This window comes from Colossoma macropomum, unplaced genomic scaffold (genome assembly GCF_904425465.1).
Source record: "Colossoma macropomum unplaced genomic scaffold, Colossoma_macropomum, whole genome shotgun sequence".
Lineage (NCBI taxonomy): Eukaryota > Metazoa > Chordata > Actinopteri > Characiformes > Serrasalmidae > Colossoma > Colossoma macropomum.
Window position 1 is genome coordinate 68,297 of NW_023495346.1, and position 72,089 is coordinate 140,385.

The 72,089-nt window shown below is 37.9% G+C and overlaps 4 protein-coding genes across 5 annotated transcripts in view; all 4 read left to right on the forward strand.

Moving 5' to 3' along the window:
• Positions 1-9,872, forward strand: part of LOC118801841 (zinc finger protein 850-like) — a 13,830-nt gene extending 3,958 nt beyond the window's left edge. The window contains exons 3-6 of the mRNA XM_036562219.1: positions 1-80; positions 6,554-6,787; positions 7,664-7,675; positions 7,940-9,872. The exon at positions 1-80 is cut by the window's left edge and continues 1,251 nt beyond it. Coding sequence (XP_036418112.1) covers positions 1-80; positions 6,554-6,787; positions 7,664-7,675; positions 7,940-9,540 — 1,927 coding nt within the window. The 3' untranslated portion in view covers positions 9,541-9,872. The remainder of the gene's footprint in view (positions 81-6,553; positions 6,788-7,663; positions 7,676-7,939) is intronic.
• Positions 9,873-12,536: 2,664 nt separating this feature from the next.
• On the forward strand, positions 12,537-26,102 carry LOC118801842 (zinc finger protein 271-like). Its single transcript, XM_036562220.1, has 5 exons — positions 12,537-12,678; positions 14,611-14,998; positions 16,230-17,383; positions 21,230-21,350; positions 24,420-26,102. Exons 2-5 carry the CDS (start codon positions 14,613-14,615, stop codon positions 25,372-25,374), a joined length of 2,616 nt encoding a protein of 871 aa, XP_036418113.1. The 5' UTR covers positions 12,537-12,678; positions 14,611-14,612; the 3' UTR covers positions 25,375-26,102.
• A 1,951-nt stretch (positions 26,103-28,053) lies between these two features.
• LOC118801833 (oocyte zinc finger protein XlCOF6-like) lies at positions 28,054-44,779 on the forward strand. Its single transcript, XM_036562212.1, has 4 exons — positions 28,054-28,223; positions 32,541-32,637; positions 33,288-34,215; positions 41,828-44,779. The coding sequence occupies exons 2-4, from the start codon at positions 32,614-32,616 to the stop codon at positions 43,108-43,110; spliced, it is 2,235 nt and encodes a 744-aa protein (XP_036418105.1). The 5' UTR covers positions 28,054-28,223; positions 32,541-32,613; the 3' UTR covers positions 43,111-44,779.
• Positions 44,780-45,294: 515 nt separating this feature from the next.
• On the forward strand, positions 45,295-49,550 carry LOC118801832 (zinc finger protein OZF-like). 2 transcript variants are annotated; one of them, XM_036562210.1, is made up of 2 exons: positions 45,295-46,004; positions 47,046-49,550. In XM_036562210.1, the coding sequence occupies exon 2, from the start codon at positions 47,140-47,142 to the stop codon at positions 48,700-48,702; it is 1,563 nt and encodes a 520-aa protein (XP_036418103.1). In that variant the 5' UTR covers positions 45,295-46,004; positions 47,046-47,139; the 3' UTR covers positions 48,703-49,550. The 2 variants fall into 2 exon arrangements, with proteins under 2 accessions (XP_036418103.1, XP_036418104.1); XM_036562211.1 differs by having other exon boundaries at positions 45,679-45,727.
• The last annotated feature ends 22,539 nt before the right edge of the window (positions 49,551-72,089 follow it).

Consider the following 72,089-nt stretch of genomic DNA (forward strand, 5'->3'; position numbering starts at 1 on the left):
AAAAGCATTAAAGACACACAAATGTGCAGAGAGGGAGGAGGATAATTCTGAACCTGTGGTTTTTGAACCTGCTTTAGAGTGAAGACACGGAAGACCCTGCTTTAAGCAGTAGTCCACGCTTCTGTGCTCTCAGTGTTGAAGTAGGCTGATTTTATGTCTTTAGCCTGTAAATAGTGTTTAACTGCGTCTTGTAAACACATAGTATTCTATTAATTTTATTTTGAGGACATTCGGTGCTGTGAAAAAAGTATTTGCCTTTCACCAAATGTCTTCCATTTTTGCTAATTTGTCACCTTTAAATGTTTTCGATAACTAATTTTAATACAAGATAAAGACAACACAAGTAAATGCAAAGTGCAGCGTTTAAATGATCATTCATCATCATAAACCAAATGCGCTTGAGCTTTAGGTCAAGAACTGACAGGTGGACATTTCTCCTTCAGGATTTTCTGATCTAGAGAAGAATTCTTGGTTCCATCTATTATGACAAGTTATCCAGGTGCTGCGCAAGCAAAGCAACTCCAGCCCATCACACTACCACCACCATGTTTGACTGTTGGTATGATGTTCTTATGGTGGAATGCAGTGTTAGCTTTACAGTAGATGTAATGGGACCCATGCCTTCCAAAAAGTTCCAACTTTGACTCATCAGCCCACACAATATTATCCCAAAAGTCTTGGGGGTCATCTATATGTTTTTTGGCAAACGTGAGACTAGCCCTTGTGTTCTTTTTGGCCAACAGTTGTTTGTGCCTTACAGCTCTCCCATGGATGCTATTTTTGCTCAGTGTCTTTCTTATCATGGAGATGTGTATATTGACCTTAACTGAAGCAAGTGAGGCCTGCAGCTGTTTAGATGTTCATCTGGGTTCTTTTCTGACTTCCTGGATGAGTCATCGAAGCACTCTTGCAGAATTTTTGCTAGGCCAGCCACTCCTGGGAATGTTCACCTCTGTTCCAGGTTTTCTCCATTTGTGAATACTGGCTCTCACAGTGGTTTTCCAGAGCCATAGGCTTTGTAACCTTTTACAGACTGGTAGATGTGAATCTCTTTAGAACGTGGCATCATGTGCTGCTTTTTAAGACCTTCTAGCCGGCTTCACATTGCCAGACAGGTTCTATTAAGTAATGTTTAGATTCAACAGGTCTGACAGTAATAATGACTGGATAATTGCCCACCTAAACCTAATAACTGGTTGTGCCATCCTTGGCTAGTAAAACTGAACCCAGTAGTCGGATGAATTTGTTTAACTGTTAGATTTAGTAGCTAAGGGGCAATTACTTTTTCACATAGGGCCAGGTAGAGCTGAACAGCACTTTTCCTTCAGTAAATTATATGATCATTTAAAAACAGCATTTTGTGTTTACTTGGGTTATCTTAGTCTAATATTATAAGTTTGATGAGCTGAAACATTCAAGTGTGACAAATATACAAAAATATAGAAGAAAATTGTGAAAGGGCCAAATATTTTTCCACTGTACATTATATATACTGTTTAAGGACATTCTTTATTACCATATCAACTGCTCCATTATCAATTTGTGCACACATCGGGCCTGATTTTCATGATCAAAGTGCAAGCAAAAAATGTAGAATCAAGGCAGCGTTAGACTGACTACCTCAACAAACCTCACAGTTAGCGATGGTGCAGCACCAGGCAATCATATCAACTCCTTTCATTCCCTTCCATTCTCATCACCCAGCTGCCCTACGCCCACTCACGTTACTGGCCCACACAACAGCTGAAATGTACTTTTAAATAAATAATTAAAATCTTAAATAAATGCACCAAAAACACAAACAAAACAGAACATGATTAAGATTCCATAGCAAAAATCACGCCTTTATCCGCTGTCCAGTTTTGGCCAATGCGCAGATGTGTTGTTTGGACCAAAATCGGTTCGAAAATACCACTGCAACATCCCCTGTTGCACTGTGCCGCTCCACCCACGTTGTCGCAGTTGCTATCTTTGCTCGCCATCAAAATATCAAATAGGCGTGCATGACAAACAAGCTCCCATGTCCAACCAAATGAATAACGTCTGCGTTTTAGTGTTAGACGGCACTTGCAGGCATGACAATGGACCCCAAATTCTGCAAATCAGTATGAAAACAATATAAAAAAACAGATCATGACATTTGAGATGGATTACAGGAACTTCAGTTCAATAAATAGGTTAATTTGGAACGCCCTATCTGCAGTGACTGATGGGATTACTTTCCCGTCAACAAATAGTAATGATAAACCTCTGTCCACTAAATCCATATCCTCAAGCTAAACATTTTCACTCACTGTGCTTTGGAACCTCTCTTAAAATGTGTGTACCTTGTGTAGCCCACGTTGTTTTAAATTATTAGAGCTAATTTAGTCTGATATTGTTTGGAGGCTTGGAAATTGGTTTTCACAATTGCAAGTCAAAAGTGTTTATTCTATTTTACTAATACAAATGTGGTTTCTGTGATTATATTATTGCATATAGTTTCAGTTAAATAAATTGTGTTCCTATGATATTAAATGACCACATATGAAGAATGGTTTTATGAAATATGAGCTTCACTAGCTAAGATGGTTGACCACCTTGGGGTATATTAGACCATTTAAATGCTGTAGTAATGAAGTCTGCCATACTGTTTAATCCAAATCTTTACTTTAGGAAACGATTCAAATTCCAGTTCTTCCTAAAAACACTTTAAGGATGAATTTAAGGTATCCAATTTCTTCCTCCTCAGACTACAGTGGCATATTATGTTGCCCTCTGAAAATTGTGTATGTTAACATTACTTTTATATTATAAATATTGTTGTAATACTTGCCTTATTTTATTTTTTTTCTAATATTTGTACTTGTTTCCATTGATATCACATTAGTGGACGTGATGTAGTTGTGAAAGATACTGTCAATTCAGGCAGTAGGGCACTGTAAATGAATATCGCACCATATATAGTCACACATATGAAGATGATGCTATTGGTAATTAAATGTACACAAGTTACTAGACTGGATATCAGTCTCAAAGGAAACTTTTAAACTGCGGATCACTTTGTTTACTGTCACGGTGCTGTTAGCGAAGATATTCTCATTTGTACTACACAGACTTGAATATAGGTTATTCACACTACATATAATGTATAAAGCCCAGGATATTCAGCTGATTTTTCAAGACTAAGGCTATCAGCTTCCTTTTTTTTGGCCCCTCAGCTCATGTGTGAGATGTTGCCCTCAGTCTATAGATGGTTTCCTGTTTACAAACACTACTTGGTGTGTGTGTGCAGCCAGAGGGCAAAACTTCTTTGGTAACTTAGCTGGTCACGAGACTGTGACATTAGTCAACTTCTGTTATCAACATATATTTTGCATTGTTTGTAAATTCTTGTTAACTCCATAATAAAATGCCATTTCAGAGTTGAATCCGTTCGTCTCTTATTTGCATATTAACATAATGTAAAACGTTAGCTTGCATTGTGACGTGCCTAAGAACACCCTTCCCCGTGATAAAATCGCAGAAACATATGGCCTCTTGTGGCTTATTGCTTTAATATGTCCTTTATTCCAGCTTAATTCTGTTCTAGAATCTGCTATCTGGTAAGTGTCCACACCAAGTTTAAAGCAGATCTCTGGTGGAAATGCTTAGATCTTTGGTTGGAAAGGTAACCACCTCAATATTTAATGTAAGTATTAATTCATGCACTTACACCTGGGCCTATATGTTCGGTAAACCTCATAGTAAACCCCTCGTTCCAACCTCATTCTATACTACAGTACATGACTATTGTGATCTAAGTAGTGTAGCCAATATCCCAGTAAAAGATGAGGTTAAATACCTTGGTTTAGTAATAAAAAAAATTGCGCAACAGAAAAGTTCTAAATGTTACTCTCAGGTTTAAAGCTGTACAGAAATGATTAAATCGTTGACTCATGCGGGACTTATCTATACTGGGTAGAATTCTTTTGTCTAAAGCTGAAGGCTTATCGAGGCTCATGTACTCATGCCATTCCTTATACATTCCACCAAAAGTGATAAAGTCATCTACCTCCATATTATGTATATTTATTTGGAAGAACAAAACTCATTACCTACAAACATCACAATTAGTCTGGGATTATGGTGGCGGGGGATTAAGAGCCATGGATTTTGAATTATTATTATTATTGCAGCCTTTTTTTTTGAGAATCAAATGGCTAAAATAATGTATTTCCCAACCTCAATCTATGTGTTACCATATCCCAAACAAAGTATTTTATAAGGTTGGAGGGATTGGCTTTTTTGCTTAAATGTGTCCTTTTCACAAACAAGCTTTACATTATGGTAAAATGACATTTACCCACAATTTTTCACCACACAATTCTTTATTGTGGAACAACAGGGTTATTACCGTTAATAAAAAAAAAAACAATTTTTAAAGCTGACTGGTATGACAATGGAGTCACATATTTTCATGATGTATTGAATTTAGATGGTCACTTATTATCCTTTGAAGATTTTACCAGAAAGTTGAAAATTACTATTTCAAGAAAAGGGTATGACAAAATATGCAAAGCAATTTCTATCCCATTACTTTGACTGACACAAAGCAGTAGGCATTTTTCTATGATTGTACCTTCTCTGCCTACTCTAGAAGTTGGTGATGTTATTTTGTTGGACAAAAATGTGATAATAGAAAAATTTGCATGGTTTTTAAAGGGAAAGTTTAGGGGAACTTTAATTCACGCTTTGTAAGGGACAACACTGCAGTTGCTTTAAGGCGGAAGTCCTTTTTCCTTTTATATAACCTGTTCTATTGCCCCTAAAATTAAAGAAACCCATTTTAAAATAGTATCAGCAATGTACCCTGTTAGTGATTTTTTACATAAAAGATTTAAATCTAAAGTGGATCCTGGCATCTTTTGTTCTTTAGAGGCTGAAACTATTGACCATCTAATTTTTAAATGGTCATATTTTCACTTGTTTTGGTCCGATATTCATACTTACATACATTTTTAGATGCTAACATTTCGGATAATGTGAATCTTGTGATTATTTTGGGTAAATATTATACATACTTGTAAATGGAATGGCTGTATACCCTCCTTCGCCGAATTCTTACATACTTTTTTTTTGGGAAAAAAGAACAGAAAGGGTAAGAAACTGTATACATCTATATCAAGAAGGTTGCTTTTTTAATTTCTCTTAGTTTGCTCCATTGCGCTCTCTTTATTTTTACTTGACTGTTTTCCTTTTTAAAACCTCTTTTCTCTTGTTTTTTGTAGGCTGGTACCTCCTTGCTTGTTGTGTTCGGTTGTGTTGTAAGCATCATTTCCACCATTGCTGTTTAAGCTTTGTCAGTTGCGATGTGTATCTATCCTCTTTATATATATATATATATATATATATATATATATATATATATATATATATATATATATATATATATTATTTTTTTTTAAAGGGTTTTTGTTGATTTAACACACCTCAATGTATACTGTAAAAGAGAATCTGCAGGTCACGCTGCTTCTCAGTACGGAAGCCGATACGGACCACCATAAAATAGCGCTGGGAAAATGACAATACATGATAAGGAGAACGGAGAACGCAAGAATATGTACAAGCTTTGAGATGTTCTGTGTAGCTGGTGCTCCGTGCTGGCTGTCTAGCTAAATCATTTTAGAGAAAGACTTCGTCTGAAGGTTCCTGCAGCAAATCAAATCAGAAAGGTTTGACTGAAGAGCCGCAGATTTACTCCCGCAATGTCATCCCAGCGGTTTCAGGCCAGTGGAACGCATGCGCAGTAGGACAGCGCGAGTGTGCCATGTAAACAAAGTCCTTATAGGAAAGTTGAGCGTTACGAACGTTTACATTCGTATTTCATCCAGTGGTCTAGCTGTCTGCTCATCTATAACGTCTCTGATGTAAAAAGCGACTTTTTGCACTGTTTATATGTGTCGACATATTACCATTCAGGAAGGGATACCGTTGCCATACGAATCAACCATTGGTAACATTTTAAGCCATAAGCCAAGCACACAGCAAAACCATAAGAGGCCAAAAGAAACACTTCATTGTTGCTATGTGTTTTTTCAGCAGACATACCGTTCAATAACTAAAGTTTGTTTTAGCCGAGAGCTTAACATTATGCTCAGTTTAAGCCTGCTTGTTGTAAAGTTTTGCACATGTAATGTCAGTGTCCGCATAAGGCTTTATGTATTATGTATTAAAGTAAATTAATCTATATGTCTACATAGCCCATTAGCTTACCCAGGCCACATAAGCTTTATTTCGTGTAATATTTACCCTGTCAATCTTTATATGCGTTCAAACCAAAGTTTGTTTTAGCCTAAAGCTTAAAATACAACGTTAGCTCAACGTAGATTTATCAGAAATGTATTGGAAACCCATAGAAAACGACTGGAATATTGATTAGCCTAAAACTCACTAAGAAAGGTGTCCGCGCATGCGCTGAATGCCACTGGCTTTAAGCTGTGGCTCAGCGGCTCTGCAGACAGATATTATTGGAATCAAACGCCAAGTTCATCTGCGTTCTGTGGTCGCTACATTGATGTAAACGGCCTCTCAGTTGGCCAATCGGCGCCCAGCTTGTGTGAACCGCTATCCAATCGTAGCGCAGGGGGCGGGGTTTGTCTGAGTAACGCACGTGGTTCCAGTGTGAAGCCCCGAGTCCACGGCGGCGCTAGTTCTCTCAGTGTGGTTTTCCAACAGCCAGATAAAGCGGAGAAGCAGATCCCGGATATACAGCAGCAGCTCACGGTGTTGTTGTTGCTGGACGCAGAGAAACAGGATCTGCCCTGCTGTAAGTGTGAAGCTGTCATTTTTCAGACTGTTTAAATGATGTGTTTCGCTGGCTCTTTGAATCATGTTGGTGTTTTGAACAGTAACATGCAAAAACCAAGCTCAGAACACGTTCGCCCAGACTCGAGTACAGCTAACGTTAGCTTTTAATTACAGTTCTTGTTTCCGTACTTAATTAACGGTAACGGATAAGACGTGCTCGATGACAGTTTCCTCTTTGTTGTGACAGTTAATGTTGTTGTCTGGTAGTGAACTAAAGTGTTATTTTGTTTTTGGACATACTTTGGCAAGTTAGTCGTAAGGCTTCTTCTGTGTGCTGAGGTCGATTACTGACAACTTCACTGTCAAACTGTGCAGTTACAAAGAAAGTGATTGTCATGTATGAGTCACTTACATACACAGAGGGATTTATTTCAATCAATAAAACAGTGGTATACAGTATTGTATAAAAACAGAGGTGGGTGTTATGGCAAAAATGTCATATGATACTTCAAGATGTTTCCACGACACACAGTATGTTATAATATATATTTTTCTTACATCTGAAAAATTGGAAAAGACAAAAAGACAATGTAGTGCCACATTTATAAAATATTATCAAAAACTCTGAAAACAATTATTTATATTCAATATTTATTGTACTTTTATTCACTAAATCCAAACAAACATGACTAATTATGTTTTCTTTGTAATCAAACATACAGTTGGGAAGTGTTTTGTGTCTTAAGTACTGACAATATCCATGATATACTCAGCAAAGCTTATTTTGACATGATTCATCACAATAATGATAAATATTGTCATACTGCCCAGTCCTATATAAAACATTTTAAAGGCTACTTTTGCATTGTTTTGGTCTAGATCTGTGTGTCTACAGGTGAAAAGTTCAGTATAATTAGTCTTTTTGCTTCATGAAACATTAGTTATGAGATGTGGCTGGTGTATTTGGTCATGTAAAATTTTGTGCAAATTAACACATTTTAATTGGTGTAATTATGCTTAATCTTTGTGTGTGTTATTCAGAAATGTTCAGTTGTTTTTACACTTGACCACATTCCTGACTAAGCTGTAGTTCAGGGACTGTAAGTAACAATGTTGTCACTTTTTTTACATGTCACACTGAGTTTTGAACATTTTTTCTTTTCTCCTCCAGAGAGTTGTCCTTCTCCTGGTGTTGCCACAAACATATCTCCACAAACACATCAAGAGATGCCTCAAGAGGAGCCTGTAAGACTTCTGAAACCAGAAGAGATTAAACATGAGAATACGGAGGAAGCTTATTGTTACTCTGAGTGTGAGAAGAGTATCAAACAAGAGGATGATCTTGAATCACATCCGTGCACTCAAGCAGAGGAGAAGCAATATGACTGTTCAGAGTATGAGAGGGATATCGATAATAGGACTTCTCTCCAACAACACCAGCACACTCAAATAGGAGAGAAACTGTATCAGTGCTCAGAGTGTGGGAAGAGTTTTATTGACAAAACTACTTTAAATACACACCAGTGTCTTCATACAGGAGAGAAGCCCTATTGCTGTTCACAGTGTGGAAGGAGTTTTAGTAGATACGGTAATCTCCAGCAACACCTGCGCATTCACTCAGGAGAGAAACCCTATTGCTGTTCATACTGTGAAAGGAGTTTTTCCCGGTATAATACTCTCCAACTACACCAGCACACTCACACAGGAGAGAAGCCCTATCAGTGCTCAGATTGCGGGAAGAATTTTGCTGACAGGGGAACTCTCGTACGACACAAACGCATTCACACAGGAGAGAAACCGTATCAGTGCTCAGAGTGTGGGAAGAGTTTTAATCAAAAGATTAGTCTCCAACTACACCAGTACATTCATACAGGAGAGAAGCCCTACTGCTGTTCATACTGTGGTAGGAGTTTTAGTAGATACGGTAATCTCCAACATCACCTGCGCATTCACACAGGAGAGAAGCCTTATTGCTGTTCATACTGTGAAAGGAGCTTTACTAGATACAGTAACCTCCAGCAACACCAGCACACTCACACAGGAGAGAAGCCCTATCAGTGCTCAGAGTGTGGAAAGAGCTTTGCTGACAGGGGAACTCTCGTACGACACAAACGCATCCACACGGGAGAGAAACCGTATCAGTGCTTGCAATGTGGAAAGAGTTATAATCAAAGCAGTAGTCTCCATCTTCACCAGCGCATCCACTCAGGAGAGAAGCCGTTTTACTGCTCTGATTGTGGGAAGAGTTTTTTTGACAAATGCACTCTAAAAAAACACCAGATCATTCACACCGGAGAGAAGCCCTACTGCTGTACATGCTGTGGAAAAAGTTTTACCAGACATAGTAATCTCCAACAACACCAGCGCATTCACACAGGAGAGAAGCCCTATTGCTGTTCATACTGTGGAATGAGTTTCACCAGATACAGTAACCTTCGCCAACACCAGCGCATTCATACAGGAGACAAACCATACGTCTGCTCTGAGTGTGGCAAGAGTTTTAATCGGCGGAATGCTTTTCAGCGACACCAGCTTATTCACACAGGAGAGAAGCCGTATCAGTGCTCGGAATGTGGGAAGCCCTTTAGGTATTTAAAAGCATTAAAGACACACAAATGTGCAGAGAATGAGGAGGATAATTCTATAACTGTGGTTCTTGATCCTGATTTACATGCAGAAGATGCAGAAGATCCTGCTTTCATTAGTAATCCATGCCTCAGCACTTCTACAGTGTTGGAAGGAGAGAAAAAGGAGCTGGACTGTTTGATTTAGGGAACTGTTCAACACTTGTTCACATGGTTTATGTTATGTTTTCACTGATCAATAGAGAAATGGTGTCAGAGATGTTCGCTGTGCGCCTGCTAGTGCTGTTTTCCTAGTTTGGTAAACGTGATATGGTGTTTCGTAGACTATATTTTGAGTAGATGTACTCAAAAATGTTAAACTATAACATCCTTTATTTGCATGTCTGCTGTGCCATTTTCAATTTGTATACACATGAAGCAAGTCCTACAGACTATATGAAATCCATGTGCCAAATGAGCTTACACCAGATGGGATGTGTAAGTTAAAAAATATGTATATAATAAAAATGGAAAATAGCAGCTGGCTCTGGATATGACTGGTTCCTCATGGAAAATGTTTGCCTTCATCCCGTTCCACAGGACCTCTATTTAAATATTTTCACTCCCTATGGTTTGTAATCTCTCTACATAGTGTCTGTACCCTATGCAGCTCACTTTGCAGGGAACCAGTGTTGAGGTGCACATGAAAATTGGGTTTCACGATTGAAAATCAAAAGCATTTTGCCAATAACAATTTGAAGCCTGTGGCTGTATTATTGTATGTAACTTCAGATTTCAAGTTGATGTTAAAGAAATTTTCCTCCTATCTCCTGTGTTAATGTCCACGTTTGAAGTATGGTTTGATGAAGTCAGAGCTAAGCTGCTAGACCAGTATAGTGTATGTTTTTCAAATGTTATGGTTTTACGTCTTCTATAAGCTTAAAGTTGACCTGCATAGGGTATGTATATGATTTAGTTTGCTGATTTAGCTGGCCTAACAGGATAACCAGTTTAACGAAGCTAATCTATCAGTCTAGTCCAGCTGGACAATGACCTTGATCTTCTTAGACCAGCAAGAATATAGCTAATAGCCATCAAAGACCAGCTAATTGTAGCGCCTTCCCTGTTTTACTGCGCCCATTTCAACACAGTAAGAAGTTGTTATTTCAACCCGTTTAAACAATTCTGTTACGTCAGTTTGGAAACTGATGTAACAGAAGTAAACTGGTTCAAGTTTCCATGGTTTCCATCCAATACTAAACCCATGATTCATACATGAAGGCCACAGCTTGACTATGAAACAATATGTAAAAGGCTAGGGCAAAGTTATTTATGAATAAGGTTATACATGAGTAGATTTGCTATAGATACAAGCTGTAAACGGTCTTGAGCCCCTAAAGTGATGTAATTTTTGTCTTGTACCTCAATCCCAATGTCATGTTTATATAAGTAGTTTAGGTCAACAAACTAAAATTCCTTTCCAGGTTCCAACTAGCACCAGATGTATCCAGGCAGTTGGAATAAAATCCTGGGGAGGACTAATGATGTGCTTGTAAATCACTAGTAGTTAAAGATTTTGACTCCTATCTTAAAATACCTACAAGACAGTCTGTCTTCATTCCATTCCACAGGATCCGTAAGCAGTGCTTCTGGCTACGCCGGGAACCTTTGCTACTGTTCCTCTCCTACCTGAGAAGAACAAGGAGGATTCTAAGGCTGGACGGCAGCAGGAGAAATAGTTTGAGGAAGCAGAAATTGTGGAACCAGGACAGCTGAACCTTTTTACCATCAAATTTGATGTTGACATTCGATGAATGTGGTTAAAACTTTCTCTGTTACTAGACATGACTAAGCTGTGACTTTTTAACTGATGCAATTATTCATAACAATTACACACATCACTACAATTGAGCAAGTTAACCCACAGCAGCAAAAACACTAAAATAAAGAGATACACAAAGTAAATTGCAATAAAATAAAACACAAAAATAATAATTTATTAAAAAAAGTAAATAAGAGTCAATAGTCATTATACCATAATAGTAATATCATAATGATAACCAAACATTGAGGAACTTTGAGGATTCAGATTTAAAGATTTGAGAAAAGTATTGCTCATCTGATGATCATTTTAAGCGATGTAACCCAGCGCTCTATTTCTATTTTAATCTCTGATATTTTTAATGGAATTTGTAAAATTATTGTTTATGAATAAAATGTTTAAAATAAAATAATTACCAACATGCCCAACAGCAGTGTTAGAATTCATAGTCTCAATCACCATTAAAAAAGACACACAGCACAAGTCCTTATACTTTATTAAAGGGCTGAATTTGGCCACAACCACGCTGTACACAAAGAGAGTTTTGTCCAACAATTCACTCTAAGCCTCGCTGTGTCTTGCCTCCCATGCCATCAGCATTAGTACTTCCTAATCTAACAGAACACAGCCAGCGGGCTAACCCTGCCATCACAACATATGGAAAAGACAATACCTGCTGTAGAACTAATACTCTAAAATTAACATGCAGAACACTTCGCAAACACACTACAATGTGTTTCATAGTAAAACTCTGACTCTGATTGCTATTACTAATCCTCTTGTGGATGCACAGGAAAGCTTAGCCGTTTATGATGAACAGCCAATCACATGAAACACGAAGAGTTGAGCAGCTTTTTTCAAAGAAGGAAAAAATCTAATTAGAAAGCAAAGCATTTATAACAAAAGAAAGCAACACTGTTAGTGTTAATGTTGATTGAAATAATAATTGCTCTATATTCTTAATATCTATGGAGTATGATTTTCTTCCTCTGGTTGAAAGTCAGTCTTCATGTGATTGACGTCACAAATGTCACACAAAACAATAAATAAATAAATCAATGGAGGGGTCTGCCTCTGTCAATCCCTGGTTTGTCAGAAGCTCGCCCTGATTGGTCCAAGAGCTGTTTATGATCTGAAATCCTAAACTTAACCTGCTCTGGATCAGGCAGTCAGTCAATACAGGCTCCATTCAGTGTATCCCGGTAAAAGTGATCCAGGTTAAAGTTACCTGGCCAAGTCATAAATCCTGCTTTGTGAGAGGAACGAATACTCAGGTGGCTAATCAACTGGCTGATCTGAGCTACTATCCAATCGTAGCGCAGTGGGAGGGGTTTGCCGGAATACGGGCGGGATTAGAAATAACGGCCCTGGTTCCAGTGTGGAAGCCCTTCAGTCCGTTCAGTGGCGGCGCTGCATTTTTCAGTGTATTTCTCCCCCAAAGCGGAGAAGCAGAGGATGATGCAGGGCACAGTCGGATCACAGTGCTGCTGCTGTTGGATAGAGAGAAACAGGAGCTGCGCTGCTGTAAGTGTGGAGCTGTTCAGCACTTCTTCACATTGTTTATGTTTATACTGCGTTATTGACTCTCAGAGAAATGGTTGGAGATGTTCGTCTGTTAAAAAGCAGGATGGACACTAACAGCCTCGTCCAGACTTCATTGGCCTTGTTTGCGTTTCCCTGCTGTGTTGTTAAACTGAGAATTTACATGAACTTAACACACGAAACAGATGCAAATCGATATTAAAACTATGTACAAACGCCCGTTTGGAGGAGCACCACCAGAAACGCTTAATGGTTTCTATGGGCTTTTTCAGCAGGGTAGTTTGTAGTCCTTTCTCAGTGCACTCCTTTATTTCTTATCCTTAAATTTAATGTTGAGGCTGTACATTTTCTTACATATCCATATGTTTAGTTTGCATATGTACAATTCTGTATGAAGTATTTTTTCTCTCTCTTCTTCTGTAAATATTGTGTTACACCTGTAGATTATGTTACTAAACCTTAAGAGCATTTAAATACACGGACATCCTTTACATAGTTTGCATATGTACCAAAATAAATAAATAAATAAATAAATAAAATTCATAATTAAATTGTTAAGATGTAAACAAAGTCATCTAGTTGTGGTTTAGTGTGAAATGCTCTGTTTTAGAGAAACTTACAGAGTCAGAATTGTTTACAGTGGTGGTGGTAGAACCAGACGTCTAAACAGTTTAATGCATTTAAAAGCGAGACCACACAAATGTTATTACATAAAATGATACGATGTACAGCACACAAACACCTCACAAAGTGCATATTGTTCTGTAGTTTTAACTTCTCAATACAATCAAATTAAACACTGCATTCTGAAGAATGGCCTTGTTTATATTAGCATCATAATTGATATGTCAATAAGGCCTAATGAGTTCAGTAAGCTTTGAGACTGGAAGGACATCCAACCATTTGCATATGGCACAATTACTATTTTGTCTGTTTTGCTTAATCAAATGCAAAGTAACTGTGCATTAACATTTGCAGAAAGAAAAGATTGCTGAAGAGGTGATGATCACTTGTTTTCACTTATTAAATCAACAAAATATGCACTTTGGCCTGGGGGTGGTGTGGTCCAAACTTTTGCATACAACTGTGTGCACAGTATGTAGCTAACAAGCCATTTACTTACATGCTGCAAGGCAGTTGGGTTACAAATTGTTGGGACTGCTCCTCGTCTCAAACAGGTTGTAAGAAAAAGGTACTAGCTTCTCTTTGTAGAGTGAGTTATATACCTGTAGATTTATGTGTGGTTATTTCCAAAAAGATGTCATGTTCATAAGCATGGATGCAAGTAGAGGTTATGCAGTATATGCAATGCATGGTTGTGCCAAAGCCACGGTTTCAGAGAAGAGAGTTAAGTTAATAAACCTAAAATGCAACCCATAATGAAACCCAAGCACACTTTTGAATACTGATAAAGGAAATTAAATGATAAATGCTAAATTTCATTGCTTTCATTTTAGTTTAACGTTTTTGGATCAGTCACCCCGACATCATAAAATTTCAGTGCAGAAGAACAGGATGGATTCAAAAGTGACATCACACTGCATGTTAATTTTCAAACAAAAAAGAAATATTAGCCAATGGTGTAGTGCAAAAGCAAGGCACATACAACACTGTAAAACATATAGGTAAATAGGTTTATGCAGATGCATGTTTTAAAATGAAATTTTATATATTATATTAAAAAATCTATTACGTTTTGGTTATTATTTGGCCATAGTTGGCAGGTATCAGTACAAGCCTTTATCTAACCTTCACATGTTCAAGTGAATGAAAGTTTAACAATTCTGTATTAGTTATGTATTTTTTATTTGATCTGAGATCACCTGCAAATTGTGCACTTTATGTACAGTCCCCAAGTAGTTGTGTCATACTTTCGTTGGACTTTATATTGATTGTTGTTTTTTCCATTTCCAGAAATGAACAACATCCTAACATCCACTTTCCTGTACTCCACTTTACCTCCACAAACACATCAGGAGATGCCACCAGAAGAACACGTCAGGCTGCTGAAATCAGAAGAGATAAAACATGAGAATATGGAGGAGTCGCATGAGTGTGGGAAGAGTTTTAAACAAGAGAATCATCTCAAATCACACCAGTGCACTCATTCAGGAGAGAAGCCGTATCACTGTTCAGAGTGTGGGAGAAGCTTCAGGCACTCTAAAACTTTAAAAGCACACACTTGCTCCAGGATGGAGGATGGTTATTCTATAGATGTAGTTCTTGAACCCGATAATAGTGAAAAAGCAGAAGATCTCGCTCTGGTCAGCAGTCTAAGCACCTGTGCACCCTCATTTGAAAGGTATAAATGTATTGATTATTTACAGAGAGACTAATAATGCATTAGATACACACATTGTTTGCACATATAACAGCCATAAACCAAGGTCAAATTTAAAGATACCATGAATATCCTTTATCTATATAGAAAATCTTATCCAGGTTCACTGAAAATGGACCTGAATAATCCAACTGGAAAAGTTTGGTGAGATAAACTAACCAGTTCTATAATGGGGTATTCCAGTTTACTTTGTAAATATCACCAAACTGTGCTTCATTGTTGTAAGCCCAAGAATTTTCAGCTTTATTGCTGCTTTAATCTCTGACTATTTAGTCATGTTTAATTTTTGTTTGATCTTAAACCACCTGAATGGGGTGTAGCTGAGGTATAGCCCCAAAAACAATTTTGCTCTACTTTTGTTGTGTTTTGAATCCCTTAAATGGCCATTGGCTCACTGCCAGGCCCAGTTTTATTACACACTTCTACGCTGTTAGAAATAAAGGTTCTGTGCAGATACATTTTTTGTTCGTCAAGGTACAAACAATGTAAATGTGCCCTCAAAGGTACAACAGCGGCTTTAAGTCCAACTGTGAACGTTGAATAAGTTTTTCCTGGTGAAAAGTACATATTTGTACCTTTCCTTAACCTGATGTTTTAAAACACAACAATAAAATAAAAAGCCTGGAGACGAGACGGGCTTTGTGGAGTCAATACACCAAAAAAAATCTATTCAATTGATTATGGTACAATTATGTGCCCTGACTAGAGGTACTGAGATGTACCCTTGAGGGTCCCACCTCAGTGACATGAGGGGTACTGCCCCAGTGACAGTTTTGGGCCTTTGTTCTGAGAGTGATAACCTAAGAATAGCTCAGCCAGTTTGCATTGAAGTCCCTGTAGTTACTCAATAATAAGCCTTAGTATGTAATAATACTGGTATTTTAAGGGGTTAAACTCAGTTTTTCCATGATAATAAGTTATTTCCATTTGTTTTCTTGAGATCTTGAAATGTTAATGCCATTTTCATGACATAATGAATGTTATCTTGATAAAACAACATTTATGTTGTGTTCACAATCTTCAGGAAACATTGGTTTTGTCATGAATATGACAAATGTCATGAGATATTTATACAATAACTAGTTATCATGGAAAAACCAGAGTAAAAACATGTGAATTCATGGCCCTTTAGGGCTTCCGTATATTTCACATTGAATTTTGAAAATGTATTAATTTTCCTTTTGTCCTCCAGACGTTCTTGTTCTCCTGGTGTTAACTCAAATTTACCTCCACAAACACATCAGGAGTTGCCACCAGAAGAGCTGCTGAAACCAGAAGAGATTAAACAAGAGAATATGGAGGAGCCATATTGTTGTTCAGAATGTGGGAAGAGTTTTAAACAGGAGAATCATCTCAAATCACACCAGCGCACTCACGCTGTGGAGAAGTCATATCAATGCTCAGAGTGTGGGATGGGTTGTAATAATCAGAGTAGTCTTCTAAGGCACCAGAGGGTTCACACTGGAGAGAAGCCGTATCAGTGCTCAGAGTGCGGGAAGAGTTTTAGTAACGGTTATAATCTCAAAAAACACCAGGTCATTCACACAGGAGAGAAGCCTTACTGCTGTTCAGTCTGTGGGAAGGGTTTCAGTAGATATGCTACTCTCCAACTACACCAGCGCACTCACACAGGAGAGAAGCCGTATCACTGCACAGAGTGCGGGAAGAGTTTTCGTCAGCAGAGTAATCTCCAAGTACACCAGCGCATTCACACGGGAGAGAAACCATATCAGTGCTCAGAATGTGGGAAGAACTTCAATCGACTGGATGTTCTCCAACACCACCAGCGAGTTCACACAGGAGAGAAGCCTTTTAAGTGCTCAGAGTGTGGTCAGAGTTTTCGTCAGCAGAACAATCTCCAAGTACACCAGCGCATTCACACAGGAGAGAAGCCCTATTGCTGCCCATACTGTGAAAGGAGCTTCTCTAGACACAGTAACCTCAAAGAACACCAGCGCACTCACTCAGGAGAGAAGCCGTATGAGTGCTCAGAGTGTGGGAAGAGTTTTCGCCAGCACACTAATCTCCAAGTACACCAGCGCATTCACACAGGAGAGAAGCCGTATAGCTGCTTAGAGTGCGGGAAGGCTTTTAACCGACTCGACGTTCTCCAACAGCATCAGCGAGTTCACACAGGAGAGAAACCGTATGAGTGCTCAGAGTGTGGAAAGAGTTTTTGTCAACAGGGCACCCTCCAAGTACACCAGCGTATTCACACTGGAGAGAAACCGTATTACTGCTCACAATGTGGGAAGATGTTTAGGTACTCAAAAAATGTTGCGGTACACAAGTGCACTAAGAGTGAGGAAGATAATTCTGCAACTGTGGTTTGTGAACCTGATTACAGTGAATAAGCAGAAGATCCCACTATGATCAGGAATCCACACCTTCATGCTCCCACAGTGTTGGAGGGAGAAAAACAGGAGTTAGACTGTTGAATGTAGGGAACTGTTCAACACTCTATTGACAATTTGCAAGGCTGTGCCATAGATGTCCGCTTTTTAAAACATAGGATGTAAAAGCCAACACTGAAGCAGCCTTTGTCCAGAGATGTCTAAGTAGCCTGTTAGCCCTTGTGGCTGTGTTGTTGTTTGATAGTAGTGTTTTCATAATTGTGTTTGGTAAACATAGTATTTTGTGAATTTAATTTTAGGATTTACATGATACAGACTCAAAGTAAAGTTACATCTACTTCTTCATTATCAGTTTGTGCACACATGAAGCAAATCAATACTAAAACAATGTGGAAAGAGAGATTATGCCATATGGGAAGTGCAAGTTGAAACAATATTAAAAGATATGGATATAAATTAAAGTTCTGCCTCCCTTCATTGCACCTGTCATGTCCACCTGGTAGCATGTGCAGGTCTGTTCTGAGGAGACTATTGTCAGTGTCTTTTTTCGCTTCACTTTTTTCAAGAAGTACTGCTCAGAGACCGTGTCTGGCTCTGTCAGTTGGGTTTCACAGCTGCAAATCAGAACTGTTGCCTAGATTTTAGTTGTAAATAGTTCTTATTTTTTATTTTATTTATTTATTTACTTTTTACCTTATGCAGTCTAACTTTTTAAGTTTCAGTTACATCATATATCCTGCTTTGTTAGTAAACCACCATGTATGAAGTAGAGCTTTCATGAATTAAGAGCTTGATGTACATAGGGTATGTTTCTGTTTGAGCTTAATTGTTTAGCTGGCCTACAAACATGACTGGGGTCATAGCCTGACTAGTCAACCACCTTGACTGTCCTAGACCAGCAAGAATCTAGCTAATCACTAGGGCCCTGTTTTTCCCACCTTGGAAAAGGTGCAGTGTTTTCCATACCCAGTGCTGGAGTGGCCCAGAACTGCAGTATTGTTTACTTCTCTCTGATTCAGGTGGTTAATACACTGAAATGTTAGGCCTTGCACACAGGATAATAAACTGCGCGGTCTGAGGGTGGGCCAGCTGTGGCATACAAAGAGCAGGCTGCTGACCTTATTGAGCCAGTAGACCGACATATGCTTACTACCTGGGGTATCAAGATTATATTGACATCCTTTTTTTCACACAAGCCCAGATTTAGGTTCTTTAGCCAGAGTATATCAGCGTGGCAGAGTATCACAAATACACTCGACAACGCAAAATACCACTACATAATGTGGCAATTTGTATGTATGTACATTATAAGAGACTATCTGGGGACATCTTGAAGAGATATATATATATTTTTTAGTTTTTTACTACTTCCACAAAGTCATTCAACTGTGAGGAGGTCAGAACATCTGTATTTTTCACAATGTCATGAAAAAGTATTTGCCCCTTTCATTTTCTGTTATCGCATATTTGTTTCTCACAGTGAATGCTTTTAGATCTTAAAGTATTGCATTAAACAAAGATACCCTTTTCATGAATAAAAATCATGTATTAAAAAAGTAATTTCCCTCACATTTCAGCAACAAATTAATGGAACTGAATTGATAATGCGATTCAGCTGTTTGAACCAGGTTTAAATGGGGCCAACTCTCCTGCTGAATGTTTGCCTCACTCATATTGAGGTTTACCATCAGAGGGATGTAGTCAGTAGTGTTTTTACAAGCTCGCTAGGCCATGACCAGAAGAAAATTCAAAAGAGGTGAGAACAGCAGGTGAAATATATCAGTTTGGAAAGGGTTATGAAACAGTGTCAAAGCTTCTCAGAATGACAGTGAAATCCATTATTTCAGCAGCAAATAGAGCACAGTGGCAAATCATCCAAGCAGCACTAGAGGATCCGGGAGAACATACAAGGAAGCGTGGGTCTTTCTAGCCTCAGCTCAGGTCAGTGCTCATGACAGTAAGAAAAGAACTGGGCGAAAGTGGCATTCATGGAAGAGCAACCAGGCAGAAAACACTGCTAACCAAAATAAATGTTGATGCTTGTCTCACATTTGCAAAAAAGTGCCTGGGCAATCTCAAAGCCTCTTTTGGGTGATGTTCTATGAACAGACCGGCCTGAAGTCTAACTTTATGGACAATAGACGTCTCTTCATATCTGCTATAAAGCATGTCCTGCATTTCACAATAGGAACATCATACCAGCATTCAAGCGTGTTTGTGGTAGAGGGAAGGTGTGGGGGTGTACTGCTCACAGTGTTTAAAAAGCACCAGTGGGAGGGTAGCTCACTTCTGTGGTTGATACACAAAAATCTGCACATTTACACATGAATTGTGTATTGCTTACACTAGAAATCAAATCAAATAAATCATGAAATCTATCAAATAAAAAAAATATCTAAAATATGACTTTTTAATATTTAGTCATGTATTTACTATTTCTCCCATCTCATTTATGTCATCACATGTCTTTCATTATGATGCTATAAAAAATACATTTGGGTTCTGAGAGGATGTTTTTTGATTGTCATACAAAGATATTAAAATGACGTGTTCTGGATCTGTCTTTGGTTTGTGGGTAGTATTTGATTGATGCAGATGTCTTTCACACATTTTCTACATGTTTTTAACTGACTGTGTTTTTTTTTTTTTTCAAACAGCTATTGTTACAGCCTAGACTAGTTGGGAAAGATTGGCAGAATGAAGCTGAGTGAAGCTGCTGTAACCGTAAGACTAGGACTTATTTTAAACACCTATCAATTGTCACTATGTTACAATTAGTAATTCTGCACATTAAGCTTACCAGCTGATGCACCTTTTTTCACAAAGTTCTCACCTGTCTGAAATCTTTTAGAATTAGGGTTCTCAATCCTGGGGACTCCAAGCTATGTGTGTTTCCTGCTTTCTCTCATTTAGCGCATCTGATTCAACCGATCAATTGATAATGAAACTCCTCACATGCTGGATCGGCTGAGTTAAAGTAGAAAAAAAAACAAAATTGTGCAGAGCATAGAGTCCCCAGAACTGACTGTGGGAACAGAACAAATTGGTTGGGTTATTTCTGCTCCTATGTCATTTTCACTGCATCCCATGGTTGCTATGGTGATATGAATATCTTCTTAAGTAGGAATTCCATTGATTAAAGACACATATGTGCAATTCAGTAGTTGAGATGTGAACAAAGCAATTCTATGTGGTTTGATGTGAAGGTTCAGTGCAAAGAAACTTAGCAACTCTGTGGTGATAAGAATCAGGGGTCACAGTGTCCACAACACATACATAGTCATTTTATTTACTATCCAAAGCCACCAGGTACATGTGTCTTTTAAATTGATTAAATATTAATATAGCAGTAAATTTGGTCAAATTTGTGGGGAGGTGTGTGTGTGTGGGGGGTATTTTGTCTCTCAATGCTTTGCATAAACCTTTCTGCCATGAAGGGCGTTTTTTAAGATGTGTTGTAAACCAAATTCTTCTCAAAACTATTCTAAAACAGTGACATCATGCAGCAGATTTGTGACCTCTTTCGTGCATTAACTTTCTTCTGAAGGAGCTTTTATAAGCGTCTTGGTTGCTATCACCAACACAGTGAACAAGTCTGACCCTGTAAGTTTCTCTATAAGCATTTCAAACCACTCTGAATAACTTTGTTTACATCTTAATTGTAATTATTAAGACATTTTGCAAGAATTTTAAAAAGTTTGGTGGCATTCCCCTTTAAGTCGCCAATTAGCGGACTGCTCTTATCAGCTACTAGCCAATCATAGAGCAGGAGACGGATAAGAATTCAGAAATCAAAACAACACGCTGTCTGTCAGGCTGTGGGCTCATGAGGTTCCAGTGTCCCAGCAGGGGGCGCTAGTTCAGTCGCTGTGGTTCTCTAACAGCAGTGAAGCGGAGAAGCAGCACAGTTGGCTGAGGCCGCTGCTAAAACTGCAGAGAGAAAGAGGAGCTGCGCTATTGTAAGTAGCAGTTGTTCTTCCTCCTCACACTGTTTACAGGGAGATTTAGTCGATCCTTTAATAAATAACTGAGAGAAATTCTCTTTTTAAAGAAGAATGATAAACATGTCAGCCAGTTCAGGGCTTCAGTGGTCCTGCTGTGGGGGCTGCTCTCCTCGCGGTTTTGGCGAACATAGAGCTTTTACTTCATCTCCTATTTAGGATTTACACGAGCTGTACTCGAATAATCCGTGAATTATTCATGTTTACTGTGCTAATTAATGCTGTTATTTAGAGAATGTTTAAATGCTGTGTTGTGGTCTCCTGTGTGGCTCTGTTCAGTTTCACTGTGTCATTCAGTGACCCCGTCTTACTGGACACACACACGAATTAAGAGTTCACACGGCTATACAGCCTTTTAGCTTGAAACAAAATGAAATGTAACGTTTTATTAGCGAAATTTCATTTTTAGCATACAAGACTTAAGTTGCCACTAAGAATGTATGATTTCCTCCAATTCTAGTCAAATCCAAATCGTTAACTTACATGTAATAATAAAAAGGTTTTACATGTAAAAACAATTTTTGCATCTAATAATAAAATCAACGGTTCTATTTAGAACCATGAGTTCTATTTAAAACCATTTCATGCTTAAATGGTTCTTTGCATGGTGAAATGGTTCTTCAGATTGATGGCAAATACTTTGTATATGGTGCCATACAGAGCCTTTTTGAAAATGATTCTGTAAAGCACCAAATAGGTTTCTGCTATTAAAATTTTGACATTGTAACAATAGAAGAACCCTTTATATACAACACGTTCTCCATCAATCTGAAGAGCTATTTCACCATTTAAGCCTGAAATGATTCCATATAGAACTCATGGTTGTAAATAGAACCACTGTCTTGACTAAAGAACCCTTGAAGAACAATGTGTTTAGTTATAATGGTTAATTTTACTAAAATGTACTAAAAGTTTACATATTTATTTTTGTTATTTGTACCATTAACATACTTACTTGTTCAGTTTGTCTTTTTGATATATAAAATGTGGGTTAAAAGCTAAAATAGCTTTTCTTGAGCTTTTCATTGTAGAGGTGGGAATAAGCATCTGTAAATGGTGGATTCAGGTTACCAGAAAACAGTTCAAATACAACTGACTGAATACAGAATGACTGAAAATGAAACAAGCAGCTGGGTAACACATCTGGAAATGAAATGAACAAGTGAACATGTGAAAGGAAAACTGGGAAACACTGTATTTCTTTTCTTTCTCAACCTGTATTTCCCAGTTACCAAATCTATCTCCCAGTTGTCATTTCCATATTTAAATGTATTTTCCAGTTGCCTTTTCCATTTTTATTGGATTTCCCTTTACAGTAAATCAGTACACAGTGGAGGTGAATTCAGGTACTGGCTCAGCCCTATGTACCAGACACTCTGGGACAGTGATGACTCTATTAAATGTGATGCAGGTGCTGAGATAGCATGTAACAGTGCAGTGTCAGCAGTGTTGAATGAACAGCTTTGCCCTGCCTGGTATCCTGCTGGTGTGTATAGGGAGTGCTATGTGCACACTGAGCAAACAGCCTCCCTGGCTGTGCAGCAGCACTCAGCTAGCTTGAGAGCTAAACCCCCATTATTACCTTTGCATTACGGTTACATCTATCTCTCTATCATCTAACTCTATGTAATTACCGGCTGTCTGTGCTACATAAGTCCACATTTGAGGCGCTGGCTAGTACTGAACCTCATTATAATTGCATTAAATGTTTTTAAATGCTACAGAATTCAGACATGGAGCACTGACCTGCACTACCTTTATAAATCTGTATGCTTATTTACTGTAGTAAAGTAATTGACTTTGACTGACTGGCAACATTATTTATAGTCCTTTCTTTTACATTCTGCCACATTTGTAATTACAAAAGTATTTTTCTAAAATATTAAACACAACATGCAGGTAGCAGATTTAGTATATTTTAGTGACAAACAGTACAAACAAAAATAGCCACTGTAAAAGGCAAGAATCTGATATAACAGACATTAAAAACTCACATTATTATTACATTATTATTACCTAGTTTTTCATCTGAATCGATGTAGGCTTTAGTCTTCCAGTGTTATTCCCAACAAGTCAATGGAAATGGAAAAGATGAAAAAAAAATACGTTATTTCCCAATTTTCCGCCCGGTTCCCTTTACTATTTACCATATGTTTCCCCCCAGTTTTGTTTTTCATTACTGAACGTGTTGCCCAATTGCCTTTTCCATTTTCAGTTGTACTTTCAACTGAAGTGTGGCACCCTAGATCTTCCATACCTATAGATACATCAGCACTCCAAAACTCAGTGGATTACATTTAACTGAGAGTAGCTGGGATAAACTGCAGTGTTGGGAAAATACAGTGCTGGAAGAGCCCAGAACAGGATTGTTGTTAGGATTTGAAAAGTTAGATTATTTGGTTGACCAACAAAATCCTTAGTAGGACTGTACAGAATCTATGTTCCATTCCAAATTCCATTTTAAAATTTCTCCTTTTTTTTTTTTTTCGTCAGTGGTAATTTTATAATGTTTTGAATTTGACTTGTGAGTCCATTAGATCAGGTCCAAAGTATTAACTTGATGAAATGATGTGGTAACTTTGGCTGCCAATTACTTTAAACTGCAGGAGTAACATGAGTTCATCTTTGGTTTGTTCATAGACTTTACATCAAAAACTGTTGGTTTTTTTTGGGGTGGGGGGTTGGGGGGGGTGGAGAGGGGTCTACTTATTACTATTGATCATTTTATAATAAGTTAAATTAGACTCATGGGTCATTTAGATTTGGTACAAATTACAAACCTGATGAAATGATTTGGAATTTCGACTGATAATTACTTTAAAATGCTGCAGTAAAATTACTTCATCTTTGGTTTATGCATAGTATAAAAAACTTAGAACCAAAATCTGTTGTTTGCTTGGTCTGCTTATTAGTGATTATTTTTGTTTGTTTTATTTGAAATTACCAGCAATTTTTCTATTAAGTACAGCCCCCAGTTTAGTCATACACTGAATTTATTTTCTTTTTCTCCAAAAATCTTTATTCTAGTGTCCATGAGGTGATGCCACCAGAGGAACTTGTCAGACTGCTGCAATCGGAAGAGACTGCAGAGAAGCCATACAGTTGCCCAGAATGTGGGAAGTGTTTTAAACAGGAGAATCATCTGAAATCACACCAGCGCACTCATGCTGTGGAGAAGTCGTTCCAGTGCTCAGAGTGTGGGAGGACGTTTAATCGACATAGCAATCTCCAAGTGCACCAGCGCATTCACACAGGAGAGAAGCCGTTTCAGTGCACAGAGTGTGAAAAGAGTTTTATTGATAGAGGAACACTGACAAAACATCAACGCATTCATACAGGAGAGAGGCCGTTTGACTGCTCGCTGTGTGGGAAGTGTTTCAGAGACAACGATACTCTCAAAAAACACCACATTACTCATACAGGAGAGAAGTCCTATTACTGTTCGTGCTGCGGAAGGAGTTTTAGTCGATACAGCAATCTCCAACTACACCAGCGCACTCACACCGGAGAGAAGCCCTATGTCTGCTCAGACTGTGGAAAGTGTTTTAATCAGCAAACTAATTTACAAATCCACCAGCGCATTCACACTGGAGAGAAGCCGTATCTGTGCTCAGAGTGTGGGAAGAGATTTAGTGACAGCAGTCATCTAAAAAAACATCAGATCGTTCACACTGGAGAGAAGCCGTATCAGTGCTTACAGTGTGGGAAGAGTTTTACTCAGCAGAGTAACCTCCATACACACCAGCGGGTTCACACTGGAGAGAACCCATATTACTGCTCAGAGTGTGGGAAGTTCTTCAGGTATTCAAAAAGTTTAAAGATACACAAGTGCATGAAGTGGGAGAACGATGATTCTGTGACTATGGTGGTCATACCTGATTACGGTGAAGAAACAGAAGATCCTGCTCTGATCAGCAGTCCAGAGCTTCCTGCTCCCACAGTGTTGGATGGAGAGAAACAGGAGCTTTACTATTTAGCGTAGGGACACTTGGTAACATGGTTTCAGTTGTGTATTCACTGACCATTAGAGAAATGGCTGGACAGATAGCTACTTTTCGAAAAGTGCGTCCTTGCATGCATCCTTTGACCAGGCTTGGCTGAGTAGGCTAACTTGTGGCAGTGTTTTCTTGTTGGGTTTGTAGAGCGTAGGGCATGTTGTTGATGCTTTATTTAAGATTTGCATGATATGTACACACCATTAATAAGTTAGTATGAGAATTTCAAGAAGGTCATGCCATATTGGTTGATAAAAAATGATGGTACGGTCATATGTTCCCATGGGTGAAGATGCCTCCAGGGAGAAGTGCACTCCTACCCCCACTCTTTTTTCTGTCCTGATCAAATAACATCTCATGTGGATATTTGAGTTTGTCAAGATCATTTGATCTCATTTTTTTTTACATGAATTTCAATTATAGTGATCTGTGTGTTTATACCAAGGTGTACACTAAAAGAAAGAAAGAAGGAATGAAGATTAGAGTATGTGCTCTAATCTAATAGAGTGATCATTAGCCTTACTAAGGAGTTTGGCTGGAATATGTAAAGAGTTTATGAACTGTCATGATGAAGATGAGTTCATATGTAGCTAATTTCTCATGTGCACTAATCATTTGCACTTTTCAATCTATGGCACTTAGTGATTAAATGTAACTTTATTATTATTATTATTATTATTATTATTATTATTATCATTAACCACAACAGTGGTTTTAAGGTCCAACTGTGTAAATAATAAATATGTTTTTTTCCAGGTGAAAAGTACATATTTGTACCTTTTCCTAATCTAATGTTTTAAAACATAACAACAAAGTAAAAACGACGGGGTGTGTGGAGTCAGTACAACTTCAAAAATATATTTTCAGTGGATTATGGTACAATTATGTTCCCTGTCTAAAGGTACTGAGATGTAGCCTTGAGGGTACCACCCCAATGACAAGAGAGGTACTGCCCCAGTGACAGTTTAACACCTTTATTTCTGAGAGGGCAGTGAAAACAAAATTGGCTGCTGGTCCAGTTTATTTCCTCTAACTATGTGGGCTTATGCTTCATTATCTGGTACATGTCAAACTTAACATCAGCAGAAAGCTCTGGATTGGATTTCAGAGGGATAAAAGGAATTAATTCGAACCAATCCTGTAACAAATCTAACCTGAAATAGCACACACTCACGCCGTGTGGTGTAATGTTGTTAGCTGTGTATTTCTTCCTGTGGGGTGGTAGAGTGTTTGAATAGTTTGAGCATGATAGCTTACTATTAAGTGAAGTGCTTCAATAACAGTAGCTCATTATAAAGCATAGTAGTCTTTAAAGAAAAATATAAAAATATTGACTTAGTATCGGTCTCAGATACTCCAGCTTTGGTACCGGTATTGGAAAAGAAAAAGGAGTGCAATATCATCTCTAGTAATTGGACATTGGGCCTCATTCACCAGCTGTTCTTAAGAAGAAATTTATTCTTAAAACCCACTTATGCAGTTTTCACGAAGATTCTGACATTCACCAGTGTTTTCTTATGTGGGGTTTGTTCTTAGGTAAGAACAGAATCTCCACACTCAAGAGCACAGAGGTGTGAACAAAATTAAGAAAAAACTTAGGAAGATGTTAGTGAATAAGGCCCACTGTTTCTAAGGGGAACGTCTTCCCCTGCTTTTTCTTCCTTATTTTCTGTTCATTTTATTGATTTTTCTCTCAGTTCTGATAATGCTGAATTGTGATTTTTCTATTAAATTATGCAATGTTTTGATTTGAATTCTGACTCTGGGTCTTTTTACTTTTTGGGTTATTGTCAAAGATGTGTGTTTTCATTTGTGCTATTGTAATTAAATGTACATTAGCGTTAACATGAAATCATGAAATTATGAATGAAAGACTAATTAATAAAGGTGTAGGAACAAAGTGTATTTTCACACCTGGAAACAGGAATGAGCTTCTTTTCCTTTACAGATAATGGAGCAGTTTAGAACAGGGAAATCATCAGGAAAATGGACAATTGCTCCCTCAGATGGGGTTTGAAATGTTCTGTGGGGATAAAGGGGAAAAGACATTGAACTAAAGTTAAATGCACTAGAACTGGAGAGAGTAAAATCAGTCATTTCTCAGGCAGGATTTTCATTTACCCATTATAGAAAAACCCATGTCATTTTTTTTTAACTCCTGTCCTTTGGGGGGCTCCGTACAATAGTACTATGTACAGGACAGGAATACAGGGCAATGAATTCTGTCTGCAGGAAGAAACAGTGGAACACGTAATGCTACACTGCCCTAGAGACCCCCGACACAGCACAGACAGAAACTTTGTCAAAACAACATCCCTTCTGAAAGAAAGACTAATTAGAGGTATTAGGACTAAAACCTAATGGTTTTGCTTTCTAATAGGAATTGCCTTCATTCTTACTATCAGAGACCACTAGTTTCCTGCTGGACACCTTTAGATCTCACTAGAAAACCATCAAATGCATCTGGAATCAGTTCCACTAAACCATTAGAATCCTTTACACTGCGATATCAACTCATCAGCAAAACACAAAATACCATTACTGATTACTGGACACCACCAAAATCAGCAGAAACTTTAATGGTTTGTGTCCACACTCCTTACCTGAAGGTGGCGGCAATGCACCAAACTTTTTGTTTGCCAACTCAGACTGTTGTGCAGGCTGGAGGAAGAGAAACAGGAGCTGCACTGTGGTCTGTAGGGAGCTGTTCAACGTTTCTCCACATTATAACAGTTTTTGTTTGATGCTTAAATAACTGAATGGAGAAAGATTCACCTTCTGACAAGCAGAATGCCAAACCTGTAATCCGACACAGAGGAAGTCTTCATCCAGCTGAGTAAGTAAGCTGTTCTCAGACAAACAGCACACAAAACAAACTGTAAATGCGATGGTGTTTCTGTGGCGTTTATATCGCCTCATTTTCTACTCGACGCTCCGTCAAATAGAGCTACAAACGAGACGGCCTAATACTTAATTACTACGTCGTAACGACATGTTGGAGTCGTAATAAATACATTGTATAGATGAGTTTGTATCCGTCTGTCACAGCAGCTGAGCTCTGATACAATGAGTCCTGTGTCTCAGTGGAGGCTGCAGGTGAGGAAGAACAGACCCTATTGGAGGGGGGCTAATTCTGTACTGGGGGCATGGTCCTAATGGAGAATTTTTTAATGGCTCCAAGTGTCTGTTGACCATAAACTTTTAAAGTAGCAACTGCAAGAAAATGTATCAAAAGATGGCTGTTTGTTCAAATCGGCACTCAGTAGATCTGTCTCTTTGTAGCTTGTATTAAGCCCAGAGCCACTGACTTTAATGCTATATCCACCCACTTACAGCAGACACAGACCAAGCACAGGTCCAGCAGCGCTCTCTCTCTTAGATGAGCTGCAGGAAGTTAAATATATTATTCAAATACACAGATTATAGATCAGTTCACTCTCAGTTGGTGCCATCAGAAAGTGCTTTGCTCTGCAGGCATGTTTACTGATCCATGAGGCGCAATTTCATGGTCATAGTGACATTTTCTCAGTTAAGTTCAGTTAAACTATGTATTCAGTTTGGTTGAAAGCTTATACAACTCTCTCTTTTCTCTTGATCACTAACCTCCATCAGATCTGCTGCTTCAGTCCTGTCAGTCTCCTTCAGCTTCTTTCTCTCCCTCTCCTCGCCTGTGTTTATTAATACATTATTATACTCAGATTTATAAAAACTCAAGAAATAATGAGAGATCAATCAATTCATTTTTTAACTAGTAAAAATCTTGAGAGCTGTCGCCCCTTAATTTCCATCTACAGGTTGAGAAATTGAGAGATATGAAGCCACATTATGATCAACACTATATGACCTTTTCACTGACATGAACTTACTGTAAACAACAATATACAGCAAATACTGTGCCATTGTTTCCAAATACAGAAGAGAAATATAGAAACAAAGAATATATATGGATTTTATTAACTCTGTCACTCTCTCTCTCTCTCTTTCTCTCTCTCTCTCTCTCTCTCTCTCTCACACACTCTATGAAGTTTCTTCAAATTCTTAAATAAATTCCCCTTTTTTGCCTCATATAAACCCAAAGTTAGTTAAGGTCTGATATAATTGGGTTACAACTTAGGAGGTTTGCATGTTACATTACTCTCTGGTAGCGCAGCAGAGGCAGTGCCTCCTTCAGGTCACAGCCTGCTATCACAATTTATTGTCAGGTTGGAGACAATTGCATGGTTAAATAAAGAAGAATGAATGAGAATAAACTATAGTTGATAGCTGATTTGAACTAGTAATGTACACTTATTTGGGGGGGGGGGGTAAGTTGCTAAAGCTAATGGCTAAAGCAGGAAGTAAACAAAACATGGAAGATGTGAAACAGTTGTTGCAGTTTATTAGCTTGCTGGGATCAAATGGGCTTGGAAATGTGATGTTAGGATGCAGTGTCTTATGGATAGTCCACCATAGTGGCAGGGTTAGTCTGCCTAGGCTAGTAATATATAGTTAAAGGAATAATGAGTTGCACTAGGCAGCCTTCTAATTGTTTTGACAAAGTTTTGACAATGTATGAGAAGATTTCATTCCTTTTTATCTCTGAAACGTTTCTATACTTCACCCTTCATTTACTAAAAGGTAGCACAGAAACAGTAATGCACTGAATGTTCACAGAGAATAACGTAGCTCTTATTATTACGCATTGCCATGAACACATCAGGCCTGTGTTCACTAGGCATGATCTTCACTGGCTTCCCATAAAAAAGTATTGAATTTAAGATATTAATACTCACATTTAAAGCACTTTATAGTTTAACTCCCTCATACCTTATTGACCTTCATGATTACTCCCCATCTAGACGTTACACTCCTCCTCTGCTAGATACTCCACATATCTGCCTCTCATCTATGGAAAGATCTGTCTCACTTTAAGAAGCAACTACAAATGAACTGCAGCACCATGACATTCGTCTGATTTTTTGGTTTGTATACAATGTGCAAAAGTCTTCTAACACTTAGCAAAATTACATATTTTGTGAAAAGTACACAACCTTTGCAGCAAACTATTAAAAATATTACTTTTTGATTAACAATTCCAGAAGGTAATAATTCTCTTCAACTCGTGTGCTAACACTCAATAATCATGGGCTTCTCTAAGCAGCTGACTGTGGATCTGAAAATGAAGCCAAGTGCTAGCTCAAAGCACTACTATCTTGCAGTTTTCACTGTCTAAAATGTCATTAAGAAATGGCAGTTAAGGGGAACTGTGGGAGTCAAGGCAAAATCCTGAAAGACCATGAAGCAAAACCCCCATATGAAGCAAAGCACCTGCAGGAAGGTTTAGCTGATACAAGAGTCCAACTGTGTGATGTTGCCTGTGCAAACATGATCGGCAAGGAAAGGTTTTTAGACGGAACTTCGTCTGTGACCTCATCACGAAAGTCAGCTTCTAAGGTATACAAAACATCGAGATAAGCCAGAGGCTTTTTGGAAACAAGTGCTGTTGACTGATGAAAAAAATGGAACTCTTTAGCCACAATCATCTTAGGTATGTTTGGGGTAAAAATAAGCAGCATTTGATTAAAAGAAAATCTGCAAGCTGTTAAGTATGGGTGTGGTTCTGTTGTGCTTTGGAGTTGTATGGCAGCCTTACCTGCAACCTCATCACAAAGATCGATGTCTGAAGTATGCAAAACAACATCTAGATAAGCCAGAGGGATTTTGGAAACAAGTGCTGTGGACTGATGAAGCAGAAACAGAACTCTGGCCACAATCACCCAGTGCGTTTAGAGAAAAAGGAGGTTTTGAATAAAAGAACACATCGCCATCTGTTAATGGGGGTGGATCTATTACTTTTGCAGAAAAATGTCTTTTTAAATAGTTTCCTGCAGAGTTTGCATTCATGCCCTTTCACTTCAGAAATCGACAAAGCAAATTATGTGGCTGGGTGCCCAAACTTTTCAACACAAATGAATGTATCTCTTGTCCGCTTGTAAACCCATCCAACAGGCAGGGGGGGATACTTACAACAGTAATAAAAGTGCAGTTGGACAGAGATGGCAGACCTATACTAACTCATTACTGAGGTAAAAGTGCATTTACTCATCTAAAATATTTTGGTAAAAGCCAGTAAAGTGCGTAATTAGTAAAATGCATAGTTTCAGATTCATTACTAAACCAGTTAGGCCTGTCATAATCGTTTACATGACGATAATTTGCCATATAATTAATAGCAATTGACAAAATTTCCCATCACTATTGATTGAAATTATGCACAAGGCTTCCTTTCTTGTTGGATGCAGTGTTTTTCCGAGCTAGCACATAAGTTCAGTCAGTGTAGATTTCGGATCTGTCAGCATTCATTAGTTTAATCAGAGCAATGAGAAAGTGCAACTGATGTGACTTCAATTTCTATTCAAGAGTTTGTTCAAAAAAGGTAGTTTGTGACACAAATCAAATAAAAATCTCAGAACTTTAAGCTCTGTTGGATCCTATTCTTTACGTATCAATAGCATTATACAGAAGTGAGTAGATATAACAGCAGAAATAACAACTGTTTTGTGTCAGCCTTAAAAGGTTCCCTGCTTGAAGGTGAAGAGAGTTGGAAAGAGTGACACTACTAGCAGTAATGCATCTGTACTCATGATTCAGTGCTGAGTAGTAAAATAGTCCAAGGTGAGTTATAAGTTAGGCAATAAATACTGATTCAGATATAGTTTTTTTTTTGTTCTCCCTGCTAACTAATAATTGGTATCAATAAAAATTGCTTTGAAAATGAGCTAAAATGTTTTTCAGATGGCTTTCTACTAAGCTTTAGAAACATCATAAATGCATATTTTTCAAATATTCTCTTGCTCCCATAAAATGTGGTTGCTGAGATGGCAGCCATTTTGAAAAGACAGAGCGAATGATACACCCCAACTGATGATATACCATTGGAAAGGCCAGGCTGTCCTCTACATGGTGCACCAGCACTGTAGCTTATATGGCTTTTGAAATATGCTTTGGGGACTCATGTCCCCCACAGAGGACAAAACGAATTACCAGGTCTCACAAGGATATCAGTTGATGCCTACTCTAATTGTGAAAAGTTAAATTATTTTTATTAGGCTTGTGCTTTTCCTCCATATGTAATGAAATTTTTTGCTTCTTATGTTTTCATGTGTGAGGGCAGTCATGGGCTGGAGGTTAGGGAACCAGCCTTGTGACCGGAAGGTTGTGGGTTCGATCCCCTGAGCCAACAGGACATGACTGAAGTGCCCTTGAGCAAGGTACCTAACCCCCAACTGCTTCCCAGACGCTATGGATAGGGCTACCCACCAATCTGGGCAAGTGTCCTCACTGCTCCCTAGTGTGGGTGTTTCACTGCACGGATGGGTAAAATGCGGAGGTTTAATTCCTCTGTGTGCAAGCACCGTTGGTTAGTGGTTCTAAATTCTAATTCTAATGTTAAATGTTGATTAAAAGTGGCTGCTTTTTATGTAAGGGTGTAAGTCTTTCATTGAAGTTTGTTATTGAAAGTCATATACGATTTAAACAGTGTGTGTTAATGTAAAACTATATCACTAGTGTACGCCTCTTAGTAATTTTCCTGGAGGCCCCTTTCAGTAATCAAAACATCTGGGCACATACTATCAGAGTAAAGTTGGTGTGGAGGGCTTATGCAATAGACTCACTCATGCTTAAATGACTGGGGTTTTTCTCTAAAGAGCTTATAAATTCTAGAGGTTGTGATTTCGGGGGGTTATGTTGTTGGAGGGCAGCAAGGCACATTTTGAAAAGGTTCTATTGGAGACCTTTTATTTATCTTAGCCAAAAAAGTCTATGTAGTATGTCATTAGAGCTTATACCATTGTTGCACTTTATGTTGAGTTTTGAATATTTCTTTTCCTTTAAAAATGTTCCTTCTCATGCCCATCAGGAGATGCCACCGGAGGAACATGACGGACTGCTGAAATCAGAAGAGATTAAACATGACAGTATGGAGGAACCATGTTGTTGCCCAGAATGTGGGAAGAGTTTTAAACAGGTGAATCATCTCAAATCACACCAGCGCACTCATGCAGTGGAGAAAGTGTTTCAGTGCTCAGAGTGTGGGAGGAGTTTTACTCGACAGAGCGGCCTCCAACGACACCAGCGTGTTCACACAGGAGAGAAGCCGTTTCAGTGCACAGAGTGTGAAAAGAGTTTTATCGACAGAGGCACTCTAAAAAAACACCAGCGCATTCATACAGGAGAGAAGCCGTTTCAGTGCACGGAGTGTGGAAAGCGTTTTAGTGACAGTGGTAACCTCAAAAAGCACCAAGTCATCCACACAGGAGAGAAGGCCTATTGCTGTTCATACTGCGGAAGGAGTTTTGGTAGATACAACCATCTCCAACAACACCTGCACACTCACACAACAGAGAAGGCGTACGCCTGCTCAGACTGTGGAAAGAGTTTTAGTCAACAGAATAACCTAGAAAGACATCAGCGCATTCACACAGGAGAGAAACCGTATCCGTGCTCAGAATGTGGAAAGAGATTTAATTATCAGAGAAGTCTGCAACTCCACCAGCGCATTCACACAGGAGACAAGCCCTATTACTGCTTAGAGTGTGGGATGACTTTCAGTCGGCTGGGTATTCTTCAACAGCACCAGCGGATTCACACCGGAGAGAGGCCGTATCACTGCTCAGAGTGTGGAAAGAGTTTTAATAACCTGAGTAATTTCCGAATACATGAGCGCATTCACAAAGGAGAGAGGCCGTATCTCTGCTCAGAGTGTGGGAAGAGTTTCACTCAGCAGTACAATTTCCAACAACACCAGCGAGTTCATACAGGAGAGAGGCCGTATCATTGCTCCGAGTGTGGCAAGAGCTTTAGACAATCTAATACTTTAAAGACACACAAGTGCACTAAGAGGGAGGAGAGTAATTCTATCACTGTGGTTCTCGAACCTGATGACAGTGAAGAAGCAGAAGAAGCCTACTCTGACCAACTAGGGCTGGGCGATATGGCAAAAATATAATATCACAATATTTATATTGATATTTTCACAATATGTCATTTTTTTTCTGAAGTTTGTTAAGTTGGAACAGACATAAAGCACCAATAGTGCCACATTTAATAACTATACACAAAACTTCAAAAGTGTACCAAAAAACTACTTTATTATTATTTTTATTCAGTGTTTCACATATTGGATATAGTGCAGTGAAAATAAACAGGATTAATTATGCTGTTTTTTTTTATTGCAGTTGTTTAGTGTTCTTCAAATAGTGACAATATCCATAATATACTTTGAAAGCATACTGTCATAATTTACATCACAGTCATATTAAATATCATCATATTGCTTCCCCTATGAAGCAGTACACGCTTTCCCATGCCTTGACCTGGCCCTAGAGGCACAAACGGAGTGTTACGAGCAAAACTGGCAAGATTGCTCCGCGAGCAACCAAAGAAACCTACAAATTATGATAACCATTCTGTTATCTTAGCGTAATGTAATGTCAGTGTATTATGATCCTTTTATTAATAACAGGCATAAAAAAGTAGTATGCTAAAGTCTTGGTAGCTAGCTTGCTAAATTTCCCGTTTCACCTTAAAAGGCCATTTAAGGTGGAATGGGAAAATTCGAACAAGAAGCTGGAGTGTAGCTGACTTCGGCTTCATATCACTGAAGAATTAATGCCCTTTGAAGGTATATGATTCCCTAAATTTAACTGAAGCCCAGAAGCGAGGTTGCTGAACTTTACCCTCCTTTGCTATCACTGCAGACCGGCAGGGTCGCCTACCACTAGTAGCCTGTTAAGGAAGTAATGTTCTTTTTTATTTGAAGTTTGTCCCTTTTCGTAGGGGAAGATTTCAACCACTACCCCCTATAACTCAGTTCCAAGGGGCAAGGTGACACAAGGGATGGGGGTAAAAATAAGATTGGGCCATAGCGTTGGACTGTCCAGCTGTAGATGTAAGCTGACAGCAGCGATTTGTTTCTCCTTCATCTTGTCCAGTTTTGTAGTCACAGTGACAAACATCCTGCTGCCTCCTTTTGCTGACAAGCCAAAAGTTAAACTCTAGGCTTTTTCAAAGGACAATGTCATGCAATTTTCTCAAACGATCCATGTTTGTATCTGTTGTTTGTGAACACATTGTTCTTAATGAGATGGAGAGATGTTCACTTGTTCAGAGTACGAAACAAAATACAAAAGCCAACAAAGAAGCAGCTTTCATTCTGCCTTGGGTCCATATTGGATGTGCATATTTTGGATACGCCTCTATTTCAATGAGAAAATGTAGATGTAATCTAAAGTGCAAATACATAAAATATGTCCTGACTGCATCCTTTAAACAACCAGTGAACCTACATGAGTTTTGAGACTATATTGCCTCATAGTACCTTGCATTTATCCCTCCAAGGATTAAAATAAATGGATTAATAAGACATTTTAGACCAAAACGTTACCACAAAACTATCGTAAAACAAATCTCAGACATCAGGCAGTGTTCAGAACCATATTGTGTAATAATTTTCTGCGAGGGAGCTTTCTGAGGTGGACATCTGGTTCCTATCACCGCCGCTGTGAACAATTCTGACTCTGTAAGTTTTTCCAGAATGGAGCATTTCACACTAAACCACTCCAAATGACTTTGTTTACTTTTTAACCATTTAATTATTTTGAAATAATGATGTTCACCTTAAACATTGTTTCATCAGCTTGGTGCTGCTTAAACAGGTAATTTCAGTGTCTGAGATGAAACAAAGTGGTCTTCTGTGGTGCATTCTAGAGAAACTTGCTGGGGCTCTTGCTTAGTCATTATTTTAGCAGCAGTTTAATCTCAGTTTAACAGGCTCAGTTAAACTGCTTACTTCAGGGGTTTAATGTGCAGCTGTGCTTTAAGTTAAACTTAATTGTTCTGTTAAAACAAGCAGGTGTCTACTTGATCTGTTGGGTAAACTGGAATTACTATCAGACTTTGTCATGATGACCCCAACTAAAACAAAACACTGAATAACAGTGACATTTTTCGCTATTTAAAAGTGCTTTGTTGTGCCTTTAAAATGGCCAGTTGTTTAATTAAAGTATATTATAGGTTAGCCAGTTACTTAATTATTATTATTATTATTATTATTATTATTACTTATTTAGTTATTAAAAGCATACTGTAAACAGTACAAAAAAGGTAATGTACTTCTTTACTCTGTATGACACAATTCAAATATATTGTTTCATTCCAAATGTATTCCAAACGGAACAAAACAAAAAAATTGAATTTCTGGACATTTTTATATGCATTTACATGCACTATACGTGCATTCATTTTCTGTATGGGATGGTAAAGAAATGTTTTATTTGGCACAGTTTTGATACACCAGTCTGCCATTACATTAAAACCACCTCCTTGTTTCTACGCTCATTGTCCATTTTGTCAGCTCCACTTACTATATAGGTGCACTTTGTAGTTCTACAATTACAGACTGTAGTCCATCTGTTTCTCTGCATACTTTGTTGCCCTGTTCTTCAATGGTCAGGACCACAACAAAGCAGGTATTGGGTGGTAGATCATTCTCAGGACTGCAGTAACACTGACGTGGTGGTGGTGTGTTAGTGTGTGTTGGGCTGGTACGAGTGGATCAGACACAGCAGTGCTGCTGGAGTTTTTAAACACTGTGTCCACTCACTGTCCACTCTATTAGACACTCCTACCTCGTCAGTCCACCTTGTAGATGTAAACTCAGAGATGACAGCTCATCTACCGCTGCACAGCCTGTGTTGGTCATCCTCTAGTCCTTCATCAGTGGTCACAGGACGCTGCCCACAGGACGCTGTTGGCTGGATATTTTTGGTTGGTGGGCTATTCTCAGTCCAGCAGTGACAGTGAGGTGTTTAAAAACTTAGCAGCACTGCTGTGTCTGATCCACTCGTACCAGCGCAACACACACTAACACACCACCACCACATCAGTGTCACTGCAGTGCTGAGAATGACCCACCACCCAAACAATACCTGCTTTGTTGTGGTCCTGTGGGGGCCTGTCCACTGAAGAACAAGGTAAAAGGGGGCTAACAAAGTATGCAGAGAAACAGATGGACTACAGTCTGTAATTGTAGAACTACAAAGCGCTCCTATATGGTAAGTGGACCAGATGACTGAACAAACAGGGAGGTGGCTTTAATGACATGGCTGGCCATTGCATACCTACATATTGATTCCGTATGGGGTCATCCTGCGTTCTACAAACGCAGCCGAACACGGCCTGACGTGGTTGTGACGGTCACCGACACTGAGCTGTCCGGTTTGTTTCAGCAGCGAATCAGATCCAGTACCACTCAGTTCTGTGTTTGCTGACCCATCCCCTCTCACTGGACTACTCATCACCGTCCTAGTGAGGGAGGCGGAGCATGACGGAATTCCGGTGGGATAAAAACACACCAAGCTGTAGATTCCGGTGGTTCCAGTGTGAGTCCCGCTGCCCAGCAGGGGGCGCTAGTTCAGTCGCTGTGGTCCTCTAACAGCAGTGAAGCGGAGAAGCAGCACAGTTGGCTGAGGCCGCTGCTAAAACTGCAGAGAGAGAAAGAGGAGCTGCGCTATTGTAAGTAGCAGCTGTTCTTCCTCCTCACACTGTTTACAGGGAGATTTAGTCGATCCTTTAATAAATAACTGAGAGAAATTCTCTTTTTAAAGCAGAATGATAAACATGTCAGCAGCCTTCGACCCGCTGAGTGAGCTGCTCTCAGATAGCACACAAGCCTCGCCATGACGTTTAAACCAAATACTGTACAAATGGAGGAATCGTCTCCGGTTTAACTGTCTAAACACGATACAGAGTTTCAGTAGCGCCGATGTTTCATTATAATCAGCCCTCCGTTAAATCGTTACTACGTCGTAACGACGTACTGAAATCCATATAAGTGACGTAAACAGATGAGTTTGTGTTTGTCTCCCACAGCTGCCCAGCACTGACAGGTCACTTCAGCATCAGCCCATTGTGTGAAGTAGCCTGCAGGACATTGTGGACTAAGGTTTATATCAGACAGTTCGATCTGTGTTTGATTTAATGTAGTTCTTTATTGCATGTATTGTATTTCATATAAGCAGCCTGAGTTTAGATAACCTTTAATGCTTAGCAAATGAAAACTGTTTTATATGCAGTTTCTTATTAATACAATGTGATTAAACTAGAGAATACAATAACAAAGCCTGTTTAAGCCCTTAACTGTATTAATTATATAAGCTATTAACGGTAATAATTACTAAACAACATTGCTTCTCATTCTTTATGTCCATGAATAACTGCAGCCCTTCTTCTTGATACATGCTCTGAAGCATATCAACATATGTTCTTCTCATCCACCTCTTTGTCCCACTTCGTTACTGCTGCTGTAGAATTGTAATTAAATCAGTTAAGAAAAGGGGGCTGGCGATTCCCCATGCTGGTGCTGGAGGACCCCTGCCCTGGACATATCCCCTGCTCTAACACAGCTGAGGGAACCTATCATCTAATTAAGCCCCTCTTGAGATGAGGTGGATGTGTTGGAGCAGGAAAATGTACATGACCGAGGTTGAAAACCACTTGAGCATCACATGAGTGATTCAGATTTGTTTCTGTGCATCTAGCATTACAGTTGAACTGTATCCCTTTCACTATCATATAGCATCATACTGTAATACTGAGGAAGTGTTCAGCTTAGCACAGGGGCTCCCAGTCCCAGGCCTGGTGACCACAGTGGACTGGGACACACATTTTGTGCTTTGTCTCAGTTAGCACACCTGACTTAACTCATTAACTAATTATCAAGCACCTCGCGGTCTAGGTCAGGTGTGTAGAGTAGGGAAAACACAAAAATGTACAAACTTTGGGGTTGCCAGGACTGGGATTAGGAACCCCTGGCTTAGCATGATGAGAAATACAGAAAAAGCAGTCTTCATATCCTTGACTGTATAGTATAGCTTTATTTATGAATAGCAAGTAATACAGAATAGTTTGGCAGTGAAATATCCTTTACTGTGTTGTACACAGTTGTGCTACAGAGTCCTGTTTTTCCATGATCAGCTGGATCACTGGGTGGATGCTTGGGGTTCTTATGAATTTACTGTTTTTGTTTATATATAGTTATATTGATAAATAACAAAACAGTGTATTTTCTGGAGAAAATGGTAGAGATAAAATATAACGCACCAGGTCACTGCTGGAACACAATTCTGTGGTTTAAAAAATGAAGGCCACTTGGGGGTTTAGCAGTAATGCTTTACTGTCTGTTTAGAAGTTTATGAATGCAGATCTTGGGAGTTATATTCTCTTATTCTTTCTAACTGACACCTCTGTGAAGTATGAGAAAACAATAGTACTGTACATTTCTCATCATGAAGTGTGAAGAACATATTTAAATACCTGAAAATCTTGAGTCTTACAAAGACTCTTTAAACAAGTAGGCCTTTCTCTGTTTATCACTACCAACCTATCAATCTTCTTCTTCTTCTTCTTCTTATTATTATTATTATTATTATTATCTTCTGGAAGCACAGACCATACAAAGGAAAAATACTAAAGAAAAAAATGACCTATAATGTATTATTGACCAGTGTTATCTTCAAGGTTGTCAAAAATGCAGAGACTACTATTACTCAGTGCCCTCAAATGCACATTTGCAGTGGTGGACCTGACCTATTTGGTGCCCTTGGCTAAATTTAACTTGCTGCCCGAAACCACCCTCCCACCCAGCCCCTGCTGTAGGGGTGTAACAAAGTAAACAACAACAGGATTATAGTAATCATTTTTCTTCTTTCAGATATTGTTAAAAATATGGTAAGAATATCATGCATGTAGCATCAAGAATCAAACAGAACTATGGGCTGAGTGTATCATTACACTCCAACTCCACTGTCCTCAGATTGTGATCTGTATTAATGGTCTAGATAATAATCATAAGATTATTACAAACTTGTTCCTGCACTCATTTTTAGTATTAGTACTAAACTCCTACAATGTATCCATTTTACTTAATAGTTTATATGCAAAGATTCATGGTAGATATTAGTTTATTTTGTGTTGTGTTCAAACCCCCCGATCATGAGACAGAAGTGTTGTCATCCGTCTTCAGCCATTAGACTCCAGTGTAAACAAATAGCATAAGGGTGCACTGCTAAAGTTAGCATTTCTCTTTTACTCAGATTTTATGCATATGGTGGTGTATTTTTTATAGTTTTTTTATAGTTTTCCTACAATTAGATTTTAAAACAAATCACAATGAATCACCTTGCTTAGTATCACAATGTATTGCAATATATTGAATCATGATCTCTGTATCATGATAAGTATAGTATTGCCAGGTTCTTGCCAATACACAGCCCTAATATTAATAAACTTGTGTTTATTATTTATGTTTGTTTCCCATCTAAAGTGCACAATAAACAAATCACTGTTTTTTTATATATTACTGGAAAATTACATTGCTTGCATGTATGGCTGGTCAGTAATGTGCAGGCATGTATCACTGAAATAAGCTGAAATTTGTAAACCTTTCAGATGAATCTTTTAACTCTTACAATGAATAATAAGATGAAACAAATGTAAGATTCACTATTGCAGAACTTAACAGTCACATCAAAGTTTTCTGTACATGTAATGCAAAAAATACACTTTTATAGGAAAATTACTTGGCATGTATGGCCGGTGTTCACAGATTTTTTACCGAAAAGACGAGCATACCCACTTTAAGGGGCTTAAGGCATGAACATTGACAATTTACAAATTTGCCTCCTCTACAAAAGAGTCCTTCTAAGGTGAACTTATGGCTGGTGCACAAGTCTTCTTGAAAAGTCATCTTTTTGCTAACAGTGCCGAGCTGCTTGTTAGTAGATTCTTTGGGATACAGGCACATGCGAAATTGTCTGAAATTGATTGGTCATCTACAGGCAGTTCACACACTTGTTTTTACTGGGTGGATTTTGGAATCAGGTGGTAAAACATTTGTAGAGAAAATGTTAGTGTTGAGGTGGAGATATTAGAGTTAGTCAGCAATTGGAGTAGTCAGAAAAGAGCTGAGAAGGTATGTAAATGTTAGTAAAGGACACAGAGATTCTGGGATCAGTTCCTGTGTCTCCTTGGTAATCCTGCTGTGCAGACCGTACAGGCTGAAATAAGATCTAGCAGAAGCTGGAACAGTTCAGAAAATGAGTGAGAAACAGAAAAACAGAGATAAGAAGGTTTTCAGAACATTAAAGAATGTAGGTACAGTCTTGTGAGCAGAAAATGATGATTTCATTTCACAATTGAAGTCGTTTTTTTCTTTATTTTAATGCACATTTTCTGTTAGTCACTCAAACCACTTTTTAGTTGTATTTTTGTTGCATTCAAGTTGAGTTTTCAATATTTCTTTCTTTTTTTCCTTTTAGATGCAACCAGAGGGACGTGACAGACTGCTGAAATCAGAAGAGATTAAACATGAGAATTTGGTGGAACCATATAGCTGCCCAGACTGTGGGAAGAGTTTCAGACAGGAGAATCATCTGAAATCACACCAGCGCACCCACGCTGTGGAGAAGGTGTTCCAGTGCTCAGAATGTGGCAGAACGTTTAATCGACATAGTGGTCTCCAACGACACCAACGCATTCACACAGGAGAGAAGCCGTTTCAGTGCACAGAGTGTGAAAAAGGTTTTATTGACAAAGACACTCTAAAAAAACACCAGCGCATTCATACAGGAGAGAGGCCATTTCAGTGCACGGAGTGTGGAAAGAGTTTTAGAGACAGCGATACTCTCAAAAAACACCAGCGTACGCACACAGGAGAAAAGCCCTACTGCTGTACATGCTGTGGAAGGAGTTTTAGTAGATACAGTGGTCTCCAATTACACCAGCGCACTCACACCGGAGAGAAGCCCTATGTCTGCTCAGACTGTGGAAAGAGTTTTAATCAACAGACTAATCTCCAAGTACACCAGCGCATTCACACCGGAGAGAAGCCGTATCGCTGCTCAGAGTGCGGGAAGAGATTTAGTGACGGCAGTCATTTCAGAAAACACCTGATTCTTCATTCAGGAGAGAAACCGTACGCCTGCCCAGAGTGCGGGAAGGGTTTTAATCAACATGGTAGTCTCCAACAACACCAGCGCACCCACACAGGAGAGAAGCCCTATCACTGTACAGAGTGTGATAGGAGTTTTAATCGACCGGGTGTTCTCCGACAACACCAGCGCATTCACACGGGAGAGAAACCGTATCAGTGCTCAGAGTGTGGGAAGAGTTTTAATCACCGGAGTAACTTCCAGCTCCACCAGCGCATTCACACAGGGCAGAAGCCGTATTACTGCTTAGAGTGTGGGTTGACCTTCAGTCGGCTGGGTGTTCTCCAACAACACCAGCGTGTGCACACCGGAGAGAGGCCGTATCTTTGCTCGGAGTGCGGGAAGAGTTTTAATCACCCGAGCAATTTCCGACTCCACAAGCGCATTCACACCGGAGAGAAGCCGTATCTCTGCTCAGAGTGTGGGATGACTTTTACTCAGCTGTATAATTTCCAACAACACCAGCGAGTTCACACAGGAGAGAGGCCGTATTACTGCTCTGAGTGCGGGAAGAGCTTTAAGTATTCAAAAAGTTTAAAGATGCACAAGTGCATGAAGAGTGAGGAGGACAATTCTGTAACTGTTGTTCTTGAACCTGATTACAGTGAAGAAGCAGAAGATCTGGCTGAGAGTAGCAGTCCACATCTTCACGCTCCCACAGAGGAGGGAGAAACACAGGAGCTGGACTGTTGAACATAGGGAACTCAAAGGAATGGTAGTAGGTATACACAGAAGCATCTTTTGTCCAGACCTGGTTAAGCAGGCTAACTTCAACTCTCACACCAGTGTTTTCTTAGTTGGACACATGAACATTTTGTTGAGGCTTTATGTAGGATTTACATGATATATAATATTCAAATGTTGCATGATATAGAGAAATATTGTATTTGCATGCTTGTTTGTTTTTTTTTCCCTGCATTATTCTGTGTCCTCACTATCATGTTTTGCACATGTGAAGCAGACCTTATATAATTGATATAAAAATTTTAAAAAGAGATCATGCCATATTGATTTTGCAGCCATAAACATTGTGAAAATATGGACGTAATCTAAAAGGTCTATAAAATGTGGAAAGTATATGTGCAGATGTGGTAGGAAATAGCAACTGGTTCTACACTAAGATGTTCTGCCGTGTAAAGATTTTTTTTTACTCAAGGGTCTTCAGTACCTTTAGTTAGGGAACATAATTGTACCATATTCCATATATCACACATAGGTTTTAAGTTGTATTCCACACACCTGGTCTTAATTTTTGCTCTGTTATAAAATGTAAACATATACACAGAAAAGGTACCAATATGCATGTCTCCATAGTCACCATTTACTCTGTGCTACCACTCTCATGTAAAATCGCTTATTTTTTCCTCGTCTTGCTTAGCCTATTTAATATAGTCCATTTTGCTTTGCATTGCAGATTGAATAGAAGAAAGTTTTAAGTTGTTATTTTTTTAATTTCAGCATTTAATGCCAGAACCTTGCAAGGGAAGGTGCCAATGAAAATTTAAAATTTCATTTTTAAATACAGATCTGTAAAATGTATTGTGAATCATTATTCACAAGCCTTTATAATACTGAAATACATTTGTTATTGTTTTTTATTTAAGCCATCTCATCATTTTTTTTATAACCGTAAAAAAGGTTCCTCATGCAATATGTGTACATAAACAAGCACTTATGTATTACAGCAGACAATATCTTACTTAATGTCTCAATTCTTGTGCTGTGTTAATCATGTAATAATCAGCTCTGTTCATATGTTTTGCATAATGTTGTTGTAACACGCCTGCATGACAGGACATTTTTATAAGGACTGGATGTTTCTGTAATGTGTGATTTTCTTTCTTCCTGCAAAAAAGTGTGCATGTTGTGAAATACTGATCAGATGATAAGACATCAACACTACTCAAGCAAGTGGTAAGTTTGTGTGGTACTAGTCTAAGTGTTTTTATTTGGAGTGTCATTAGCTGGGGTGAGTGATATGGCAAATATATATTTCAAAATAATATTTTATAATATTAGACAGTAAACAGGCAGACGCTTGTCTCGAGCCACTTACGGTCTGTTTTGTCTTTGTCTCTTACAGCCATGTTGTGTGAATTTTAGGCCTTGAAAATCTTTAATTATTTTTTCTTTGGCATTCATCAACAAAGTATTCATCAAAGTAAGCGCTTAACCTTCAGATGATGTTATTTTCCCACATATGTGTCAAACCACATACTACACCTGTATGAGCTCTTTTTTTCTGAAATGTACAGCATTTTTTGCAACCCAGGTAACAATTTTTAGGATAATGTATAAACAGCATTTAAAAGACTGTGTTAGTTGAATTAATTATTTTCTAGCAAGAAATACATTTATGAAATGTTTTTTTGAACTTTCAAAATAAATAATAAAAATCCAAAGTTTGCTGTGTTTTCTATTCCTCATACACATGACTTCAGAGACCTTAGTTTTTTCTCTCTATACAAAAAAATTTTGTGTATCAGTGATTTTAACTAATGACTCACACAACCAAATTGACACTTCTGGTAACACAACATAGTCTTCAATGTTTTAATACTATTTTCACTAAAGTGACTGAATGACAGGGTTGAATACAGATCATATTCCCTGTTAAGTTGACATTAAAACAGTAAAAACATAAAAGTATACAATGTAAAGCAGAAGGGAAAGTTTAAAAATTATTTTAATCAAATGGGGTGCAGGATTGGGTAACAGACAAAATGTGGGACCCAGTTTACAATGACTTTATTTGTAAATTAAATTATTTGATGAAAATAATTCTTATAACATTTATCATTACAATAACATTGTAATAAAAGTGTTGCTGGACGATTTTAATGAATATATATCATAGATAAGTTAATGGTCAGTGAGGTGGGACAGCCAAACTCACCATATTAAAGGTGGACATAGACGTTTTAGGTGTTTTTGTGATCATCTGAAAGCCTCAACAAAATTTGAACGCTAATTTTAATAGATCTCTCATAGATCATAAAAAGATAGATAATAAGGAGGATACTGAAAATAACAACATATGGTATATGCGAGTGTCTCATGTAAATACTTTGCAATTGACCTAAATACCAAAACAATTACACCGGATAATCCGAGGTCTGTAAGTGTTCACTGTCCAGTCTGCGAGTTCCTCGCATTGAGGTCCCAGCAAGAGGTTGTTTGTTATGGGTGAGATAAAAGCCTCTGTTGACCAGGTGGTGGCGCTGCAGTACTAGAACTGTGGTTCTCCAACCCCAGCAGAGCGGAGAAGAAGAGTCCCGTCTGCTGGACCGGACTGACAGAAGCTCCGGAGGTGAGCAGCGGTTTGGTTTAACACTCGCTGTCCGCGGGTCGCGTTACCGTTTATCCCGACAGACACGGCGGAGAATCTGCTCTGTTCTTTTTAGAAAGCTGGGACACAAAACGCCGCGTGTACAAAATAAACACGCCCTGATAAAAAAAACAACAACGACAGAAAAAACAGCTCAGACCAGCATGAACTCCGGGCTGGTCTGAGCTGGTTTATGCTGGTCTGCTGGTTTAGCTGGTCCGTTTGGCAGCATTCAAAATAAGACATACTGGTTTGGCCGGTGAGTAGTGCTGGTGTTTTCTGTGTCTTTTCTGGGTCTTTTATGGGTATTTTATTGTTTTTTTTGTTGTTTCTTGTTAACAGAGAACGCATTATTTTCGGTCCAGAGCTGTATTTATGTCTTTACACGAGATATGCTTATTAAACTGTTATTACATGTTGTTCGTGTTCTTATCGAAAGGAGATTTAAAGTGCTGTAGAAGAAGCTCATATGTCCTTTATATGCTACCATTACCAAGTTAGATCTGTCATTATCATACTGTAACGTTACTGTACAGAGGAATCCTTTAGTTGAATGTCTTTCTCAGCTCCATCGTTAATTTATGCACGTTGGTAGATCTTAGAGACCAGTGTGAATGTGGAAGGAAGCACTGAGACACTGTGCAGGTATAAACAATGGATAAATGTGGACAGACATACAGGGGCATATTAAATGTGCTAAGTGGGCAAAATGGGTAGGTAAATAACGCCTGGGTCTAGATCTCGTGGATCAGAATGAAGTTCTGAGTGAAAGCTGGTATGTTTGGGAGGTTCCTGGTGATTGGCCAGTGGACTAAGATGTGGTAGGAACCGCCCTAGCAGATGTCAAAATGAGGGTAGTGGGTGCGAGCCTTTCTTGAAAGTGTGAGTGTAAATAAACTGGTGGGGTGAGTAGGATCTTTTGTCATGAAGTAAGTCTTCCTGCAGACCTCTGCGACAGGAGAGCAAACTTCTGTAGTGGTTCTGAATAGACGCTTATGAAATCTTTGACAACAGTCTATTGTTTGAGGTAAAAGGATGCATGTAAAGGGTGTATTTACTCAAACAATACTAAGACTTGGTGGAGGATGCGGTGCGAAATACCAGAAAACAGTAGACATAACGTTTTAAAAATAAAACGTCTGCATTTAGCTCGTTATTTAATTGCATGCTACAAGCCAGTTGCATCCCAAGTAGTTGCTAATGTTCCTTGTTTAAAATAGCATGTAAAGAAAATTATTTCATCTGACTTATATGCCTGTGTGATTATACTAATGTTTTTTTTTTTCCTTTTCTCCTCCAGAAATGAAGGACATCCCATTATAGGACGTCTCCTGCTTTTCCTATTAAGTATAAATTGACTTTCAAACACATCAGGAGTTGGCACCCAAAGGAATATGTCACTACTGAAAACAGGAGAGATTAAATGTGAGAATGCGGTCTTCAGAAGTTGTTCCAGTTCTCAGCAACCATCTTTCAGCACTCTCCAAACCGCCACCTCTTCCACCCAAACGGAGAAAAATACTGCCACGGTATGTTTTAATCAGCCGAGTGCTATCCAACTACATCGCATTTTTACAGAAGAGAAACCACATCAGTGCTCAGAGTGTGGAAAGCGCTTTACCTATCATAGAAGTCTCGAAAGACACAAGCGCATGCACACAGGAGAGAAACCACATCAGTGTTCAGACTGCGGGAAAAGTTTTTATCGAAAAAATAATCTCCAGACGCACCAGCGTGTTCACACAGGAGAGAAGCCGTATCACTGCTTGGAGTGCGGGAAGAGTTTTAGTCATCTGGGAAGTCTCCAAAGACACAAGTGCATTCAAACAGAACACAAATCATATCAGTGCTTAGACTGCGGGAAGGGTTTTACTCACCTGAGTAATCTCCAGACACACCAGCGCATTCACACAGGAGAGAAACCGTATCAGTGCTCAGAGTGTGGAAAGACTTTTAACGACCACAATAATCTCCAGGCACACCAGCGCACTCACATGGAAGAGAAGCCATATTGCTGCTCAGAGTGTGGAAGTGGCTTTACTGTATACAGTCTTCTCCAAAGACACCAGCAAATCCACAGAGGAGAGAAAGAGTATCACTGCCCTGAGTGTGGCAAAAGCTTCAGTTGTCAGAGAAGTGTCCAGAGACACCAGGTTGTTCACACAGGAGAGAAACCGTATTGGTGCTCAGAGTGTGGGAAGAGTTTTAATAACCAGAATAATCTTCAGGTGCACCAGCGGATTCACACCGGAGAAAAGCCATATGAGTGTTCGGAGTGTGGAAAGACTTTTAAAAACCAGAATAATCTCCAAGTACACCAGCGCATTCACACAGGAGAGAAGCCGTATTTCTGCTTCCAGTGTGGAAAGAGTTTTGGAGATAGAGGTGCATTCAAAGTACACCAGCGCACTCATTCGCTAGAAAAGCCGTACCACTGTGCAGAGTGTGGGAAGGGTTTTAAAGAGAAAGGGACCCTTAAAAGACACCAGCGTATCCACACGGGAGAGAAACCCTTCTGCTGTTCAGACTGTGGAAAGAGTTTTAGAGAGAGAAGTACACTGAACACACACCAGCGCACTCACACTGGAGAGAAACCCTATCAGTGCTCAGAGTGTGGGAAGAGCTTTACTGTACCCAGTAGTCTCCAACTACACCAGCGCACTCACACAGGAGAGAAGCCGTATCACTGCTCCGAGTGTGAGAAGAGCTTCACCTTACAAAGTCATCTTCAAAGACACCAGCAAATCCACACAGGAGAGAAGCCGTATCACTGCTCAGAATGCAGGAAGAACTTCAGGCATTCAAACACTTTAAAGACACATAAATGCACCCCTGTGAGGGATGGTGATAGTTCTGTAACTGTGGATCTTGAACCTGTTTCCAGTGATGAAGCAGAAGATCCAGCTTTGATCAGTGCTCCCACAGAGTTTTTAGAGGAAGAGCACCATTTAGAGTAGGAAATCGTCCAACTTATTCACATTTATACATCGTGACAATGAGAGATCATGCTTTAACAGGATGTAAAGAAGTCCAGAAGTTAAATTAGAATTTGGGAGGTGGAGGAGCTCTACTTTTTTCCTGCTGAAGGGCTCACACTACCGCTGTTACCGCTGAGAATTTCAAACATGAAATATTGAAAATATCGAGGCATCTACAAAAGCTTGCAAACTGGGAAAAATTGCCTTATTCAACTGTTCACTCTACACCATCTTGGATATGCAATCACAAATCCCAAAAATGAAATTTGGGGTTTAAATTGTGTACATGATGTACACAAGTACAAATGCCATGCAAAATGAATGAAAACAAATGCTTGTCCACTCCCAAATGTAAAGCATGCCATCAACAGCACTGTTGTTTCCAAGAGGTCACTGACAACCAAACAATCTAGAGAAGCGCAGCAACAGTAAAGCCTGTTGGGGGACATTGTTGCTAAAATTGTGTAGTGTGCACTTACACTTCAGAAACAAGCTATGAAGTGTTACAAAGGGAGGAATGTAAAGCTGTTTAGGGGTTATCTGTCAGTGCACATGATCACATTGAGGAGGGAAATGGGTTTTAATAAGACTATCAGGAATGGTTTGTTACATCCAATGTCACATTCATGTTCTAGATTAGGGTGTGCTCTCAGTTGATGTGTCCTGTTTTATTTTATTCCTGCCTAGTAGTGATTTTATTTATTGTTCTTCAATATTATTCTTGCTATTTAGTATTATTATTGAAGTATTATAATCAGTATGATTGAAAATGCTCTTGTAATGCTGAAATGTGATTTCTATTAAATTTTACAATGTTATGATTTGAATGTTATGATTTTGATCTTCTTATACGTTTCCATCACAGAAATTATTTATAGGCATTTCTGATACATTTCCCAATTTCTATATAAGTAATAATACTTTAAATCTAGTCTGACGGTAAATCATTCAGCAGTTTTCATGCGCAGCTGCCCGAGTCTGCTCAGAACAAAGTAGCAGATTTTATTCATGGTTTGTGGTTTTTCTGTGCAACACAATCTGTAGTTAAAGTAGTTGTAGTTTAACTTTGAATGCTAGTTTATCATTTACATCCCATATGCGTAATATTTCCAAGACTATATTTTATCACATGAGAAATACATCCTAACACTACAAGATTCTGAGAAATTAGTTCATGTTTTCATAATTGCTAGATTAGTCTACTGTAATGTGTTGCTGACTGCCATACTCTTATATACTTACCAGAAAAAGAATGTCTGATCGTGTCTCCAGTTTTATTCAGTTTACACTGACTTCCTGTTAAGTTCCACTGATTGCTAAGTTTTTATGGCATTTAAAGTTGAGCTCTGGTATATCTTACTGATCTGTTGAACAATTATAACTTTGCCAGACCACTTCACTCAGCTGAAGCAGGCCCATTTGCTCCTTTTAACTGTCTACACTGTGTGTAGTTCTCATCAGTGGAGTGTTTTTATTCTAGATTCTCCTTCAGTAGTAATTTGAGATTTTCTTTGTCCACAAGCTACATCTCTTTCCCCAGTGGCTTCAGCCCTGACTCATTTATCTTAATCTGTGCCTGTAAGTGAAAGGATATTGCATTTAAGTCATATTAGATTTGTGGTTACATTAGATTCCTTGCAGCAGAAGAGTTAGCAAGCTTAAAACCTTCAGTGTTAAAAAGGTTGGGTGTAAACAACATTCCTCAGAACAAGAGAAGATTGTGGCAACAAAGGCTATGCACTGTCTGCAGAAACCACACCCAAATACGCTGAAAATAAAAACTTGTGTGTTAAAAATGCAAATGTGCATACTAACTTTAGTTCCTAAGGAATGGGGGTTGCTGATGGGTGCATCTTCTTATAGAGGCTGGAAGGATCCACAGTAATCCTGGGAGGGGGAGCACAGTGAAACCTGTAATAAGAGAAACATTGCCAAATAATATTTGATGAACATATGAATAGACTTACTATTAAGAGTATTTAAAAGGGAACCATGGTGTCAAAAGTAGACATGTCTGGTTCTTTGTAAATATTCTGGTATGATCCTGGGTGGCATGGAGAAAAACCATATCAGCGCTCAGAGTGCGAAAAGAGCTTTTTTCAACAGAGTAATCTCCAAACACAGCAGCTCACTCACACAGGTAAGAAGCCATATCTTTGCTTAGAGTGTGGGATTAGATTTAAGGAGGAAAGTACCCTTCAAAAACACCAGCATATTCATACAGGACAGAAGCCATACCAGTGCTTACAATTTCCAAAATTCTGTAATTCTCTTCTCACTCAGACTCAGCTTTGAACAAAACTGTATTTCTGCAACTTAGATTACAAACACTGTTAGAAAACACTGAACTGCAGATCCTGACCTTAACTGCGTATCAGTTTACACATACTATATCAATAATAGAAGCCAAACAATCACAAGTACTATATCAGACAACAATAGAAGCCCAAAAACTACATTGACTATAAAGACAAACTGCTAATTGAATGTATGTAAAATCCCACTTGATTCCCATCAGAGAATCTACCTGGGTGTTGACCATCTGTAAAACAGTCACCAAACACTTACACCATGTCTGTAACCAAGTTGAAAAGATACTGCAGTATCAACAAAGATGAACAGTCTGGATTGTTAAAATCTGAGGTAAAAGCACTCAGAAAGCATGCAGATGATTTGTCAGAGCTTGCAAAACTATTTAAGTCAGAGGACCTACAGAGACTGTTAAAGCAGGGAAGAATAACTTTAGATAGGACAGAAAACATCAACCCAGTTATTCAATTTCTGTTACTTTTCTTTGGTTTTCTCTCTGTTTTTGAAGATAACAGAACGCTTAGAGATTTTGAAAAACTGACAAGAAGCTGGTTTGGAGTGCAGGAGAATGAACTGGAATCAAAAGCAGGACGGTTCATTTGGAAGATGAGAGAAACAACTAATCATTTTCAGAACACCTTAAATCACTGAGCACTTCGAAAACAGAGGTAGAGAAAACGATTGTATTCAAAATGAATGAGTACTTTATAAAGAGAACAAACTGATTAATAAGGACATAGATATGCAGTTTGTTTCTTTATGGTTATGAGAGAACTGATGGAAGTGAATGGAGCTGCTGCAAGATAGTGTGTGTTATGTCACTTTCTATCTTTTCTATGTAATAGCTTTTTAATATGTTTAGTGAAAGGACTTGTGTTTTGGAGATCGGTTTGATTCTCTGTTTTTTTTTGTTTTTTTTTGTAAGTCAGCATATCCTTGAACCCATAGAGCACCATGCAGAAGTAACATTTTAAGAATTTATCAAACATAATCCTCCACAGTCTGCTGCACTTTGGTTCATGTTGTTGTTTTGGTTGTTAGCATTGGGCTGTTGTAAAGTGTGAATTTAATTGTAAATATAAATGCATATTTTATTTACTCCTTAGCTCAATTAGCTCTGATCAGCTTTCAGTGTGCATTTCAAAGGTATTGTCATAATAACTGGCATTTCTGAATAACACTGCTCCATTAATATGCATTACATAACACAGTATGTAATTAAATGTATTATATTGTAGGTTACATTTATAAATGTCTTTACTTCTCTTTGATTTCATTGAGATTTCTTGTATGTGTAAAGATCATTCCCAACAATGTCTATCATGGGGGGGGAAAAATCTTGAAAGTGGCCTTCAATGCGTTCTACACTGTAACAAATGGCTTGTCATATCTACCCAAAAAATCACTTCATGTGGTAACAAGTAAATTAACTAGTTTTATTTAACCTAAATTCATATTTTGAATAAGGGTTCTTTCAATCAAAGTAATTTTTTTGATACCAGAAACCAAAACTCCTGTTAGCATTCATATTCCAAAATGCATCATGAATATTTTCATATGATTACAGTTTATAGCTGCTGTCTTAAAAGTTCTGCAGTGGTGCCTTTTGGCTAGTGAAAGAAGTGTGCCAAGAAAGTTCTCTCTTTCCCAGCTTTCCATGGCTTACACTGAATCTGACTTCAGCCACCAGCAAAACCCTTCAAAATAAAGATGTAATAAAAAATGATACATTTGCACACATACAAATCTAGACTTTACTAAATTCGAGTAATTATGAGTCACAAGCCTACAAGTGTAGTTTTTAAAGGTTCAACTACTCATAATTTTACTGTACCATGATGTTTAATCCTATAGTTTCAGCCAGACATGTAACAGAATGTTTAAATGGAACAACCATTCTCCTCCTGTGTAATGTTCAAATCTGTAACAAACATTAATGGACATCGATTAATGCTAGACTGGGACTAAACTGCAATGTCATTTGTCTTTCACCATTTCCAGGTAGTCTAGGCTTAGGCTTAATCTTTGTATTGAACTTAACACCAAATGTGTTGTCCTTAACTGCACACAGATGTTGTAGTTAAGAACACTGATGTTTTTTACACATTCATTTTGAGAGTGTACAGTGTACAGTGTGTACAGTGTACAACTTCATTGTGAATCAGTAAGTTTTGTAATTTCATGGCAGGATTTTGAGGACAGTTTGGAAGCTTTTAGGAAAAGATTCACCAATTATTTGTGCACTTTTTTGATGTGCTGCCAAATATCCAAAGTATTAGGCCTGACTCACACATCTTGTCAGAGCACTACAAGTTACTTTTGTTAATATATTAACATTATCAATATTATCAATGAGTTGATATTATCATCATTATCATCCATCCACTGTTCTGAGTCATATATACTGCTACATATTGTCTGTATTATTGTAAGGTATTTCTCACTGCTTGTCTTGCTTTATATCAGTATATTTTCTTGAATGTTTCCATGGTCAGTTTTGATCTGACTGTTATTCTGTTATACTGAATTTCGCATATATATAATGACAATAAACCTTTGTTTGATGTGAACTGAACTGAAGTGAAACCTAATAAAGCTGAATTGAATTGTGCCACATGCATTTGTGTACAAAACTTTGAACACCCTGGTCACATTATGTTTTGTTGGTTTTCTAAGAGAAAATAAATTAACACGTGCTTTACAGAGAACACATTAAATCTGACATTTTTCTGCAAATTTTGCACCATTTCTTCATATTTGTTGAGTGCAACATATTGGAGAAAAACATCTAAAATGTGCCATAACCTTCGCACAGGATTGCACATTTTATGTTTTCCTTTTTCAGTATATACACAGTAATTGTGGTTTAAAATGGGCAGCAGTGTGTTCTCTGTAGAGGATGTGTACTCATTTGTACTTTAACCAGGGGTGCCCACACTTTTGCATACACCTGTGGCAAGGCTTGATCTGTGTGTCACCTGCTCCCCCTGCTGGAGACAGGAACATCATCATTTGAAAACGAGACTAAAGGAAACAGCTCGCACTTAAAAACACACAGACACTCCTTCCACCAGGTACGGTAACATTTTTTTAGCTGGACGTACAAACAGAAGAAGAATGCGAGGTTAGATCAGGGTTTGTTATTGTATTTTACAGGGTATCATTTTCATGTGTATTTCTGACAGCTTGTCCTAATCTAACTAAAGACCAGTGTCGACAACATGGCAGAAGCCAGTTCATCCCAGCAACCCTGTTAAATGCTGTACTGAGATTTAAACAATGGCTCTATAGACTAATGTGTCAATTCAGTTTTATGTGTAAAGCACATTTTAATGTAGAAGTTGCTCCACGCTCCTCTAGACCATGCTGGATATAAAGCTGTTATGATAAAAGCAGAGCCAGTTTACAACGACGATTAAACAGAGACACTGGAATCATAGAGAGGAGAGATCCAGGAGACAAAGCAGGGAGTGGCTGTAAAGATCTGGAGGATCTACTGATGGAGTGGGACAAATACAGAATGGTAGTCAGACATATTTAGGGCAGCAGGGGCTGCAGAGGAAAAAAGGGCACCCTGAATCTAAACTTTACTACGTTATTATCATGCATTACCATAACCGCTATGTTTCGTAGACCAATAGAAGTAATCAGTTACAAGTTACTAATGACTTCTCTCAAAATCTAATAGGATTATGTTACCCATTACTTCCTGGAAACAAGAAGTAACTACTCATTACTTCATTTCTGTGTTACTCCAAATTATCTCTTTATATTTGCAGACAAGTTTGTTTATATCACGCATATTTCTTAAAGGCCCTTATCTTACATTTGCCTTGTATTTCTATCTTTTCTCACCGAGGTCCACTTGTTACAACTGTGAGGTTTTGTATACCAAAACAGTCATAATTAATTTTTACATGGCCGTTTTCAGCCTCTCTTTATTGCTTGTTTTTGTTACTATGCAGTATAGACTGACATATGATATATGTAAATGACTTCTGTTCTGATTGGCTTTCCTGTATTGTGCCTCATTCAAAATGCAGTCTTGGGCTGAAACACTCCTTATAATGTCATGGTAATTGGGCAGGGCTAAATGGCAGGGAGCAAATGACACACTCTATAATATGGGCTCTTTAAAACAAGCACCTGCCAATACAGTGATATAATTTCACGTAATAAAATGAATAAAAATAAAAAAAAATCTAGTAAGTTAAATATCTAGTAAGTTAAATAATCAAATAAACATCTCACAATGAGAAATAACTATAATTCTCTTCCCATGATATTTAGTTTTTGCATTGTGGATGGCTGCACTACACAGCCCAGAGCCTAAACAAGCTAAAGATGTTCCACACTGATTTTCAGACTTTGGGACGCATTCATTTTAAAACAATGAGCTCTAATAGCTCACAGTGTGGCCATGAGGGACAGGGATGCAGTGTCACTGCTGTAAAATGGTGTGGACAAAAGGATTAAAACTCTCTAGCAGCAGGATAGCCAGTGACAGTAAAGCTAGTGGTGGGTGCACTGGCTTTTAAGCTCATTGTTTCCCAGGCAATCCGCTAGTGGTTAAACAGTTTTGACGGGTTTTTACCACTCATTTCCCACACACAACCCAATTTACTTACCATTTATCATTCGTAAATTGGTTAGTAAATAATATTAACAGTAAAATCCTTATCTAAATCTGCATAACCTGGAGTTCTGTGTTACATTACTGACAAAGACTGAATCTGAGGATATAAGAGCTGATTTTAATCTTTACTGTAAACAGTAAAATACTCTAAACAAACGTCTGCTTTTGAAATTGGCTAACTAGCTAAGAGATATTAATCTTACTGTGTAAGAGTTTCTGTATCTGTCTGTTGAGCGTTGAAGGTCTGTTCTCTTAGGATTCATCAGCTAATGAGAGCATCAAGCTGTTGCCTCAGAGCAGCCAGTTCATTACGCAAGCAAAACAGCTTTATTGAACGTAGCACAGAATCAGCATCAACATTTGTAACAAATTTTTCACTTGCACTTTTCTTTTAGCTGTAGCACTTTTTTGACATACAAAAGTAGTGCGGCAAAATGTATTTGTTGTGATGTAGTGTAAGAGAGGGAGCTGTTTTTTTCTCTGACTAATGAAGGACAACAGTGCCTGTGTTTGTTTGTTGACTGTGCAGTCATCACGGGATTAACATTGCTAGCAAACATCTCTGGAGAACACCACACATCCCAGCTCAGAAAAGGAGCAGTAAGAAATGTTGCAACTGATTTTTGACTTTGACTTACATTTAGTAAATTTCATAGTGTGGTAATATAAATTGTGACCAAGTGCATAAATATTAGTTTGTGCATCACATTAAAACCATTTAGCACTTGTGAGAGCTGAGACAGTCCTCTCTCTGTCCACCCCACACTGAAATGGAGATTTTAATTGGTTTTACCACTCAGTCTGTTTATCTGTCTGTTTACCTCTGAAGGTCAGTTAGTGATGGAGAGTTTTTTTTAACAGGATCAAAAAGTGGTGGGACATCTACATACTAAAACAGCAGCTTGTGGTTGTTTTGCATGCCATGTTACGCAAAAACCTACTAGACTTTCTAGTGATAGTCAGTCTTGGACAGTGATGGAGGCAATATAAAAACACTGTTGTACACACTGATCAAGAGGGCAGTACAGTCTGAGGGCAAAAGGGCCCATCTGTGCACGTGTCTGATAGAAGAAATGAGAACTGTGGGTAAGACGTTGAGTGTAAAGCATGATTACAACTTTCAGAAAAAGCTGGATCTATAATTCTGATTCCACCATTGAGAGCAGGATGGGATTTTCTCCATTGAGTCACTACGCAGATGACTAATTTAACTTAATTAAAGGTGATTAATACAATCTAGTATAAGTCTCTGTCACACTAATGCATAGGGAGATGCAGAGTTTGGTAGGCATCAGGAAATATTTGATCTGATAATCATATAAACAAATAAAGTACAAGAGTAGGAAAAAATTGCCTACAGTATTAATGCTTTTCATCATCAAGAAAAGGAACAGTGTCTGTTTATTTATCTTTCCTGATAAGTAGAGTAGTCATAGGTTGGTGGAAAATAAACATATGAATATTTAAAAATGGTAATATTAGTATAATATTATAATACGTTCCTTGTCATTATGTCCAGTGAAAGGGGGCACCAGTGTATTTGTTTTTGTTATAAAATGTTTCTGAAGTAACATGAGTTATGCTTCATTTTTAAGATCTTCTGCCAGGCTGAATCATGGCAACAAAGGGACGTCAGGCAGCATGGGACAGCACTGACAGTGATGACAGCATGGAAGGAAGTCCAAACTTCTCTGCTGAGGAGAGGTTAGTGTAACTGTTTATTTGTACACTAAGCTCAATTTGATCTTGTGAACTGTTTAATAATGTTAATTGTCAAATTGTCTTGATATATTTTTTTTTCTGTGTTTATGATAGAGCGCTTCCTGATAATCTCCTTAAGAACTGCAAAGAATTTGTAAGAATGTATAACAAACATCAGCCTGAATTCCAACAGATCAAAAATCTGGAAAAGAGCTCAGGAAAGGTTTTAAATAAGTACACTACAGTAATGAAAAACATTAGAGCAGAGCAGGGTAGAGCAGGGAAAATTAGTGCAGCAGCAGGAGGCTTGGTTTACTACTGGCTCACTTGACTATAGGTGGTTCCTTGGTTGTTGGAGCAGCTGAGGCAGGGGCAGCAGCTGCTGGTGAAATATTAAACTACAATAAAGAAACAAGTAGAAAAGAAGAAAGCATTTAGTAAATGAAGAAGGCTTTATGGAATTTCAACACAACAGCCAAAAGAGTCACAAGAAACGTAAACAATATCAGTAACCAAATTGAGAAGACGCTGCAATATTAAAATGATGAACAGCTTTTATTACTAAAATCTGAGGTTGAATGACTCAGAAAGCATGTAGATGATTTCTCAGAGCTTGCAAACATATTTACATCAGAAGACCTATAGAGACTGTTAGAGCAGAGAACCATAACTTTAGATAGGTCAGACAACATCAACCCAATAATTAAAATTCTGATTTCTTACATGCCACTTTGTTTTTGAAGATATGAGAACACTTAGAGACTTTGACAAAATGAGACGAAGGCAGTTTGGAGTGCAGGAGAATGAATGTGATTCAGAAACAGGAATTTTCATTTTGGCGATGAGAGAAACGATGAATCATTTTCAGAACACCTTAAATGACTGAGCACTTCAAAAACAGAGTTAGAGAATGTGATTGTCCCCAAACTAAAAGAGTTATTTAGAGTGAGAAACACAAAAAAGTGTAAAAACTGATTAAATAAGACACAGAAATACAGTTTGCTCCTTTTTGGTAATGAGAGAAGTGAAGTGCTGCAGAAATCCATTTGCAAAACTAATAGTTTAAAGCTATCAATTGTTTTACATTTAGATATTTAACACTGAGGAAACAGGCTTTAACCTGCATTTGTAGTTTTCTGTGTGCTTGATTCTCATTAACTTGCTTGATTGTCTGTGTGCTTGAGTACTGCCACCTAGTGACCATAATGTATAAATGTGTTTGTGGATGCTGTAAGTCGTCTTAGTGAATGGAGCTGCTGCAATATAGCGTGTGTTATGTCACTTTCTATCTTTTCTATGTAAGAGCTTTTTAACATGTGTTCAGTTATAGTACCTGTGTTTAGGAAATGACATTTAAGAAATGTATCATAATCCAGAGTCTTTTTAATGTAATACTCCACAGTCAGCTGCACTTTGGTTCAAGTTGTTGTTTCTGTAGTATCACTGGACTGTTATACTCATTTTTATAGATAAAGTGTGCATTTGACTGTACATATAAATGCTGCCTTGCTTGTTTTTTTTTTTTTTATTTATTTCCCTTAATAATTATTGAAATGCATTTTATTGTAGATTATATGTGTATTTACAATGTTAGAAATTCACGTTGAAGAACTTTGGCTTGTGGTGTGAATTATTTCAATTATCATAACATCACTGTATGTTTAATCTTTAGTGTTGAGTTAGACAAGCTGTTTTCTCTGCTTTCTCTGCTATATGATTGAGCCAAATATCCAAAATAAAAATCAACACTGATCACCTTTAAACTAAGTGTGACATTCTCTTTTACCAGCACTTCTGGATTATCCATGTTAAAAGGACAGAAAGGTCAGTTACGGCCCTAAAGAGGCTCCCTGGACGCAGAAGAACTTGCATAATTTCTTCAGCATTACATTAATACCTGTTTATTAATTTACCATCTAGGATTACAGTTTTTTTTTACATTTCAGTTTTTCCATGTTTGGAAGTCTCAGCATTAACAGTTTTTTTTCTATTGCTTACACACTGTTATTACATGCAGGCACCCAATTTAGAAAATCTAAACTGTTTTTTACCTGTGGTTTTACTTGTGTTTTTAGATTAGTTTCTTTGAAAGTTTTTTCAATGTTTCTACATAATTAACTGGTCAAGATGTAAACAAATTCATTCAGAGTGGTTTGATGCAAAAAAAATATATCAAAATTCAAAATTGTTCACAGTAGTGGTGATAGGAACCAGATGTCCACCTCTAGAACCTCCCTCACAGAAGTTATTACATGTGCTGCCTGATGCCTAAGACATTACTTTATGATAGTTTTGTGATGTTTTGTCTTAAAACATTTTGTTAATCCATTTTAATCTTTTCATTGCAGAGGGATACATACAGACCATTGTAAGGCCAAATACCCCAACCAATATATTTTCTTTTTCCACTTTCTTTTTCTGATTTTCCACTAATTAACCATCATAAACATTATATATACTATATTTGTGTTGTAGACATGGCAACACCTGCTTCCCATCACCATGTCAAACTACTCTGAATGACTTTGTTTACATTGCAATGATGGAAATATACAAACATTTTGAAAAATCAGTGGAATTCCCTTAACTTCAGCACAAAAACTACACCTTCTCCTAAACCTAACCCTAATCATAATGTTGTTGACAATTAAGTATGTGACTTGTTTAGGAGGGAAAAGGATAAACATTTGATTTCTCTCACAGGGGCTCCTGTTTATCAAGTTTTAAATCTGATCTTTATTTGTTGGCCACGAAGAGTACAGATAACTTCCACCTGGGACAGATCAGAAATTACACCAACATGTAAAACGAAAGGAACACTCATGTGTTTGCCTTCAATCTTATATCGGATAGTATTATAGAATATAAGGACAAAATGTAATTAAAAAAAAAAAAGTGGGTAATAAATTCTTTAAATCTAACATGTAGCTTGCTTAAGTATTTTGACACATTTGTTCAATACAACTAAGGATGTTAATTGAGGTTTTATTTGATTATGAGCCAATCAGAGATTGTTGCTATGCAGAGTTTCTTTCATTGTTTTCAGAAGTAGGCCTTTCCAACCAAAGACAGACAGATTTTTATTGTTTTTTAGTAACAGCCAATCAGAGGCTGTTGCTAAGCAGATTCTCCTGACTGAGGTTGTTGGTCTATTTTAAGGCTGTCTGGGTGCTTGCTTGACTTCTTTTTCCTGATTGTTTGTTTTTTTAGTTCTATACAGCACCAAAAAGAGCTCTTGTTACAATATCAAGCTTGTCACAATAGAAGAACAGTTTTTGGTGCTATATAGAACCCTAAGCTATTCTGTATATAGTATATAAACACAAGATATTCTGAAATTCATGTTAAAATTCTACTATTCACTCAGATTGTTATGCTGATAATATAATTTGTAATGAAACATTTTGTATTAAATGAGAGAAGAATGCAAAATGGAAGCATTTTCATTAGCGGGTTTCAGACTTTTGGGCCCTGCTGTACATAATCAGCTTAGCAAGCTGGACCTGTTTTGTTGTGTAATTTGTCAGCATATGTTTGGCTGTGAATGTGAAGACTGTAAATTGAAAAGAATTTTAAACCTTAAATAGAATTAAGTTAAGTTTGGAAAAATGGCACCTACATTACTTTGATGTGTGAGAAACAATCAGTAAGTTACTTTAGGTTTTGTATTTAAGGCTTAGGTTCCGATGCAAATGGTTTGAAAACACTGGCACTTGGCTTGGAAAGTTTTGTGTATGGCGTTAACAGAAAATGGTGTATATAATTTGTAATTTGTGAGAAATCAATAAAAAAATTTAATTTAGCACTGTAACATTACAAAGTGATTAGATGGCTGTTTAACTGTTTTGAGAACATTGATCTTAGTTTGGGGAAAAGTGCCACATCAATGGAGAAAAACTGTAAGTGGAGAAATTTAACCTAATAATGCAGAGCTTGCAAACTGTCAGTCTGTCGCACTGCATTCAGCGTTCAAGCCTCAAGTCTCAAAAAATGGATATGATGGTCTTGCTGTTGAAAAAAAGGCCTGTAGCTCAATTTAAATAAAATATTTGCATTTAAATCACAATCACATTATTGGCCAGAACAATTGCAATTAGATATTTTACCCAAATCATTCAGCCCTATTGAGGGACATATTATGGAACATTGGTTACAGAACCATGGACACTCTACTAAAAGTGAAATAGTCACAGCAAATAATATGGACTGCATCGGCTAAAGAACAAGCAAACAAGCAGACTACAGAGAATGAAGCTTAATGCGCAACAATTTACTGATGGATTTATTACTTGTGTTTTAGTGATAGAAAATATAAAACACTCATGAATAAAACAAATGAACTTAGACACTTTAATTTGAAAGCTAATTTGAATGTCATGGAAGCTACATCTGAACAACTATTCAGTAAAATGAAGTTAACAAATAGAGAGGTACAGACATTTGCAAAAAGTAATTGGAAGTAAAGAAAATAATTTACATGTATATATAATATTTTTTGATTATAGAATCCATTACAACGTAATATTAAAACAAATAAAGATAAGCAATCACCATCAAAATACTTTCATAAAGTTAGGTAAATTCGTTATAAACCTGAGTGAGATCAGACAGTAATTTAAAATGCATGTGTGAATCAGGCTGATTACCTGCAGGTAGGCATCGGTTGGAGATGTGCCGAGTATACTTTTAGCAGCTGGGTGTAACCTGCTATATCTTTCTTAAACAGGAAGTTTAACTGTCTTCTGTATGTTTTTAAGTTGAATAGTTGAAGTTCAACTTGTTAACATCTTTGTACAGGCTCCTCACTGTGAAAGTGTGTGTGGGAGGATGTGTGAAGCAGCGCCTCTTTTAGCAGTAGACGAGCTCAGTTTGAAAAAGTACCCTGGTTTGACAGCATGTTCTGATCTCTGATAGACTTATATCTTGGTGCCAGATAGTACTTGACATATATCGGTATAAAATGTTTGTTGTTCTTTGTTCTGTGTTCTCTAACTGTCTATCTGAATGCCCTGACATACCCATATACGCCCCACTTCCGCACACTTGATTCATTTCAAATCACACCATCCCCCACACCCCCACCTCGTCCCACCATCCCAACCTTCCCCACCTACATCATCCGAAGTGCGCTCTGTCTGAAGTTGAAGTGGTCTTTTGGGGTGACTGTTGCTGGAATCGCTGGGTGCTAGTTGACTTCATCAGAGGACCCGAATAGCAGGTGGGTTTGATTTTATTTTCTCTGAGTCTCTGAGGCTGAACAGAGAAACAGGTTGGTTTTACAGCCCTATTTAAGTAATTCAGTCACTTAAAACAGGCTAAGCTAAGCTAAGCTAAGCGTGAATCATCGCCATGTCACACCAGCACTTTCACAACTCACCCACACACAGAAACGTTACAGTGTTGTCTCTGTGTTTGTCTTTATTGAGTTTGAATGAAGTTCGGTTCCATTTAACGCAAGCACACGGTGTGCCACATGCGCACTGACTGGGACCCTTGTATTACATTGTATTACAATGGTTTTCAACACAAATGACTTCAAAATCTATGAAAATGTGTTTTGATTAAGCTGAGCTCGATTTGTGCAAAAATTCACAAATAGATCTCGCTATGTTTGATTGCTACATACAGCTGTATCTCCTTAGGAATAAGACTTTGCAGTTTAATTCCACATACAAACATTATTATTCCCTTGTGGTACATATTACTTGATTTGAAAATATTCACAAACGAATTTTGTGATATTTTATTGTCTATTTTTATTACCATGCATACAAAATTGGACATTTCTATCATTTACCCAAACATTGACACAGTAATACACTGTTAAATAAATAGCAAAAAAAGGGTAAGATGTTTGACAGCAAAAGTTGCCAAACAATTCTGGTAATTTTACAGTAAATTACTGGACAGTGGATTACTGTAAAATTACAGCTTTCCCCTGTAAATATGCTGTGTAATTTTACAGCCAAAGTTTAGTAGAATTACAAATTTCCATCATTAAAAACATCTCTAGAATGTATTAAAATCATGGAAATACTGCATAAGTACCTTAAAGTCTGCAATTTGAGGATGGCTATCTTTTAAATGACAGTGTAATTATTTATTTACAACCTGCACCTGTCAGAGTACATATTTTTAAAGAAAAATAAAGGTCACTTTACTGTCTTTTCAATCCTATTAAACATTTTTCAGCAGACATAATCTGTCATTAAATTGTCTTATCCTACAAATTTACAGTGGATAACAGTTACATGTTGGTTGATCTGTCTACCAACTATTACAATGTACTGTTTATCCACAAGATACCATTGTTACAGCATTGGATTCTACTGTTTAAATACGGAAATGCAATGCAAAATTACATGTAATTACCCCAATATTAAAGTCAATGGTTAATGTTTTTATTTTATCATTCAGTATATTCACAGAATTGGCATTATCAAAAAAGTTATATACCATAATTTTGTAGCAAACAATTTTGTGGGCATTTTCAACAATGACAGTAAGATGGAAAGTGTGCTAACAATACAAACCCAGAAGTAGCAATGACTTAGCAAAAGACTTTCACAAACATGATTTGGTATATTTTATTGATATATGCAGTTCTACCCCCATTTTCATGTGTAATGGTAGTAGTACACAAATACACCACCTCTATGTCAGTGTCACTGCAGTGCTGAGAATATACCTGCTCTCTGGTGGTCCTTTGGGGGGCACTGACTATTGAAGAACAGGGTGAAAAGGGATAACAAAGTATGCAGAGAAACAGATGGACTACAGTTTAAAACTGTAGAACTACAACATTCTTCAATAAGGTAAGTGGGGCTGTTACATTGGACAATGACTGTAGATGCAACGTAAGTGTATTTAACTGAGTGGCTGGTCAATGTGTGTGTTTTTCTTGATGTTACTGTAAATGCTTTGCACACAGTGTACAATTATTTTTTTAGATTTTAAATCTAAAGGCTTTTGGTTTTGTTAAATAAAAACTTACAGTCATTGAAGTAAATGAAAAGGTTACATGAAAAATAATGAATAAAACAAAAACAGTTTTCTCAGGTTGGAGCATTGATTAAAGCCTGCTTTCATTACTTGGCATAATACATTTTTGAAGTTATAGGCATTGCTGTTCCAGTGTATGACTAACTGGAATACTGGATTTTACAGGAGAAAGTGTAAGCATCACATTATAAAACACTGAAAGTTTTCACAAATCATCTAATAACTAAAACAAGTTAATAACATTGTTAATAAAAATTGCCATATTTTAAAAAAATCTCCAAAGACAGACTTTTCATTGGAAAAGTGCAATGAATTACAAAAGCATGACATTAGGATTGACACATCTCAGATGTCAGGTGAGTTGTTTTGATCATACATTCATCTCTCTACATGATCAGTTATTAAAAATATATGCACCAACATTTCATATTTGGCCCCAAAAGCTAAATTACTGTATTGTTACACTTGAAAATGGGAATAGAACTGCATAAATCACTCAAATATATAAAACTATGTTTGTGAAAGTTTTCAAGGTAATGGCTAAAACAAGTGAAATATCATTGCTACTGTAAGTGTACATAGCAATTTGAGTCAAGCCCTCCAAATATTCAGCTTTTTATTGCAAAAATGATAAATAAAGGAATGACAGACATTCATGTACTTGTGAAATATTTCACAAATCAGAGAAATTAACATTAGGGTAGTGTTACCTCTATACATAATCATTTAAAGTTATATGCACTAATGATCTATATTTGCCCCCAAAAGCTGAACTACTGTGTTACCACACATGAATATGAACAAAGCGCACCAGTGTTTGTGAATGTACGTTCCTGCATTCCAGAGTTATAGCCGATAGAAATCCGATCGCTAACTGCAAGCCAGCTTTACTGCGGTGACCGACCGCTTACACCATAAATGTTTAGTTTTTCCATACACACACCACACACACACACACACACACACACACACACACACACACACACACACTCACACACACTCATACACACACACACACACACACACACACAAACACATGGAGCCCAGCAGCTACACTCCTGAGAAGGTAAAGAAGATTAAATGGAGGGTCATTAAATGATGTTAAAACGATGTGGCGACATCAATGCTGCTGAAATGTATTAGATTTAGACAGTTTAGACGTTATAATGACATATGTGTGCCATCTGGCGAAATATCTTCTATGTATACTGTGTATATTATGGGCACAGATAGTAAATCTTTAGCTTTTTACTTTAAATAAAACCTGTTACATTAGAAAAACAGGCTAAAAAACCTACTGCTGTTCCAGCCTCCTGATGTTTAGTGTGTCATTTAAACAGTCAGCTGGAAGCTAATCTGGTTTGAATCAGTGGTTCAAACCACACATGGATGGACACTCGGGGGGAATGGAGTTGTTTTTCACATATGGTAGCATTTGTTAATTTCAGTAATATAAATGCTGGTTATTTCCATGTGTTACAGCTTGACTGGCTAAGATGACTTCTGTGGTGCTGTTGCTGACGGCCGCTGGTTCGGTCATACCCGCAGCTATTGAGTTTAACACTAATCTACAGCATGTAAGTAGCCTGTTTAGATCACAAAGCCTGGATCGAGCAAAAATCAAACTGTTTCTTTGTCTGTTTCTTTGGTTACTAAAAGTTTATTTTACAGCAGCTACATTGTATTTGTTCATCCCTTTACATTTGTAGCTGATCTGTTTTCAGAATCCTCTTGTGGAAAACATCACTCAGCCTCATGATGAGTTTTGCTCTTCTAGATGTTGTACATACTCCATCCCTTCTTCATTCATCAAACACTTGAAGAATGAGCACTGTGAAGCAGCCTGGCATGCACCGGTGAGAACATCATGTGTTGTCTAAAACTTCTACATTATGATATACTGCACTGTGCAAAAGTGTCCTGAAATAAATATATTTAAATCTATTTATTGGTATGGCTTGTATGTGACAATGTGGTGTGAAATTGTGATATCACAATGCAACAGTGTGACAGTGTGCATCGTAGGGGTGTGACAATACATTGTGGAGAATTAACGTTCTTTTAATTGTGGCATTTAATGCAACTGCACTATTTAAACACCAACATTTGTAAATGATTAGCACCAGTCACCACTTTGCTTCAGCATTCCTCCTTGTTAAAAAGTTGTGCAACAACACGATTTTAGTTATAATTTTCTGTTCAGATTTTGCTCAAAATATCGTAAGAATGTCATGGACCCAGTGTCACGCCTCGGGCGGATTCGGACTACGTTTCCCAGAATGACATGGGAAATCACGTGGATGAGCAACTTTTCTCGGACTCGGAGTCCAGAGCGGACTCCATTGCCCATAATCCCTTGGGTGATCACATGACTTGTGACAATCGTTCATGCACCTGTCAGTGTTCTCAATCACCCGAGTATTAACTATGAACACCTGTGTTTTGAAGTCATATGACTCTTTTAGACTAGTATATCAGCCCTGGCTTTAGTTAGGGTCTTTGCGAGGTATTGCTTCTTCTGAACATACTGAGCGTTTTTCTGATCTGTTTATGAGTGATTGTTTTGACCCACATTTGTTATACTGACCTTGATTTTAGCCTACTCCTTTTGTACCTCTGCTGATTGTGTTTTGGATTTGTGTTTTGATCTTTTTGCCTGCCTTTTGACTACGATTTCGACTTTCCCCTTGGTTTTTGTCTGCCCTGTGTTATGATCATGAAGTGTATTTAGAAAAGTAGTTTTATAGAAGAAGGCAAAAACACTCTTAACGTTGAGTATAAGCTGATGTCTGAAGTTCCAAGTATCTAGGAGTTCCCTGTGTGCTCTGTTTGTGCAGGGGCTAGGAATGTGAGTTGGGGGGCCCTTGGTCTCTCAGGTCCAAATAGATGAGATCATTCTAAAAAGAACCATATGCTCTGTCTCCTGTTTCAACAACAAGAACCATATATATATGCTGTTGGTCATTCTGTTCGGGGGAGGACATTTAGAATTGGCACGGATCCTCTCCCAGGTGCTTTATAGTGCTTGATATGATGCTGTTTTACTATGTAATAAATAGTTTGCTAGCAACTCAGTATCGGCGGAGTTTTTCTTCACAACATCTAAACACCATCGGCACTAAATAAACAACAATCACTTCGGTGATCTTCTGCTGCCTTTTGGTTAAGACCCATGCTTGTTTTTTGACCACGCTTTTGTCACCTGATAATAAAACCCTGTTTGCATTTTTCATCCGCGAGCCTCTGAATTCTGTCGCCTTGTCACCCAGTTTTGTGAACTGAATCAAATCGTGGGCTGAGTGTATTGTTACACCCCTATTTATCAGTGCAGCAAACCTTTACTTGCTCAGAAAAATACCAACATTAGAAGAAATACAAATAAAAAACAGCAGTGCTCAGCTGGTTTCCTGGACATGGATTAAGCCAAGTCTTGGCCAGTGTTAAATGACCCTTTTAAATTCTTTTCAGTCTTGGTTTAGGTCTAATCTGGTTCAAAACTGGTCCTAATAGAATGATTTTATGTTTGTGAGTATGTAATCTTATGTACTAGGGGTGGGGGGAAAAATCGATTCTTAGATGCATCGCGATGCGGATGTGAACGATTCTGAATAGATTCACAAATGTCAAAAATGGATTTTCTAAATTTTAATTGATAACGTAATGTTAACGGAACGCAAACGGCGGACAGTCTGTGACAGCACATGATAAAAACACTACTGGATGAGCGAGAAATCCACCCGGCACCCTCTGCATTAAAAGCTATGTTAGGTGAGGAGTCACAACCCAAATGTTAAGAAGATCCATTATGTCCTTTCAACAAAAGTGGCTCCCAAAGTGGTTTGACAACATTGTATGTCCAATACGTCTCAGTATGTGATAATGTCCTAGTATAGGCTAAAAAATATGAACAAAAACACAGATTTACTTTGCTATGCTTTCCTCCCATCTCTATAAAAGATATTGGAAGTAAATTCTTTATGGATCATTACAAATACTTTGCTTTAAAAGTACCTAGTCCTCACACAGTGAGAAAAAAGAAATCCTGTATAGAAAAAAGATGCATCAAGATGCATCGATAATCGTTTTATAATCGCATCGCAGCCTCTGAATCGTAATTGAATCAAATCGTGAGGTGCCTAGAGATTCCCACCCCATCGCTTACCAGATTCACCAGATAAATCATTTTTAACTAACCTCTTGGCTTTTCTTGTCAGGTTGAGGGGTTCTTGGCTGATCCTTCTCACCCAACAAGCCTGCAGTATCCAGCTGTAGAAGTGACACCAGAAAGTCTAGTCACCAAGAAACATGTGGATGGACTTTGGATTGACATCCGTTGCCATTATACCAATGTGAGTTCAAACATATTTCTGTTTTTACAACTACATACAAGTCCATTTTACTGCAACACAAGTGAAAAACACTCTCTGATTCTGTTGTTTTTAAGTTTGGCTTTAGTTCCTAAGATGTTTAGATTAATTAAATGCATTTCTGTATTACAGTCCAGTCTCAGTCGATTCCTGGCTGTATTCAGAGGTATGCACTTCTTTTTTTAACTTCTTTAGCAGTTCAGTTTTAGCCCTTAAATCAGTGAGTAGTTTTGGTTTTGTGCAACAGTTAGCACCCTCCACTGTCTGATTTGTTGAAAGTGTTCCATCCATCTTGTTAAACCTGATAATAGTATGTTTTTTATTACCCATACCTGTATCATTCCAATGACTACTGGTTACTAAGAAACAACAATGGTATCTTTAAGCTACTGGAACTGTTTTTTAGTAGACGATATTGCCAGGAGCATTAATATAGTTATTGGGATAAAAACTTGTCTGTGATGATCATGATGATATTTACTATAACACCCCATAACTTCATAATTCAGTTCTTTATTTACAGTCTATATGGACAAATATTACACTATATTGCAAAATAAATAATACTCTTTTATTCTTTGTTTAACTAACAACCCTGTATTCCCCATGATCTCTGGTATGGAATATGTATGTGGAATATGTATAGTTCATATTTTAGTTCCGTCTAAACAGTTCAGTATTAATATTATGTGTATTTTGTTTTCAGCTGTGACTGCCTCGGAAGTGCCACTGATAAGCTCTGGTAAGTTCTGGAATATCTGTGGTTCAGAAATCTGTTCTTCAGCTGCAGCTTTACAAAATTGACTAAAACACTAATAGGACCTGTCTAACCTTACAGCACTATTAGCAGGTGTGGTTTAGTAAAAGTAATGAAATGTGTTTTGTAAACGACTACTTAAATGACTTTATCCTGACCTCAGCTGTGTGTCACAGTAAATGTGTGGTGTCTCTGTAGTGTGTGTGTAAAGTTTGTGTGTGTTTAAAGTGTATAAAGTGTATAAATCTGTAATAAGGTGTGTTGAGACTGTGAGACTGTTGAGGCTGCAACAACAGAAGGATCACTCTGGTGGGTTTTTAAAGCAGTAAATGTTTTCATTGTGTGGTTTTAAAGCAGAGTATTTCTTTATGATGAGGTTTTAATGTAAGTTTTTTCTTTATGGTGTGGTTTTATCAGTTGTTTTCTGTGCTCTGTCAGGCCAGCCAAGAACTCTGATTGTGAGCTGCAGCATGCTATCTACTCGAGGAGCTGTTCTTGTTGTTTTGGCTGTTCTCATTCTCTGTGTGATCTGCTGAAACGTGCAAGAGCCCACAGGTATGTCTGACTCTTATAAATCACAGACTCTAGGATGAACCAATATGGATTTTTTTTGGACATTTTATTTTATGATTTTTGATTTTTTGGTTTAAAACAGGAAAAACAGACAAGTGAACTAAAACACAATAAACAATTTCCCTTTTCAACTAGGGAAAGAATGGACACCAGGCCTTATGAAATTTTTCAACAGAGCCTCTTATTGTGTATATTATCTTTTTAGATATAAGAAGTACATTAAATCTCTGATCCATTGGGAATGTGCAGGGAGCAAATCAGTCTTCCATTCTTCCACAATCAGTCTTCTGGCAGTCAGAGAGGCAAAGGCAGTTGCACAAGCGATTTGGTGCATGATGGACAACTACCCCAGGAGCAAAGCCAAAGATAGCCACAAGTGGAGATGGGTAGAAGCTCTGCTTTGAACACCCTGGATAGTGTTCTCTTTTAAGGGCAATAGAGATCCATTATAAATGTATATATTTTAGCCATTGCACTTTTTTAGGCTGGATTTATAGCAAGAATGTAATCAAGCAGTGTACAGTGCTGTGAAAAAGTATTTGCCCCCTTCCCAATGTCTTCTATATGCATGTTTGTCACACTTAAATGTTGTAGACCATCAAACGCCCTTTAATATTAGACAATGTCACAATGCTGTTTTTAAATGATAATTTCATTTATTGAAGGAAAATTGCTATTCAGCCCTACCTGGACCTATGTAAGAAAGTAATTGCCCCCTTAGATACGAAATTGACTAGTTAACCAATTTCAATTGATTATTGGGTTCAATTTCATTACCATACCCAGGCATAGAATCTGTCTGGAAATGTGAAGCAGGCTAGAAGGTCACAAAAAGCAGCAAACTACAAACTACTCATAATTTATTCATCATCTATTGGCATAAATCTGACACCGCATTCCACTATAAGAACATCATAGAAACAGTCGAACATTGTGGTGTTAGTGTGATGGTCTGGGGCTGCTTTGATTCTGGAGGACACAGATGAATTTTCATAACAAATGGAACCATAAATTCTGCTCTGAATCAGAAAATGCTGAAGGAAAATGTCCGCCTCTCATTTCATGACCTAAAACGTAAGCGGCGTTGCATTATGCAGAAGGACAACGATATTAAGCACATAAGCAAGTCCACCTCTGACTGGCTCAAAAGAAACAAAATTAAGGTTGTGGAGTAGCCGAGACAAGTTCCTGACTTGAAACTCATTGAGATGTTGGGGCAAGACCTTAAACAGGCAGTTCATGCTTGAAAACCCTCCAGTGTAGCCAAATTAAAACAATTCTGGAAAGAAGAGTGGGCCAGAATCGCTCCACAGTGATGTAAAATACTCGTCATCAGTTATTGCAAATGTTTGACTGCGAGTGTTACTGCTGAGGTTGACACAACCAGGCATTAGGTTTAAGGGGCAATTACTTTTTCACATGTGTGATATAGTTTTTTAATAAATCTTTTTCTTTTTTTTTTTGGAACAAACATATGTGCATTTTCCACCATTAACATTACTTGTTGCTTTCCTTTTACAAACCTCAGTTTGTAGGTACAGTATGTGAAATTCTAGTAAAAACAGAAAGGAATGATAAGTAAATTTTGTTTAATCTGTATTAAACTGAAGAGAGTACAAAAGCACTGTGTGTGGGGCAAGTGCATGTTTACCACCGTGTTACATCACCTTTCCTTTTAACAACACTTAATAATGGTTTGGAGACTGAAGACACCAGGATACAGTGTTCAGCTGAACAACTATAGGGGGCTTTCATTGTACGTGCTCTTCATAACAAGCAGGAACAAGCAGGAACTGAAGACGGGTGCAGTAAAAGCCTGGTAGAGCATCACCACAGCAGACAGACAAAGTCTAGTGATGTCTATGGGTTCCAGAGGCAATGATTGACTGCAAAGAATTTGCCACCAAATATTAAAAATGACAATTTATCAATTTATTTATGTTAGTTTGTTCAGTTGATTTTGAACCACTAAAAATGGGGGCTATGTCTGAAAATGGTTATAATTAGTGTACCAATGACC

Excerpts from the sequence above, each read along its gene's own strand:
- LOC118801842 (XM_036562220.1), top strand. The coding sequence starts at position 14,613 with ATGAACAACATCCTAACATCCACTTTCCTGTACTCCACTTTACCTCCA. Across the intron at positions 14,999-16,229 it reads TGTGCACCCTCATTTGAAAG|ACGTTCTTGTTCTCCTGGTG; the intron begins GTATAAATGTAT and ends TTTGTCCTCCAG. Across the intron at positions 21,351-24,419 it reads GAAAGAGGAGCTGCGCTATT|TGTCCATGAGGTGATGCCAC; the intron begins GTAAGTAGCAGT and ends TCTTTATTCTAG.
- LOC118801833 (XM_036562212.1), top strand. The coding sequence starts at position 32,614 with ATGACTGAAGTGCCCTTGAGCAAG. Across the intron at positions 32,638-33,287 it reads CTGAAGTGCCCTTGAGCAAG|GAGATGCCACCGGAGGAACA; the intron begins GTACCTAACCCC and ends CATGCCCATCAG. Across the intron at positions 34,216-41,827 it reads GCCGTATCATTGCTCCGAGT|ACTGTGGGAAGAGTTTCAGA; the intron begins GTGGCAAGAGCT and ends ATAGCTGCCCAG.
- LOC118801832 (XM_036562210.1), top strand. The coding sequence starts at position 47,140 with ATGTCACTACTGAAAACAGGAGAGATTAAATGTGAGAATGCGGTCTTC.